Below are 72,089 nucleotides of genomic sequence, written 5' to 3'. Positions count from 1 at the left end.
TCTCCCAGTTGATGGCAAAAACCCAGGAAGGAGAGATGGTTTATCACCAACATGGTGTCCCTTCTCGCGGTCTCTTCTGAGTTGCTCAGAATAAGCAGATCGTCTAGGTAGAAGAGAATCCTCTTTCCCTGACGTCTGAGCGGTTCCAACGCCGTCTCCACACACTTCGAGAAGGTGCGCGGAGCCAGGGAATAGCCGAACGGCAGACACTGGTACTCGTACGCCATCCCCATAAAGGCAAAGCGGAGAAACTTCCTGTGCGCCTGCCGAACAGGGACGTGGAAGTAAGCATCCTTGAGATCCAGGGATGTGAACCAATCGCCCTCTCTCACACACCGGAACAATGCTCCGACCGTGAGCATTCTGAACTTCCTCGTGGCAACGAATCTGTTGAACACGCGAAGATCCAGAATAGGTCTCATTTCCCCTGACTTCTTGGAAACCAGGAAGTAGCGGGAATAAAAACCTAGGTGAGACTCGTGGGGGGGAACGACAGTGATGGCCCCCTTTACCAAGAGACAAGCCACCTCTGCTGCCAGAGCCGTGCTCGCAGCCGGGTCCCGTAGCGTGGTCTCCATCAACCCCATAAAGGGTGGGGGACGACGCTTGAACTGTATGGGATGGCCCCATCTCAACGTGGTGTCCAACCACGATGGCAGAACGCACCGCTCTTGCCAACACGCATAGCGGTTGGAGAGAGGGCGAGCCGACAGCTGAGGAAGACCGTCCAGGAATAACCCGTATTCCTCTGCCCCTACCGCCTCCACACTGCGTGTGAACCAAGGGGGGCTTCCCACGAAAGGGAGGAGGCTCAGCGAGCGTAGGAGACGTACCAGAACTAGCAGCTGTAAAAAACAACGAGCTGTCTAGACGTCGCGCTCGTGCCCGCTGAACCGGGAGCGAGCCGTCCGGCCGCAGCACCTGTGCGCATGCGCTGTCCGCAGGCTGTAGCCACAGCGCGCGGACCCATCTCCTCACCTATAATGTGGGGAACCAGGAGACCGGTACAAGCGGCCGTATCCACGGGCTCATGCAACGAGTCTCTGATCCGTCCATGAGGCTCTTCTTAGAAGCAGGTGAACCAGAGGCCATGTGAACACGCCGTCCGACCGTCACCCTACAGCCACCGGGCTGAGAGGGGGAAATAGGCAACATGGAGGAGCGCACCACAAGCGTAGGACGCATGTGGCCTGGGGAATATCGCTCTTTAGGTACCATGTACTGCCGTTCGGCCGAACGGTCTTTACTCTTTTCTTTAATAGGGAAAGAAAAAGTAGGAGCAAGCGTCCGGAACTTCCCGGTCCGTGCCGCTGCTGCTCTCCCCGTGCGCGGCGGCTGCGGCTGCGGCTGCTGCACCGGGGCTGGAGTCGGAGGCGGTCCCATGGAACGCTGGGACCGGCCTAGAGCGCGCTTCCTCTCAGCCTGCTGGCGGGAGGAGCCCGTGAGAATCGTCCCGAACCGGGAACGATTCTCACGGACTGACTGCTGGTGCGCGAGCACCTCGGAGAACCTGGGACCAAATAGGCCATCCGGCGCTAGTGGACCCTGGACGAGGCTGGCCCGCTCTCGTTCCGGCACCGCAGTGTGGGAGAGCCATATGACCCTTTGAATCATGGTAGCCCACGCCATATGCTGGCCGGCCGAAACGGCTATCGGCTGGCATAGCTGGAGGATGGCGCTGGAAAAGCGGGAAACCGCCAGCCATCTCGCGGCTTCCTCCGGGCCGTAGGCCTCCCTGTCAGCCGACAAGGAGACCATGGCAGAGGAGAGCAGGGCGATGTTGTTGACCGCCGCCGCGGATTGAGAGGCACAAACGAACACCCTGTCCGTTAGGCCGACAATCTGCTTCTGGAGGCGGTCGGGGGGCAGCGGCTTTTCGTTAAGGAGCCCGGCGCCCGGACAGAGAAGCGCTGCCAGGGGAGGCTCCAGGCGAGGCTCCAGGCGAGGGATCCCCCTCGCCTGAGTATCGGCCCACCCCTCCACGTTGGTGAAATCCGTGTAGGATCTTACCGGAGCCTTCAGGGTCGAAGGGTCCTCACCGGCAGCAATAAACAAGTGCTGCAAAGGCGGGAACAAGGGGCACTGGGTAACCCGCCGGGAAAAAGATGGGGTGCGAAAGCACTCGCCCTGCATATCGTCAGATACGGGGGCGAGAGGCGGGACCGGCATGGGAATCCCTTTGATGGCCGCCGCCTCACCCATGATCTCCCGGAAGAGATCGGTCATCCGGCGCGGACCCTCGTGTTGTATGACGGTGGCGGTTGTAACCCGAGAGCGGGAAAAAACCGGACGCCGAGTCGCCGAAGACGTCGTCCAGGGAGGCGTCGATGATGCCATCGTCGACGTCAGGTCAGAACAGGTCGATGGCGTCAGCCATTTCCACCGCAGGGGAAAAGAAGAGATGCCTGGAGAGGATCCCCTCTTCAGGCAGCTCCCGGCAGGCGACACAGGAGACGGGGGCCGCCATAGCAGCCGCGGCGTGGTCGGCGCCGAGGCACCAAAAGCACGCCAAGTGCCCGTCACCCGGTGCCAGGGAGGCGGGACAGGAGGCGCATAGGAGTCCTGAAAAGGACCTAGCTCTAGGAGCGCTCTCAGGTGGCCCTGAAAAGGGCCGTTTGTCCGCGGCCTCGCCCGAGCCGCTGCCACCGGCTTGGGAGATCCGTGTTGAAGTTCTCATCTTCTTAATTGTAGTTCTCAATTTCTCGCTGATAAGCACAAGTGCTGAAAGAAAAGGGAGGATGAGCGACGGTATACACCGCGTTATATAGACACGATACCGTGGGAAATGTGGGCGGTGCCCACGCTGATAGGTGCATAGTCGCAGGCGCGCGCACGGGACAAGCCCATAAGGCGAAGCCTAGACGGCGTAGCCTACATGAAATAGAACTTGTGGATTGTATCTGAATGATATGGTGTCATTTGTTAAATCACCGGTCAACCAACAAAGTCGCATGGCAACTGTTTTGACTTAGTTAGCCAATCAGAAATTAGACACGCCTTTAACCATCATCAGACGGCAGTTATGGATATTTACGAGAGCCTGCGGACGTAGAGGCTGCGATCCTCAGAGGGAATCTCCGTGAGGAACGATTAGTAAGACGCCGGCTGGATATACTTTATTTTCCTGATAATATTCTTCACGAGCGCTATCGTTTTTCAGCGCAATCTATCATTTATTTAGACCACCTTCTCAGCCCCCATGTTAACTCTCAAACGCAGCGGGGGCATGCTTTAAGTTTAATTTATTTTTTTTACGCATTTGCAGAATGATCCGCCCCGTGCATCCCACCCGCTCTGTACTACAGTCACTTTAACGTTGTGGCTTTCCAATGATCAGAGTAGCTGACTAACCACGGACCTATAACTGCTGCAAGTCAAGAAACGCATATTAAGAATGCAGGGCAGAAAATACCCTGGTACTGCTTTTAACCAGATGCTTTTTCTCTACATGCACATGCTCAGCATAATCGTCTGCATTGTTCACTGGAGTAAAACCCTTTGAGTAAACTGTTCAACAAAATAACTTGTCCCACCACAGCCCGTGTTCTAATAAAGACAATCTACTTTTTATGAGGATTTCTTTATTTCCTGGAAGCACAAAACAAATAATTCATATTGGGTATGTTTTTAGAGCAGGGAACAGTATCCCAGTTTGCACCTCACCCACCTTTAACTTATGTTCCAAAATGTGGATCTCCAAAGCATCCTTTTGCATCTTTTGCCTAAGGTGGTCCATTTCCAAGTCTGCTTTGTGTATTTGCTTTTCTAGATAGATTATATATAAGTCTTTGACTGGAAGCTATAGGAATGCAAAAAATGAGATTGGATTTCACAGTGCCAAGTAGAGCGTTTCATTATAATTCCAGGGAGAATCTTACAGAGGTCAGCTGTGATTTAGAAGTGGATGGCCTCTCATTGGATTCGATTTCATCCTGTTTGAGAGAAAGAAGATGTCAGTTTTAAATTGTACAACGCTATCATCAACTTTTAAAGGTTATTTTTAAAAGGTGTTAACCTCAATAGGCCTTTCCTCTTCCCTTTCGAATGCCGCAGACAATGTTTCTCCATCATCTACCTGTAATGACATTAACGGTTGTGTTCAGCAATTACCAAGACATTATTAATAATCTGTGGAAGGTGAAGAATTGTTACAATTGCATGGAGGTTGGTGAGGGCATCTGGTTCAAGTGGGGCGATGACGCCATCAGTAACTGGAAGAAGATGATTAGACAGTGAAATTATTACTTGAGCCAGAATATTGCCCCATCAAATTTGCAACGCGCTGGGTTGCGTGTACATATTTAATTATTTTGAATAACCAACCTCTTATAAAGGCACTTCTATCCGGGGGGGTGGGGGGGATCAGAGGAGCTCCCCCCAGGGATGCCCTCAGCCACAGGACCCATACTCTGTTGGCTGAGGGCCATCTCCTCAGCCTCTGTGAGGGCTGCAGAGGTGGACCCCCTCCAGTCTGCCGGGGCTCTGCTTTTTTTTCGATTTGCTAACATGGAGGAAAATGTTACCCTAATATTCAGTAAGCGCTATTTTGAAGACATATATATATATATATATATATATATATAATGCATTTTGCCTAGGAGTAGCCTTCTAATATATCTAAATCCTATTAAATATTGGCAGTGTTGGGGTGGCTGAGAAATGTACTACTTACATTTACTGCTTAAATATAGGCCCATCACATGTTGAATATAGCTGTTTAGGTAGAGCAGGCAAAACAGCACAATTGATTTGATTTCAATTAAACATTAGTTTACCTGTTTGAACTATATTTTTGTACTTCATCTTCATTTGCTGCCAAGTCCTCTTGGGGCAACTCGGGTTGTTCCTGCGTAAATTGACACACACACACACACACACACACACACACACACACACACACACACACACACATTGCATATTGAATAAGTGGAAGATATTAAACTTTCCTCTTATTTTTATTTTATTTTACTAATTTATTTTACTCACGCATTGACTTGTTCAGCTATTTCCTGCCGAGCTCTCTCTCACACTCTCGCTGCCGCGGGAGCAGTTACCCATTTGTTAAAATGGGTAACTGCTCGGCATACGCGTTCATTAGAATTTCCAATTCCGTGGGGGAAAAGTAAGTGGATCTACGCTTTTGGTCCATGTTTGATCATGTTATCAGAGATCCATTGATGATGGCTCTTCATAGTCAACAGGCACGCCGTCAACCCAGAGTGAACATACTCAGAGTTGATTAACCCAACGCTGATCACCTGTTCTGAAACCGAAAACCCAGAGTTGCTTTTCAACCCTGAACTCTGAGTCAACCAACTCAGAGCGCAGGATTAAACTCAGAGTATGTTAAACCAGCTACCTGAAACAGGCCTCTGCTCGCTTTCCCTGGAGTTCGGCAGTGATGTGCAGACTGGCGAGCTATCCCCATCGGAGCGACCCTTTTGAACCAAATTCAAGGCAAAATTATTTTTGTTTCTGCAGCGCGGTAGGGACAAGAGACTTGATGTTTTTTTTGTTTCTTTTTTACACGGACCAGACAATAGTAGTTTCCACAAGGACTGAGTCAAACTCAATCTTTAGAATAGGCTGTTCAAAATGTTAACTGTGTAGTGTTAGTGTTATTGAAACGTGTGATTGAGGAATGTTTTAAGTGTTAGCCAAAAGTATTTTGAATCCTGTTTTGTTTTTTAAATATTTTATCTTGTAAGGGTTGACCCTTTTTCAGAAGAGTAACTAGAAACTTCCTGGTTTCAGTATCAGAATCATACGTCTACTAATAAACCAAAATATATATATCTTAATCGTAAATAAGCAAAGTGGCCATAAATAATAAACCGAAATATATATTACTTGAAATTAAATAGGAATAGTGTCCATAAATAATTAAATACTAAATAGATGCATACTTAAATTAAAAGTACTTGAAGTTAGAACAAACCTGATGCAAATTTAGTTAAATTAAATGAAACCAGGAAAGGTAATATACTGATGCCGGAAAAAGGGTATAAATAAGAGAGGTGTTTGAAATCATTTTATTTATAATTGTTTTGATTGTAATATTATTTGATAATAACCCATTTAAATAAATAAAAACAAAAGGTAAGAGGCTGCACTTGAAAATAAGAATGTTGTTCTTAATTTGCTTGCCTTGGTAAATATAGGTTAATATTCAGTGTGCTTGTGTGTATTGTCATGATCCTAATGTTGGGTAATGTTAGGCTGGTGGGTAACTGGTGGTCATGGTAACTGTGGGAGTGGCTCCCTTGATTGTCCTTGATTATGGTCAACTGAGGGATCCAAGATGGCGACACAGAACCAAGATGGTGTCTGGATAGACAGCATGGTGCCCAGTGGTTACACTCCGAAATCATAAGACTTTGTAAAGCCCATTCACCCACATACCAGGACCACACCAGAATTAAGTATTCCTACGGGGAACGTTACCGCCCCTTTGTCGTCTTTGTTTGTCTATGTTATATGTTAAAACAATAACTGAACGAGACAGCTACCGTTCACCCCAAACGCTTGGGCTATCCCCCCTACCAGAGAGAGAAGGACCAGAACTTGCCAGGAACCCAGGTGAGTCACTACTCACGTGGCCGGAAGCCAGTTGCCTGCCAGCTGTGGTTGGCTACCACTTACGTGTCTCGACTCCTGCCTAGACCAATAGGGTCCGACTGCGTCCTCCTGCCAAGACACGCCCCGTGTACAAAGACACGCCCCTCGTGTGAAATACACGCCTATACAACGACTGACCAATCTCAGCGTGATGACGTAATACGTAGGATTGTGATTTCCTACTGAAATCGGGGAGTAATTTTCCAACGTAGCACAGAGACGGGTAAAAAATAGCGAAATATTTTTCCTTGTACTGTCGAGTACGGTGTCACAATGACAATGGGATTTCCACTGAAGTTTCCCCCGTCCTTCCTTACTCTGATGGAGTTTATTTGTAAGCAACTTTATTGGAGCTCCAGCAGTTGTCTTGTTGAGCAACAACATCGTTAACTCCTCTGTTACGAAGCTGTTCCGTTTTTGTCAAAACCTACAAAACGTAGTTATCTTTGCCATACAGCTACACAGCCTGCCACACCATAGGTACACAAAATGGGGTTTCAATCTCTCTGGGCCCCCGAAATATTGTAGAAGGGGCCCCTGCGAGATGTTTGGCTGCGCCCCCCACACACACACATCTGCTCTGCCTCTGGGTCCCAATTCTGGGGGCCCTCTTCTCCGTCCCCTTAATTTTGTACTTTTTTTTGTGTTAACTTATACCTGCCAATGCCTCTTGTGTTTCCCATTTTTAATAATAATTGTATCCCTTAATGTTATTGCACATATTTTGTATTTACTTTAAATGCTTTGTGTAATGACCTTCCCTTTCTCTATAATAAAAAAATGTAGCCTACCCTTATGGCCTGAGTCATGTTTCCCTTACTAAGAATTCCCTATCGTATGCATAAGTATTGTCTGTAAACAATACAAGTGGAATAGGGGCGAAAATTTACAATTCTAAGGCTTGTATCCTTTAAATAACTTTACTTTGTACCTCTGTAAAGCCAAGTATATGCATTTGACATCACAGTTATCAGTAAATGCAAATTCGGTTTCTCTTCATTACTCTTTGGTCAGCCTGACATTTTCAGAGTAAATTCCAATCAATATTTTTGTGAATATTAAGAGCCAGAATTTAAATGACACCGCCCATGAGCAAAATATTACACTAACTTTTTAACTCCACTGTTACAGTAAATTGACTCCCTCCCGTAGCCTACAAACACCAGGCAATATCTGGACTTACAGAAGTTAACTGAAATATTGAAACCCCATTTTGTGTACCTATGGTGTGGCAGGCTGTGTAGCTGTATGGCAAAGATAACTACGTTTTGTAGGTTTTGACAAACGGAACAGCTTCGTAACAGAAGAGTTAACGATGTTGTTGCTCAATGCTCAACAAGACAACTGCTGGAGCTCCAATAAAGTTGCTTACAAATAAACTCCAACATCAGAGTAAGGAAGGACGGGGGAAACTTCAGTGGAAATCCCATTGTCATTGTGACACCGTACTCGACAGTACAAGGAAAAATATTTCGCTATTTTTTACCCGTCTGAGCTACGTTGGAAAATTACTCCCCGATTTCAGTAGGAAATCACAATCCTACGTATTACGTCATCACGCTGAGATTGGTCAGTCGTTGTATAGGCGTGTATTTCACACGAGGGGTGTGTCTTTGTACACGGGGCGTGTCTTGGCAGGAGGACGCAGGAGGACCCTACTCGCCTAGACAGAGAGCCGTTTTCCATATATACCAGTGGGGTCGTCCCGGTCGTGACAGTATCATATTACAAGGCCTGGTGGCGCGCACGGACGCAGCAAGCTCTTGGCTCTGATTAATTGTATTATGCTTTTGTTTGTGTTTTTAGTGTGTCTAAGGACGTGGTGTCGAGCCAAACATATTTTCAGCCACACACAGCTGCTGAACATCGGGTTACGTTGTCAGGTTGCAGTTACGAGCGACTTCCAGCGGAATCACAAAATCCGTCTCGACATTGCGAGGTCACCGGAGTCCCCTTGGATTGCCGTCGGCCACGGCAAGCGGGGTAGGCAGCGCAGGGAGCGCAAGCAGAAGTGTGTATTTCACTCAAGACGAGCACTGCATCATTATGAATTCATACGAGGAATTTAAACTAGAAATTACAGCCAAGGGGAACACGGTTGCCCATAATAAGGCTAGGGTTGCGTGCTGGCAAAAAATAGCTGACAAATTCGTAAGTGAAAAGATTCTGCATATTGTCTAAAAAATATCATGTAGGCCTATCATCATGCCTTTTACCCCCATAGATGTGGTGCCAGCACGCGTCTACGAACATGGGGCCAAGTAAAAAATAAATATAAAAACATAATTCAATGTGGTAAGTTGTAAGCATCCATTTTAATAATTTCAGGTGAATCTAGCCTATGATTTGTATTAGCCTAGGCTCCAACCTTTAATCTCATGTTGATTACCTGTAGCAAATAAAAATAAAACACAAATGAATACGACTTCGCTCCACCGCCCTTCACCACCTCGGAGGAGCTGGCTTTCGCCAACAACAAAGGTCGGCCGATGATGGTAGGAGTGGATGGGGGGATGTCCTCTGACCCCACTGCCTCGACATCTGTTGTATGATGAGGAGAAGAATTCACGTGAGACGAGTTTCTTGTGCTTGTAGGCTATTTATTTCCCTTAGTTTTACAATTAAAAAATTGTGCGGGGAAAGGGAACTGGGACAAAGGCAGCATGGAGCCCTGTCGTACGCGCTTCCGCGTTGCGCGTCCGTGGTTCCTTTTAACAAGGGAATCCCCGATTGGCCACGCCCCCTTCGATAGATTTTCCGTGGTTCCGTGTGTCACACGAATTGGCTGGCGTGACGTCACTTTTGGTGGATCAAATTGAGCTGGAAATACAATCGTTAGTGACATGCAATATGGCCACAACATACTCCGGTCCGATGAACTTGTTAGTCAATGTTTATCCACTTCCAACGGGTAAAGTAATTGTATGGGTCTTCTAATAACAAATCCAGACGGCACTCGGACAGCACATGCTCGGATTTTACCGTCTCTTCCCATAAATGTTTCTGCAATCCGTCCCATCTTCCACATATGTTTTGGTTGCTTATCCACATGGATAGGAACAACATCTCCAACCTTGAATATTGATTGATTAAATGGGTTACTCACATGGTGTGCAGACCGAAGTTCCATTAAATAATCCTTCTTCCAGCGATTCCAGAAGTTTGTAGGCCTACTCAACCTTTGCCGATATTGTAATCTCTTGTTGAGTCCGCTGTACCTGTTCAATTCAAACAGCGGTGAAACTGTACAGTCTGATTCAGTCTTGATGATTGTGTTCTGAACGACATACTCCATCACATCATCATGGGTTCTACAGTCAGCGCGCAGCTGACTGTAGAACTGTAGTGTCTCTTTTGTTCTGCAGAAAGTTAATCAATTCGTTAGTTTCAAACATGCATTCGTCAGTGTCTCTGTTCCATGTTAGACCAAGAACTTTGAGTGGATTTGGGCCTTTGATTTCCACTATTTCTTCATTCATTCGTTGTTTCCATTCGTTTTGCAACTGAGAGGAATTTGTGTTCCATTGGCATAGTTTCATACCTGCACTTGACATTATTTCTTTGGCTCTCTGATACAATTTGAGTGCATTTTCCTCATTATCTGCTCCTGTTATTAAATCATCCACGTACAGACATTCGTCCAGCACTTTGACTTCTTCGGGATATTTCTCTTAATATTTCTTCAGGTGGTGTCTGATAGTTGCAGCCAGTAGAAAGGGGCTTGCTGTTGCACCAAATGGCACACACGCGTCACTCATAATCGCTAATTTAAGATCCTCAAAAGGGGCGGGTCTCTCTTTGAACCACAAGAATCTAAGCACATCCGTCTCTTTCATTCAGGCTAATTTGGAGAAAGGCTTTCGTTATGTCTGCCATCATAGCAACTCTGTGCTGCCTGAATTTTATCAATATGCTTAGCAAGTCGGGGTTCAGATTCGGTCCCGTAAAGAGACATTCGTTAAGTGAGCGGCTTTCTGGTTCATGGGATGACGCATCAAACACAATTCGCAACTTCGTTGTAATCCTACTTTCTTTTATTGGATGATGAGGCATATAATACACTGGATTTCTGTCTCAACATTAAGTCACATCTTCGATAATTTCCTCAGCCTGATATTCTTGGATCATTGGATGACTTGATCATATTGCTCATACGACTCGTCCTTATTATTGAAACGTTTTAAAAGGCCATTCAAACGATTTCTAGCAGTACAGTAATTAGTAGCCAAATTCATATTCTCTTCTCGCCAAGGCAAACTGACTTCATATCTACCTTGTTGCTATTTTACTGACTGCTCGAACTTCCATAGCGCGTCTGTCTCTGGGTTATGTTTGATGTCCATGATCCCCAACGATTCGGTTTCCCAGAAACTGCGCAGTTGGTCAGTCAGTGCTCGTTCTTCTCCGACGCTGATATGTAGAGCATTTACGTCCACTGTTTCAGTTGTTACGTTCATTACAGGGATGGACACAGTTCCTTGGATCAACCATCCGAATTTGCTCTCTACAGCCACAAGTCCATTGTCCAGTCTTTCTGTGCGTCCTGACACAATGTTCCAATAGTAGTCCCCTCCGATGAGAATTCCAAGGCCTTCCTGTTCCATGCCTCTCACAGGGTGATCCGCGACTTGCAGGCCCTTTTCTTCAAGAGAGCGTCTGATTTCTTCGTTGGCCGTATTAATGTTAGATGAACATACACTTGGGGTTTCTAACAATTCAACTTCAACAGACACATTCGTTTTAAGATTTCTCAGACTAGCCTTAACCTTTCTGGCTATCATTCTTTTGGCATTTACTGAACCAAATACGTGTAGCTTAATTATTTCTGTACCTACTGCTGGTAGGTTCAAAGCTTGAGAAATATCTTCACGGATAAAGCTACGTTGACTGCCCCCATCTAATAAGCATTTAGCAATTTGGCTTTGTCCTGGCGCATCTACCCAAATGGTTGCCGTTTGTAAAAGGACTGCTTTACCATTACAATCACCTGGTGAAACTGAACATTGCGTTTGAGCAGTGTCTACCTCTGTGTGTGGGACCGGCGTGGTCGCCCCACGTATCTGGGATACGGCCAACTGGAAATTGCGAGTGTGGGCAAAAATGAGGGCAATGGAATCAGGACTAAGAAAAAGTGAAGTTTTTATCTCTCAAAAATATTCACACAAAAATATAGCAACGTTCCAAATAAAAAGGAAATTACTGCATCGGTCAGCAAACAAAAACTAAGATAACATAGGATATCATAACCAAAACATACGTCTTTCGTACTGGCCTCACGTCAAGCCAGCACCACCTTCAGCCCCAAACACCAAATGAGAAAGCCCTTAAATAGGGAAATGGCAATTGGACCAATCACGGCCGTATGGGCCAGACCATTAGTTGGGGGAACCTTTACCTAAAGCTACCTTACCACACTGCCCCCTACCGGGACGGAAGACTAACTTCACACCAGCCCAATCTAATATATATATATATATATATATATATATATATATATATATATATATATATATATATATATATATATATATATATATATATATACACATACACATACATACATACACATATATATACATATACACACACACACACATAATAATAATAATAATAATACTAATAATTACTCTAATGCGAGACAGTGAGAAGGGGGAGGATTTCACCTTCTCACACTCTGTTTTAGTCGTGGTCTCTCTTTTCTGGGTTGACTGTTGGTTACAAATTGCTTTATGATGTCGTCTGCCACACTGTGCACATTCAATACCGTGCGCCCTACAGTTACGCGCAATGTGTCTGGGGCCTAGACATACAAAACACCTGCCTAATCGTCTCAGCTTTTCTCTCCTAATATCCACTGTGGATTCGTTACAGTCAGGAGATCTGTGATCAGGTTTACCACAAAATAAGCAGTCACTGTCATTCGGACTCCACGTGTGGAATGCTGCGGCTGAGGAGGCCATGGTTCCGAAGTTGGGCCTTCTCGTCCTGCGCTCTGGCGTGCGTTCCTTGTCCGTGCCAGCATTCTTCCATTCGTTCTGAGAAACTTCTTTCTTCTGAGTGAGATTCATAGTTCTTTCTCTGCTCTCCACCTCTAATTTCAGAAAGTCCATCAACTCTTTTGCTTTGAGAACATTATCAGCTTCTGATCTTGTGAATTCGAGAGCAAGTCCTCTGGGATCATTTTCAACAAGATTGGACATAATAAACTTCCATATGTGTCCGCTACAACACCTAGTGCATCAAGGCTACGCACCTGTATCTCACAATCATCATAAAGTTTGCGCAAAGCGCTTACATCATTGGATCGTTTTACGGGAGTCATGTTCAGTAATTTATTCATATGGGAATTAATCACTAAATCTTTACGGCCAAATCGTTTCTTGAGTACATCAATAGCAATGTCGTAATTAATACCAGACAATGCGAGGCCTGCTACTGCACTCGCTGCGGTACCAGTCAGAAACGACTTTAAATAACTGAATTTGTCGGTTTTGCTCAAACGTTCATTATCATATATGGTCGTTTCGTATTGACTCCAAAATCCTTGCCACTCACAAATCTCCCCAGAAAACTTCTGAATTACTAATTTGGGAAGTTTGACTGTGTTCATTCTTGGAGGCCCAGATCCAGACCTATTTTCACTCCATCTGGACTGGCCGTCTTCTTCTTCCGTGCGCAACGCACGTTTTATTCTTGTTCTCCGCACACTAATTACATCCATATATTCCATTGCTGTCGTCATCTCATCTTCCAAATCCTCTTCTTCCGTTTCTACTTCCACTGTCCACATCTCCATCATATTATTTGAGGATCAGTTCCTTTTCCATCAGCTGTTTAAGCAATTCCTCCAGCTTCTCAAGGCATGGTTCTTCTTCACCTAATGCATCGTCTATCTTCCGGGTGAGTATTGTAGTTGAGGTTCGGACTACTCCCCGCTTTATCTTCAATCGCTTGAGATCCATGACTTACGTTCGGTTTTCCCACGCAGCTTCTTGCAAATCGGGTCAGTCTTCTCCTTCTTTGAACTTCATGGATTTCATCTAAATGTCCCTGGTTTCGGCACCATGTTGTAAGATGAGAAGAATTCACGTAAGACGAGTTTCTTGTGCTTGTAGGCTATTTATTTCCCTTAGTTTTACAATTCTTAAATTGTGCGGGGAAAGGAAACTGGGACAAAGGCAGCATGGAGCCTGTCGTGCGCACTTCCGTGTTGCGCGTCCGTGGTTCCTTTTAACAAGGGAATCCCCGATTGGCCACGCCCCCTTCGATAGATTGGTTCCGTGTGTCACACGAATTGGCTGGCGTGACGTCACTTTTGGTGGATCAAATTGAGCTGGAAATACAATCGTTAGTGACATGCAATATGGCCACAACAACATCCAAGGCGTTTGTAATGAGTATGTATTCATGTATTGGCAATGGACATAAATAATTGTCTTGCTAATGAAATGTGAAATGATTGAGTGTAAATTAATCGTGTCATTTTTAGTTGAAGGTACAAACATTATTTTGGAGGAGCCGCCGACAGTTAGTCTCCAATCAGAGGTATATAACTATCAAAGCAGTGTCAGGTATTCTTCTAAATGTTTAATTTTTTTGAAAGAATATCCTATAATAGGTTTCCTTGATTCTTGCAGGAGACACTGTTGGCCTGTGACTCAAGGGCGTCACGGCAATGACGACATCCACAAATGGTGACGCCATTGTCGGAGGAGGGGCTAGGAAGCTGCGCACGCCGATTTAAGTAGCCGATCTCCGGCTAGTCTAAGCCGAAAAGCTGCTCCCGACCAGGTTTGGTTGCGAGCATAAGTCACCATGGTGATGCAGCGATGCTTAAAGAGGTACATCGACTTTCGTGGTACAGCTAACCCAGGCTTTCAGCTCAACATACCTCGCTAACCCTCTAATCAAGCTTCGTAGTACAGGCCCCAGGCTACATCAGCTGATCCCGGACGAGTCAGTTCTACTAGCGGGACACACTATCCACCGCTCCGACAGGAACAAGGACTCCGGTAAGAGCAGAGGAGGGGGACTGTGTGTTTATGTGCACAATGATTGGTGCGCAAGCAGTAAGAGCACAGTCACTCACTGCTCCCCGGACATAGAAGCAATGACAGTAGTTTGCAGACCCTTCTATCTGCCCAGAGAGCAGACAGTGGTAATTATCTCTGCTGTTTATAATCCACCAGATGCCAATGTTAGCATAGCTCTTACCTACCTACATGATGGTGGCAATAAACAGCAGCAAGCTCATCTTGATGGGGTGCACATCACCGCTGCACTCTCCCAACTGAAGGACTGCTTCGCTCACACATATTGGAGTATCCTTGAACAGGAACTACAGGGCTTCACTGACACCGTATTGTCATACATCAAATACTGCACTGACAATGTGACGGTTGATAAGAACATCAAAGTCTATCCAAACCGAAAGCCCTGTATGACAAGTGAAGTCCAGTCACTCCTGAGAGCCCGAAACGCTGCGTTCAAAACAAAGGACAATGCCCTGTACAGCATGGCGAGAGCAGACCTGAGGAGAGGCATTAAAGGTGCGAAGGAGGCCTACAAAAGGGAGGTTGAGGGCAATCTGACAAACAGCAACCCACGTCAAGTGTGGCAGGGATTAAAACATATCACAAACTACAAAAGCAGCCCCTCAGTGACCATCAGTGCCAACGCCTTGCTGGCAGAGGAATTAAACCATTTCTTTGCCCGCTTTGAGGCAACAAGGCCCAACATAGACATATTTTCCCCTCCGACCACAAGCCAACACAAACTTACTATCCAGGAACATCAAGCGAGTAGTGTATTCAGGTCAGTGAACACAAGAAAAGCCACTGGACTTGATGGAGTGGCCGGCGAAATAATGAAAGCTTGTGCGGATCAGCTGGCAGTGGTCTTCACTAAGGTCTTCAACCAGTCCCTGACACATGCCACCGTTCCACCATGTCTCTAGTCAGCTACCATAATCCCTGTTCCCAAAAATTCACCTATCAGCGACTACAGACCCACTAACACCAGTGGTTGCAAGATGTTTTGAGAGGCTTCTGAATCACATCAAAGAATGCCTCCCTTCAACCTTTGACACCTTCCCATTTGCATACAAAGCAATCCGATCAACGGATGATGCCATCTCCACAGCCCTTCACACCGCACTCACCCACCTGGAACACCCGAGGACCTCCGTAAGGATGCTCTTCGTCGACTACAGCTCTGCCTTTAATACCATCATCCCCGACATCCTTGTGAACAAGCTGGCTGTGCTGTTTGTGTGTGGCGCGCATGTCCTGGTTATGTGTGTAAAAAGTTTAAACACTGGCTCCGATTGGCTACGATGAAATATGAACCTGCCTTAGCCAATCATAATCTCTTATCTCAGCCGTTAATCCACCCGCTCTCCTCACTAGCAGTTTGTGTGTGGAGCGCCAGGGCTGCGTTTGGATTAGGCATTTATTAAATCAATTCATAGTAACGCACCGCATTTTAGGTTCAGTAACGTTGACGGCGTTGCAACAACAGAAAAAGCAATTAGTTCGATTACCCCGTTACTGAAAAAATGACGGCGTTACTTTAAACAGCGTTATTCCAACACTGTTCAGCAGCAATGAGAAGGTTGTTTATGACCTTGACCAGTGCTGTCTCAGTGCTGTGCTGAGCCCTGAAACCAGACTGAAACACTTACCATAAGTTATGGTGGTTCAGATGTTGTTGAATTTGTGAGGAGACTCAAGGAGTTTGGCTTTGAATGGGAGGTTGGTGATAGGACGGTAATTATTTAGATCATCAGCAGCTGCACCAGTTTTTTTGAGAACTGGGGTGATATCTGCAGTTTTGAGTGAGCATGGGACAGAACCAGTCAAAAGAGATACATGTATTATGTGAACAAGGAGGGGGCATAGAGCTAGCAGGCCGTTTTTGACCAGTGGGGTAGGCATAGGGTCCAAGAGGCAGGTAGTGGACTTAGCCTTAGATGCAAGGTCATGGACAAAATGCTCATCCACCGGTTCAAAAGCAGAGAGAGACTGTGCTGGTGATACAAGGGTAGTGGGGACATCTCTCGGTACAGTAGCAGTGGGGAGTTATTGAAGCTGACTGTAAATGGTACGATAGTTAGGTATTGTAACTCTAGATTCTATGAGTATAGGCGCAGCCTTTTAAGGCTATCGCTATTGGGTTATCCCTAGGCGTGAGCCGTAGCACTGAAAAATTTGTAATCCCCGCCCACCAACAGCGTGGGCCTCAATTACGGCCGCGTGCCTCAACGACGTCCGCATTTCGCAGATATAGTCGGGTGCCGGCGGACGTTCTGCTCCCAATAAACAGCTTTTCTTCAGCTATTTAAAGGACAATGAGGCCGACACTTAAAAGGCTGCGCCTATACTCATAGAATCTAGAGTTACAATACGTAACTATCGTTCTATGTCATATAGGCTTCGCCTTTTAAGGCTATCGCTATTGGGTTAAAGGGCGAAGCACGATATAGTCTATGCCTCATACGCGCTAGTATCATGCGTCAGACGTAGCATAACATACGTCATGCGTCTAACGGCACGTCATCAACGAGCAGCTCCAATGTGTCTGATAAGACACAAGAGCTCTCAGCATGAATATTTGACTCCTCCTCACATTGTCTAATATGCGAGGGGAATAGTCACACAATCACACTCACTCTGACAAAGCACCTAGAACTGAGTGCGTCATAGAGAGGCGCGACATTTCTCTTAGGTAAAACCTAATAAAAGAGCATGGGGAAGCCCAGGAGGCTGCTGTGCAAATATCCTCCATAGGCATCCCTCTTTGCAGAGCGACAGAGGACAATATTCCTCTGGTCGAGTGAGCTCTGATAGTCTCAGGCGGCTCTGCCCCCGCTGACACATAAGCTTGTGTGATAGCATCACACAGCCAATGCGACAGCCGTTGTTTCGTCAGGGGGAGGCCCTGGGAATGTTCTCTGTAATGCACAAATAACTGAGATTTGCGCAGAGCCTCCGTGCGCTTCACATAACAGGCAAGCGCGCGTACGGGGCACAAGAGATGGGCTGTTGCCTCCTCCTCAGATTGATGAGGAGGGAGAGAGAAACCATTGAGTGTTATTACTCTCGATCTGAACGAGCTAGTAATACTCTTAGGTGTAAAAGCCGGGTTTGGGCGTAATATGGCCGAACTGCCGTCCCCTTGTATTCTAAGACAAGAAGGGGCTACAGAGAGTGCAGACATGTCGCTCACTCTCTTAACTGACGTCAGGGCCAGCAGCAAAGCTGTCTTGGCTGACACAAACTTGAGGGGCACCCGGTCAAGAGGCTCAAATGGGGCTTTAACCAGTGCGCACAGCACCAGTGTTAAATCCCATTGTGGAGTGAGAGAGCGTGTCACAGGTCTCTCTCTCCTCACACCTTTAAGGAAGCGCTTCATTAAGGGGTGACTAAAAACAGTTTAATCCCCGAAGCCTTCGTGGCATGATGAAACAGCAGTCGCGTACGTCTTAACCGTGCTAAAGGCCAGCCCTCTTTCCATCAGCGTTTCATCAGCGTCTGGAGGAAAGAGAGCACACGCGGCAAAGGGAAGGAGATGGGATCACAACCCCTCTCCGTGCACCATTTCTGGAAAGCCGCCCATTTAGCCGAGTAACACGCTCTGGTGGAGTCAGCTCTGGCACCCTGGATGGTCCGTACGACCTCCTGGGAGAGGCCGAGACCCTCTAGGCGCTCGCATTCAGCGGTCCGTGAGCGAACGCATCCACCCCGAGTGGGGGATTGTCCTTCGCGCTGAGGGAGAACCACAGCTCGCACTGTGTGTTCTCCCGCGTGGCGAATAAGTCGACTTCCGCCTTCCCAAACTCGCTCCATATCTGATTGATCAGATCGTGGTGCAGAGTCCAGTCTCCTGGTTGGGGACCCCCCCTCGACATCATGTCGGCCCCTCTGTTCAGGACACCGGGGATGTACGCTGCTCTGATGGAGAGCTAGTGCGTGTGTGCCCAGCATAACAGCTGTCTCGCTATGCTCAGCAGCTGTGCCGAGCGCACGCCCCCTCGCCTTGTTGTCCGTGCAAATCATTACGGGTTGATTCTTCAACAATGGGACAAAGTGTTGGACCACTTTCAACACAGTGAGGAGCTCTAAAGCGTTTATATGCATGGTCACGGGGGGGGGCCAAACGCCGCCCACCACGTGAAACTCGCATGTTCCTCCCCAGCCCGACAGAGAAGCATCCGTGAACACCGAGATGTGTGACGTTGCTCTGCCCAACGGCACCCCTCTCGCAAGAGTTCGGGGATCGCCCCAGTGGGTCAAATCGGGACCCACTGATCGGGGAATGGTCACTTTGCGCTGCCGTTGGCGCACCGGTTCGATGCGCAGGCGAGAAAACCATCTCTGCAGCCGCCTCATGTGAAGCAGCCCCAGCGGCACCACCGTGTGAGCGGCTGACATCATGCCCAGCAGCCTCATGACAGAGAGGGCTGTCACGACGCTGCCCGGGGAACAGCGGCAGAGGAGAGACCACTCTGCCGAGGATGGAGAGCATGGCTCTCCATCCTCTGCTGTGAGAGCCATGCTCTCATTACAGCTGAATCCAGCTCTACCCCCAAATACATCACACTCTGTGAGGGGAGGGGGGAGCTCTTCTTCCAATTCATGGCAAAGCCTAAATTCGACAGGTGAATCACCAGCTTTTTTGTTTGAATAGCTGCTTCCTCCTTGGAGCGAGCCATCAAAAGCAGATCGTCCAAGTTCAACAGTACTCTCATTCCTGTTGCGTGAAGCGGCCGGAGAGCCATCTCCACGCACTTGGAAAACGTTTGTGGAGCTAGAGAATAGCCGAACGGGAGACGGTTGTACTGGTAGTGTGACCCTTGGAACGAGAAACGCAGGAATTTCCTGTGTTTGGCGGTGGAAGTAGGCATCCTTCAAATCTATTGAGGTGAACCAGTCGCCCGGCTTTACACACTGTAACACTCGTCTGATTGTTAACATGTGAAACGGCCTCTCCACGAAGCATTTGTTGAATAGGGCTAGATCGAGAATCGGTCTCAGCCCTCCTGTTTTCTTGGGTACCAGGAAATAACGGGAATAGAATCCCTGCATTTCCTCCCCCTTCGGGACCATGGAAATCACTTTTTTCGCTAGAAGCTGCCGGTGCTCCGCCAAAAGTGAGATCTGTTGATCCTTGGATGACAGCGTTGTTTCCACAATCCCGTTGAATCGCGGCGGAACGGAGGTGATCAGCCTGTCCATCCATTTGGCCAGGGTGCATGCGTTGAGCCATTCTTAGTAATGCTCTGAAAGCGGCTGTGCAGCCTCCTGTTTTGATGCGGCTGTCATGGAAACGAGCCACGCTTGAGCCCCTGCCGCCGCTGCAAGGGGAGGAGTCCTCCCCGCAGCCCATTGGGGGCTCTGCCCGAAAGGGCTGGGTGTGTGTGTCATTAGCAGAGGCATGCCCTGCCTGCTCAGCTTGTGACAAGAGTGTAGCTTCCTCTCTCCTGAGCGTTGGGACGCGAGGAGGATTAACACTGTGACTGGGCAGCAGACTGCTGACACTGTGAACGAGCTGCGTGTCATTCGTAGACAGAGAGCTAGTTTTAGCGGCCGTCTCACGTGTCATGCCAGGCATGAAGTGGTGAGGGGAAAGTAATGTAGGGCTGGCTCGATCAATAATACAAAGTTTATTGACGGCCTGCCTATGTGTGGGGGGGGATGCGTGTGAAACAGTTATGGCCGGGCCGGTAGGCTCCGGCGTTAACTGTGTGGGGAGAAAACAGCCGTCTTTAGTAAAGAGGTGTTTCTCGCTGTCACACGCTTCTCCCTCGCCCCGTAATAATCGGCGCTTGTGGGGGCGATATCGCCCCATGAGCCCGCTGCCCGAGGCCTTTGCTGGCCGCTCGCCGCAGCCTGCGATGGAGGCGGGCGGGGCCGGTAAGCCGGGTGAGGCTGCCTTCGTAAAGGTAATGAAGGGCTGGCTCGATCAATAATACAAGGTTTATTGACGGCCTGCCTATACGTGGTGGGAGATGCGTGAGAAACAGTTATGGACGGGCCGGTAGGCTCCGGTGTTAACTGTGGGGAAAAAACAGCCGTCTTTAGATAAGAGGTGTTTCTCGCTGTCACACGCTTCTCCCTCGCCCCGTAATTGGCTCATGGGGACATAGCCCCATGAGCCCGCTGCACTGGGCCTTCGCTTGCCGTTCGCCGTAGCCTGCGCTGGAGGCGGGCGGGGCTGGTAAGCCTGGGGGCCAGGCGGAGGAGTGAGGTGGCGGCAGAGACGGGCAATGCTGCTGCCCCGGGCCTCTCCGTTCGGAGAGGGGAAGCCGGGGGAGACGCCCCCTCCTCGTCGCGGTCGGCGTCGTCTGACTCCGAGCTCACAAGGAGAGAGAGGGCATCATCGAGCGGGACAGTAAAGTCGTCGGCCCGCCGCCCGTTCAGCAATGGCGGCGGCAGTGTAGCATAATGCCGACACAGGCAGAGCGGCGAGAGCGCCAAGACGGCATGTTCATGCCCAAGGCAGCCCTCGCACACCTCATGGCCGCCATACGGCAAGATGTAACCCGCGTTACATGTCTTGCAGATGCCGTTCGCTGTTGAGTCCATAATATCTATTTATTTACTTCAGTATGCTACAGGATCGTCCTGAAGAAAATGGGAGCAGAACGTCCGCCGGCGCCCGACTATATCTGCGAAATGCGGACGTCGTTGAGGCACGCGGACGTAATTGAGGCCCACGCTGTTGGTGGGCGGGGATTACAAATTTTTCAGTGCTACGGCTCACGCCTAGTAACCTAGTCTCGCAAAGCCAGACCAAACTACAGCAAGTAGAATGGTCTGGAGCCACGCTACCTCGAGCCGTCTATCTGTGGGGAAACTGGGCGGGCCTGTTTTTATTTCTTTAAACCAATCACAATCGTCTAGGGCGGGGCTAAGCCCGGGAAGCAGCAGTTGTGTCCATGCAAAATAGTGCCGGGGGGGAAATTATTTTGACAGAACTTCTTGACGTTCAGAGGCTGTCAGAAATGGCTCAATCCCAAACGCCACAAAAAAACATTAACGATGTATGTCGCCTATGTGGAGATAATTTTATAGATAAAAAGAACAAACATCGTTTGATTCTTTGTCACGATGATTTCAAGCCACCATACACTTTGGCCCTTGAGGAGCTCACGGGACCTATAAAAACGAACGACGTTTTAACATTTATATGTGGTTCTTGTAGAACACTACTAAAGAAATACCGTAGGAGCTATTGTGAAGTGGAACGGATCGGTTCATTGGTTAAATCCATGTCAAACGCTCATGCCGCTGTCAGAGTGAAACGATGCGCCAAATCCACACCAACCGGCGATAGTCGTGACCGCAAACGCATCGTCCCCGGGGAGAATCCTGCCAGACGGAGTCTCCAAGGTAATGTCAAAATAGGCTATGTTGTGGTCCTACCATTGTAATGAAATCAGATAGTCAGTAATCAGTAATTACATTATATTAAAATTAAACAAGATTGGATGTCTAGTTCCACAAACAATTTCGAAAACTTGTCTGTAGGCCTATAGCCATTTACCACCAACTGCTATATGTGTCTCTTTGGAAAACAATGTTATACTGTCCATAGATGTGTCCACGGAAAGAGCCAAACATGCCAACTTTACAACGCCGTCAAAGTCCTCTTCAAAACTCGCCATACTGCCTAGTTTTCGAGTTTGAGGGGGAGCACAATACTGTAACGTCAGCAACCGGAAGGGGAGGAGTTGCGGCCAAATCGGCCGCTAAGCAATAGACGCTGTCCACTTCCGTTCAGCCAGACTAGGGATAACCCAATAGCGATAGCCTTAAAAGGCGAAGCCTATACGACATAGAACAGATTTTTTTTTGGAAGAAACTAAGAAACTCACAGCAGATATCAGTTGAGGGGGTAAGTAGGAAGGGTTTGGTAGGCTGGAGTAGCTTGTTTACTGTGGAAAATAGGGATGAAGGGTTGTCCTGTCCTCTAGCAATAATGGTGGTATAGTGCATGGATTTGGCTTCGTTAAGACCTTGGAGCCGAACGTAGGAGGTGACAGTGTGTGTGTTTTTAATGGGGCAAACTGATTTAACGCATGAGATAGATGAGCATTGTAGAGTAGAACAAGATCATCAGAACACATGTTAGGTGGCTGATCCATGACTTGGGATTGCAATGTGTTTAATAGCTCAGCTGTGTCAATGTTCTTGGTGTTCCTAAAAGTGATGGAGCGTGACACACAGGGACGGTGGTGAGGCTCAGGAACAACAATGTTGAACATGACATCTTTGTGGTCAGAGACAAAGAGATCCTTGGGGCCAAGTTCAGAAGGAGAGAAACCAGAGGTACAGACAAGGTCTAGAATGTGACCTTTTGAATGGGTGGGGAAGTTAACATGTTGAGTAACATCAAAGCAGTTGAGTGTATCGAGAAAAAATTATCAGCAAGGTAACAGTTGTTTGAATCCACATGTATATTCATATATATAACACCCAGAGCAAGGATAGATGCAAATTAATTTATAAAAACAGAGGATGCTTTAGGAGGCCTGTAGATAAGTCAAATGGGTAGCGGCAGACTACCAGTGTAGTGTACAATGAGAAATCCTGCAGCGGCACACTCACAACGTTAAAACAGGAGCGATTAAGAACGGCAAGTCCTCCCCCATGCCCAGTCAAGCATGATTTATCAATAAATTCATACCCAGGTGGGATCGCTTCATTTAGTGTTGTTACGTATTTTAAGCACTTAAGCTGCACCCACATAGCCACCAGGGAGCAGGATCAAACATACAAGCTGTAATAGCTACCCCAGCCGCAGAAGGCAGCATCTTTAAGACAGACGCGGAAGCCGCAGCTAAGACGTCACATAGGCCACGCCCACCTCACATAGGCCACGCCTACTTGGTTCATTCCCAGCACCCGGAGCCAGAGGAGGACAGAATCGTAGGTGGACTGGCAGAGACCCTCGGGCCTAAGCCCCGGGGCTCGAGGTAGCTCTCGGTATTTCTCTCTACAAGTGTGAGATACAATTCCCTCGCTTTTGCTTCATAGTTACCATACCGAAATACTTTAAAGTGAGTTAAAAACGACCCGTTTCAAACTACTTTCAACAAGAACGCGACAGTGTGATAAATTCACTTGGTACTTGCCAGGTTTCAGTTAAGAACATAAAGTTAATACCCATATCTGTAATTACATCATTAATGAAAGGTGCCTTGTTTTTGAGAGAGCGTACATTGAGTAAAGCTAAGGATGCATTCATTGCAGTGGGATTATTTTAATTGACTTTCGTTAACAGAATGGGCCAGAGATTGTTGGTGTCCGCAGTGCGCAATGTTCTGTTTTAAGTTCCGTTTCCAGCTCCAGAGAGAGTCAATGTTGTTGGGGTGAGGGCAGCGGGTAAACTTCCTACGAGAGCCCCTGTGGATATATTTGGGGCGACGACGAAAAATACTGAGGTGTTGGTGTGACAAAAGGGCATCTAGAGGTTTATAACAGTATTTTCGCAGGCTGTGGAGACGTGACAATGAGTAGTTTAGGGCCATTGGTGTGCAGATGTTGACATGGCCCACGGGGAAACCAGCGTACCAGCAATACGGTTGTAGATCGCATTGGGAGGAGGATAGGAGGCAGCCACAGGTTAGCACTGACGCACCTGGCCCTCGTTCTAATGATCTTGCACGTTAGCCAGCAAGTGTAGCCACTGAAACTCATAGGGCTGGCAACGGAGGTAACCAGGTCCCCGCGAGTGTAATCTTAAGCAAGAGACTCACCCACTAATAAAAGAAAGCGAGAGACTAACCCAAGCCGACTCAGTGGAGTACCCATGCAAGGGCTCCCACAACAATGCATAGAGAAGGTGGGCAGGCAGGGACAGAGCGCAGCGGCAGACCATCACATAAAGTGGCAAACAGTTCACCTCCTGTGGCTAATCTTCTCGGAAGCAGACCCAGTAGATCTTCAGATTGTATATCGTTTCAATGTTCTTTCCGGTTTTAATCAACTCAGAAGCAGAAACGCTGTGGATCATAGTGATGTTTTCGGGATGGTAGAAAGTTTCAGTAGGCAAAAGAAGTATCCACGGGCAAGACAGAGTTAGCGATGGCATTGACAGTGCGGAAAAATACTTAAAAGTTACTGTGTTGGACGTAGGCTAGTCTACAATCAAATAAACAAACACAAACGAGTCCGGGAAGCAGAGGCAGCCAGATGTGCCAGCGTTCACTCGCGACTGGAAGTGCTTCATCCGTAGTGCAAATTACAGTGATCAGAGAACGGTTGATTACATATTCAGATTTCTTAGGATCTGTTGTTCAATAGTGTGACAGGGGATGAGTCTTAGTGGTGATTATTTTGTTGAAGAGGTGGATCTATTTTTTATATTCTTGTATTCTTGTCATAACTCAGAACGGGAATCAAGCCCAGATCAGAATAACTTTTAACAGTCTGGCAGGCAAAGCAGAGTCCAGGTACAGGCAGGGTTTGTAGGCACAAAATGAGACACAGGTGAACAGAGAAAAAGGAGGGAAAATAACGGCAAAAAAAATAAATAAAGTCCAGAACTGTCAAAACTCCAACAGGTAGGGGGAGACAAAAACCAGGCCCCAGTACCCTGGGCACTGGGGCCTGACTCACCAGACAGGGCTGTGAAGACGTTGGTCTCAATATCCCACGTGGCAACTCCTATGAGGCACTGTGGAGACGGATGGTGCTGGGTGCAGGGGCAGGACCTGAATCCGGGGAACTGATGAGATAGGGCATCCAGTTTCCCATTCTTGGAACCTGGTTGATTGGACAGACAAAAGTCAAACCGGGAGAAAAGCAGAGACCAACGAAGTTGCCTGGGATTTAGACTCTTAGCCGAGCGGAAATAATCCAGATTCTTATGATCTGTCCAAACTAAAAATGTCTCTCTAGCTCCCTCCAACCAATGACGCCACTCCTCTAGGGCTAACTTTACCGCCAAGAGCCCTCTGTCTCCAATGTCATAGTTGTGCTCAGTGGGAGTGTGTACATGTGAATCGAAGGCACCGGGATGGAGCTTCTGATCTGCCACAGAACTCTGGGAAAGAATGGCACCCATCCCAACATCCGAGGCATCCACTTCAACGATAAATCAAGGGCCAGGGTTGGGTTGGCTCAAGATCGGGGCCGATGTGAAATGCAGCTGGTGACCCTGGAACACAACTGGACAGTTGGTGAGACCAAATGACATTACTAGGTACTCATAGTGGCCTCATATTGCAGACTTCCATTCATCTCCTTCCCTTCATCAGACAAGGTGGGAGGCACTGCGAAGGTCCAACTTGGTAAAAATCTTGGCCCCCTGCAACAACTCAAAAGCTGAGGACATCAGGGGAAGAGGGTAGCGATTCTTGGTGAGGCCCCTATAGTCTATGCAAGGAAGCAGGGAGCCATCGTTCTTCCCTACGAAGCAGAGAAAGAGGGTCGAATGATACTGGCAGCTAGTGATTCCCCTATGTATTTGTTCATTGCTTCTGTCTCGGGAGGAGACAAGGAGTACAGACGGCCCTTAGGAGGTGACATGGCCGGTAGAAGATCGATGGCCAGGTCATAGGGTCGGTGTCGTGGCAGAGAGGTAGCTCGGGCTTTACTGAACACGGCCGTGAGGTCTAGGTACTCAGGTGGTACATCAGACAGATCCAAGGAGTCCTCTGACCAATGACAATGGAAGCATCAGGTGAGTCTAACATACAGAACACACAGGTTCTCCTGATGATTGCCAGAAATGAGTGGACTCACCGGGGGTGTGACATGGGTAATCTGGGAAAACCTAACTCCGGTTAGTGCCCTGGCCTCCAGGGGTACCGTCAGCTTGGATGGAGAGAGGTGTAGTTCAGAATCCAGACTGTAGGAGGGGGATGAAGAGGAGTAACACTCCCCAGTTATCCCCCTTCCACGGGGGAGCGCTGCCTTTTGCTGGGCACTGAGCGGAGTAATGGGCCATGTTTGCCACTATACATGCAGGAATTGGTGCCCTTCTTTCTCGCCCGGCTGGAGACAGATGTGTACGGTCCACTTGCATGGGCTCTGGCACGCTGGGGTGTGCTGGAGCTCGTAAGGATGGGAGAGGGACCTCCAAGGGGGTGACCTCAGAGAAGGACAGAACCTTCGTTCCCTGGCGCGCAGCTTCAGACGTTTGTCCACTCGGATAGCACGATCCACGAGGTCATCAAAGGTAGAAGGTAGCTCCGGGTGGTGATCTCATCCTTGATGACCTCAGAGAGTCCATTGAGGAAAGCATCATGCTGGGCAGCCGGATTCCAGCCACTGGTAGTGGTGAGGCTGCGGAAATCTATTGCATAGTCAGAAGCAGACCTCCCCAGGCGTATCTGCAACATCACTCAGGCGGCTTCTCTTCTATGCACCGAGCGATCGAAGACTCTCTTCATCTCGCCTATGAGGGCCTGATAGCTGAGACAGATTGGAGAGTTTAAATCCCAAACTGCATTTCCATCTCTCTTGCATGGCCAGTCAAGAGAGTTATGACTGATCCAACAGAAAGGTGGCAGGCTGCAGCTGGAACACCAGAGAACATTGAGAAAGGAAAGATCTGAAGTTTCCTTGTTCCCCAGCATAAAGTGCAGTAGCTGGTAGTCTGGGCTTTCGGAAAGGGTTACCAGACGAGCCGGGCAGGTTGGGCTGTGGCTGCGCTCGAGGCTTGGGTGGAGGGACCAGGGACAGTTAGATCTGCTGCAGCCAGGCAGCCATGTCTGTGATGTTGGTTGTGATGGCTTCCAGAGACCTTTGAACTGCCTAAAACTGGGCTTGATGTAGACCGAGTAGCGCTCCTTGCCTCTCCATCACGGCCCTCACCTGATCCAGATCTGCTGATTCCATCTTGGTCAGATCGTACTGTCACGACTCAGAACGGGAATCAAGCGCAGATCAGAATAACTTTGGAGTGATTTAAATATATTCACAGAACAGTCCGGCAGGCAAAACAGAGTCCAGGTACAGGCAGGGTCCCTAGACAGGCAGTTAGGCACACAGGTACAGGCAGATATTCCAGAAACAACTTTGTCACAAACAGGCAGGGTTCAGAACCGGAAAACCTTTAAACTTTAAAACTTCTCAACTAAGAACTTCACGCTAGTGTCACTCACGTGGCAGTCAGTTAATATACAGTACACACACTGTGAAAATCTTAACTGAAAAGGCAGGGTTTAAATACTCAAACTAATTGACACAAAATGAGGGACAGGGGAACAGAGGAAATTTCCATTCATGCTGTGACCTCATGGCTACGGGCATGGTCAGGGGAGAATAATCCTTAAGGTGATTATACTGTTGATGGGAAGAGTTGCAGGGATTCTTAACTATTTTGCTGCATAGATGATATACCTGTTATTGGATTATCTGCCATTTTACATGCACCTGTCATTTTTCATTCTCTAACCTTTTTTTTTTTTTTTTTCTCTCTTTCAATAGATGCTTGAATATGCACGCAACCTCATTGTTGCAAATGTACTCATCAATATGGATATTATTGATTCATCATCATTAGCAACCACAGTGAAAAATGTAAGATACTAAAAGACCAGAAAGGAACATATATTTATCGATTGCCTGATTGAGATCTTGTTCCAGCCACCAATAGGCTCCATGGGTACAACCAAAGCTAAATGAAAGAGGAAGTGGATCCGGCCATGTTTTCATTACAGCACATTCTCAGATGTGTTCAGCTATCCTCATCTTCGTCTTTTTGAGGTCTCTCCTCTTTGTCCTCAATTATCAATGTTGATTAATCGGCCAATCAGTTGTCGTGTTCCCTTCTTACCCGACCTGTGCTTAACGGTGAGTAAGAGGGTCAGGGGGAAAGCGAGTGTTGTGGGATGGGGTGAACAGCTGTGATCTCAATACTGCTGACGAGTCATTTACTCTGTGATGAACAACATTTGTGTTGAAACCCCCCCACACACACGTGAGGTGGCACAAAAGCATACAAGCCTGCATGCACATGTACACACACACACACACACACACACACACACACACACACACACACACACACACACACACACACACACACACACACACACACACACACACACACACACACAATATTAGGTTTTAATCTCAAGAAGAGGCCACTCCAAGAGCAGCACCACATGGTCAAATGTGACATGATCTCTGGCAGGAAACTCAATGAATCCTATAAGAAATAAATTATGCAAACGGTTAGGTATTATAGGCAAAGTGCTTCTTATCAAATCCATATTAATGTAATTTGTTCCATAGATCCCCAGCTGGGTCCGGGGCCACAGGCACACGAGTAGCTGTCTGATATCGCGAGACAAGAGTTTAAAACAAACATGAGGCATTTACTTTGGGACTCTCTGCAACTTAAATGTGGTGAACAGACAACTTCCCTGTTGTCTTAAACCCAGCGTTTTCCACATTGGCACAACTAAGGTTTAATCTGCCTGCCACAAAGGCTTGGGAGAAAAGCAAGTTAAATTCCACGCACACACACACACACACACACACACACACACACACACACACACACACACACACACACACACACACACACTTATGTGCATTCGCACTGTTCTGTGACATTTCCGAAGCTTTAGCTTTAGGGCTGAACCTGAATGCAGAGTTTCTGCACTCAATGTGCAGAAATATACAATCCAGGTTCCCCTTTATTGTAATTGCAGAAAACACAAGCACTTTAATCTGTGCAGTCCTAGCCCCCTAACAGTAATAGCACTGAGCGCTGTTTAATTCACCACATTTACACTGTTTTTCTTTTTCTAATCTCTGTTTATGTCTGTCTAATTGTCAAAGCAACACTAGTAAAAAAGTGTTTAACATGATGCCTGCCGCTGGGGGCCAGCTGCGCTTCGCCATCTGCTCTGAGAAGTGAAGAGAAACTGCCATTGGTTCTTCCTGGGCTTCAGGCAAACACAATCTGACTAACACCTCTTTCCAATGAACACATACACACATACATCTGCTACATAAGAATGCACACACACACACACACACACACACACACACACACACACACACACACACACACACACACACACACACACACACACACACACACACACACATTGCACCATACACTGTATTGGTGTACTATGTCTGTTTTTGATTCATGACCTTTTCAAAATAAGTGCACTCAACACTGGTACAATTAAAGCAACACTTCACAGCTGTAGAGAGTGCTTATATTTGTTGTGTGACAGATTTAGTTTGGAAAAGTTGTGTTGGTCAATGTCTGTGTGTGTCCACATGTGTGTGTGTGTGTGCTTTTGACTGCTGCGACCTTTCCTCCTCACCCAGGCTCAGAGTTTAAATTAAACCTTGGTTGTTGTTGTTTTTTTTCCGCTGCTCAAAGTTGTCCTTATATTCCATTATACAACTTTCCATCTCATGACATTGGCTGGTGTTAAAGGTCACTAGTAACATTGTTTATTGCATGGTCTCTTTAAAGAAACTTAAATACAAGAGTGCACTACTGCCACTGGCATCCGATCACATGTCAGTCTCAGAGCTTAAGAAAGGTACGAGCAACACCTCCAATGTTATGATCTGGCTTTTGGAGCCGTCTTGCATCCACTAAATAGTAAGATAATATCAGATTTAATTGATCTAGTTTAATACTTGGTAGGCCTTACAAGAGCGTGCAGTGTTTAAGCAAATATTTGCTTACACACCTTTTCTAAGTAATTTGTTTAATATTCGGAATAAGCGTGTTTACAGAAACATCTGAGTAGGAGCTAGCGTCTGTGTCCTAATAGGAGCATAATGCTGATTATGCTTTGATTGGAGCTATATGTAGAGATGTGATTTGTTAATCAACACTATTGTTGGAGAAAGCTAGAGAGAGGCAGAGGGAGAAAGAGGCAGTTGGAAAGAGTTTGTGTGAGAGAGAGAGCGGGGGCGCAAGAGAGGCGAGTGAGAGACGTGACTCAATGATTAAACTCCATGTTACAATTTGTATGCTGAACAGATGGCTGCCTTCAACCTTGTCGCCCATAGCCTTGTCTGTGCATTTTGCTCTCTTAATTTGCATCTCTCTCTCTCTCTCTCTCTCTCGCCTGCTCTCCTGCTTCATCAATCGATGCCGTTGCTCCCGATATGTCTGTGCTCCAGCTGTGCTCCAGGTAGCCTCGTTCCTCCTTCAAGAAGAGAAGCCCGCCCTATTTGTTGATCTCTGCATCAGTTAATTCTCCAGAACTCAAAAATGTTAACAGCTTTTTTGCCTATTTCATGAAGGTGTCGAAACAAACCAGAAAATAACATGATGCCCTGGATAGATAGCACATGTCTAGCTGTGGGTGGAGTTGAAGAGGAAATGCAAACTAAAAACCTCTGCCCTGTGTCTAAAGGTTTGAATTGAACGAGTGCATACTCGTTCAATATCTAAATAAAGAGTCAGTAGTGCAACAACATCGCTGTGTCCATCTTGGCTGATGTGCAGTTGGCAGCAGTCTGAAGAATGCCAGGGGGGGTTAGATGAAAGGATTCGGATCGGGCAATTGTTGCCCAGAAGGTTTGCCACTCGGATAGTTAGGCAATATATTAAATGTAATTTTTCACAAGACAGAGGATACAACAAGAAACAACAACAACAACAGGAAAAACAATTCAAACTCAATTATATACACTACAAAGCAATGACATCTCATGAATACAAATGTGTTTTCCACAATTGTTTTCTTACAGTTAGTTCCGGCACAGTCCAAAACACAAACAAAACATTTTCAGACAAGGTCATTGCCGTCGAGCAAGGTAGTCTCTGACAAGGTCTTATTGACCCCCTTGTCCCCTACAAAGGTCCACCAGTAAGTTGGATACACTTTCCATGTTTTTCCCCACCCGAGAGTCCCTGAGAAACATGCTGGTTTTCATTCCTTCCAATTCATAAGAATGAGTCTCTTAATTGATAAGCCACCCAGATTCCACATTTGATTAGCAATAGCTCCAACATTGTCTGGTTTTGGACTAAGTAAGCATTCTATGGGAAGTTAACATTTAAAATTTCTGACATGTTGATATACCTTCTACCCATAGTGCCACTCGGATGGTGAACGTCAGCGTTTATACAAAATGCTTTAAGAGGTTCCTTGGTGTCTCGCACGGTGCTATGGAAGAGTTACGTTTATTGACAGAAGCAATTGTTCTGTATTATAGGTGTGTTGTGTTCAGTGGTTATTCCCTGGTATGACCTTGTAGAAACATTTGAAGAATAGAGATTAGGGCTCCGGTCGTGCCGCTGCGGAAGAAGGATATCCAGACTATCTTCAGGATCTCTTCAAAAAGACCTCAGGGGTATTCCATCACAACACATTCTCACTCCGAGCGCATCGATTTTTGACGAACGGTCAGTGACTTTGGCTTCAGCTTCTGACACAAAAGGGTACCCTTGTGCTTCTTTTTCCGACGCATGGGGTTTTCAACTCGTTACAATGTAGTCCTAAAGGTACGGCCACACCAACCGCGTTACTCGCGTTTGGGGCGTCGGAAATCGGCATTTTTGCATAGGGAACCATTGGTATAGGCGCTTCAACGCGTTACAGGCGTTGAAGCGTCGCGTTAGGGGCGTTAGACGCGGCAGACGCAAGTAATTACGCACGTAAACGCAGTAAAGCGCCCAACGCACCAACGCCCGGAGTTCAAAAAATTGAACTTTCAACGCTCCAATGCGTGATGCTTAGCCGCGATAGCCAATCAGCGTGGAGCTTGACCCGACGTCACTGGCAGAGAGTAGTGACGCTTGCACAGAAGCATACGGCCGACATCTTTCTTCATTCTGGCTGGAAATAGTAACATAGTTACGCCATTTAATGCGTTTATGTAAACATTTTTAGCGAGAAATGTGCATTTACTTTCATAATGTTCGCTCGGTGAACGTGAAGGATGTTTGGTTTGATAGTCATGACGAAGAGGGAAAGCTCCATTCACTTGCCTGGACAGCGTCTCTGTTTGCTAAGCAACCTCAACGTCTTGGCGGACTATATCTCTGCTGATCAACACTACTAATGCTGGAAACACACCAGACACACCATGTGAAGTTATTTAACCCGATTATTGTTATTTATATCCGAGATTATTTAATCTAACCCGATCTAAACTCTATCATGCACCCAAACACGGCGGCGTTTGGGTTTCCTACCTCGGACTCCTAAATCCAGCGCAGCCACAGGCGCGCAGCGGTGGGTAGAGTACTGAAAATCTATACTCAAGTAAAAGTAAAAGTACTTCCTTCAAAATCCACTTTAGCAAAAGTAAATATTCCAATTGGAAAACCAACTTGAGTAAGAGTAAAAAAGTACTTTGTTTTAAAGCTACTCAAATTACAAGTTACTTTACATTTTTGTATTGGAGGGCTTGGATCAATGAAAAAGACATAACGTGTTAGAATGCGTGAGTGAGTAAGGGAGAGAAAGAGATGCACTCCTATAACATTTCTTCACATGTTGTAAAACAAAAGCAATATGTACAACAAAAAATGTAATTTCATTTCAAACAAATTAGCATTAAGCTCTGTGCATGTGACAAAAAATTAAACACAAACGAGACTGACTTGGTTGGCTGATTGGGCAATCAGATTTATCCAGCCTACGCACATAGCATGCACGCACACTCACAGAGCCAGACACGACAATGACGAACAAGTTTGTGAGTGGTATGCAGAATACAGTGTAACATAGTATCTTTAGAATTATATAAACTATACGTGGACCGTAACTCCGCACCCCCTGGCGAAAATATCTTCCTGCGCGTCTGCATCCATGCGTTTCTAGTCCTCAGTCCAACATAACGGTCGACTCGTCTCCTCGGCTATGGAATTGCAACAATGTTGCAACCTAGGGAGGGGGCGTCGCTAACGTGTACGCTTGTATTAGTCAACGAAAATACTAATTTTGATGAAGGCACAGTGGAAAATGTAATTTAGTAAAGAGTAGAATTCTAAATCAAATATTTATTTGAGTAAGAGTAAAATTACAGACTTAAAAAAGGAACGTGAAAAGTACTCGTTACCCGAAAAATTTACTTTTTTATTAATTTGCGTTACTTGTAATGTGTTACTACCCACCACTGCAGGCGCGTTAGGCGCGTTGAACCATTTTTGTGAGACACAATGATCAAGCGTCAAGTTAGGCTCGTTATGCGCGTTTTTTAACCCGAAAAACGCGTGCAGTGTGGCCTTAGCTTTATCCCTCCACGGCAATATATGAAGCTATGAGCATTCATCCCATTGGCTAACGGGGGACCCGATGGCTGCACATAGAGATGCTATGAGCATTCATCCCATTGGCTAACGGAGGACCTTGTGCTTCTTTTTTCAACGCAGGGGGTTTTCCACTCATTATAATGTAATCCCTCCACGGCAATATATGAAGCTATGAGCATTCATCCCATTGGCTAACGGTAGACCCGATGGCTGCAGTGCACATTAACGGCGATTTTACAGTGAAATCTGTGACATTACTCAACACAGCTACACCAACGTGTACTTGTTAATTACTTAAGGCTATGGACATCAGTTGTCCTGTTTTGCGCTTTGATTGAGAGAAACAATAATTTTTATGATCAGTGTTTGGTAGTTGAGGTCGTTGCTATAGAGACCACGTCCGTCCGCTTTGTTTGACAACTGACAGAGCAACCCTATCTCATCAAAATTACGTTCCCAGAGAACTGTTCGGCATTCTCAATTACGTTTGTCTGAAAAACTTATTTTGTCCGTGATTACGTTTTATTGAACATATCGCAATTACGAATTCGTTCTCAGCCTATTTTTTGCCATTTATTTACCATGTTACTATGGCAGGATAAAGAATAAATTCATGCATTATCATTCAACTTGAACATGTGTTTTTACAGTATAGAGTGGCGGAGGGATGACGTATGTTGGCCAACCCGGAAGGGAGCGTCGTCCTGGGTTCCCTTGACAACAAGCCAACGGGTTTTCCATTGGATTTTGGATGATTGCAGAAAATTTTGCATTTTTGAAGCATCTCCTCAAAAACTGAAAATAAATAAATCAATAAAAATAACGGTGCTCCAAATAACGAAATGTAAACCAATGCATCCTCCTCCTGAGTGTGTAGGGTGCATTCTATTATTTTCAATGGGGCTGCGTCACTTCACTTGACTGTCATGGTTGCTATGGTGGTTGCTATCGACCACGCGGCAACGGAGCTGCCGTCAATTGTGTTGTTTTTGTCGTACACTGGGTCCGCTGGTTAAAAAATAGACAGATATTCAAAGGTTTCCTTAAGGTTTTCCTTCCTTTTTATTTTCTGCAGTTTAGACTTCGTCTATCACCTATTTTTTAAAGCAAAACACCAAGCTCACTGATTTAACGAGGCAGGGTTATTTGAAACAATTAATTAAATAAGTCAACTTTATTATTTCTATAGCACATTTAAAAACAACTGAGTGTGTGAGAGGTCATTCCTCCTCCTGAGTTTGCTTCCTATTTATGCCTAGTGTACACCCTAACTGTCCACAAGCACCCCCCCTCCCCATATGGATTTGGAGAATTGTTGCCACGTCCCAGTGGTGGTGGTATCATATATATGAAAGAGGGCATTCAATTATACTACAATGATCAATTAGGAGGCCGAAGCCCTGAAGGAAGTGATGCAATAGGTGACTAAGGAACCACTCACACTAGGGAAACAGGCCCCGTGCCCAAGCTCATTTGCATACTAAAGTCTAGAACGTTTGGCTAGTGTGACCACGCCATCCGTGTTCCAGCACGGAACAGCCCCTTGGCCACGGCACACTTGGGAGAGGTGTGCCGTGGCCAAAGTACATATGCTAATTAGATGACACGCGCACACTTGCGGATACGCAACGTGAGCTGGATGACGTAGTCCTTGCGCGACCCTTCTTTCTTTATAGGTCCATGCCCTTCTTCCCCACAACAATCATTTTAAACAATGGCGGCAAGCGGTTCACGAGTGGGTTTACTTTGGTGCGATAGTGAAGTTTAGTGTATACTTGACGACAACAGCGACAGCGTTCACGTTGTTGTTCTCCATTGTTGTTATGGCGGCGAGGACGCTTGGTGATGACGTATTTATCGTATTACGACGTGATGCCGTATGTATGAAGGAGCAATCGTGCCCAGGCCACGGTCTTTGGGAGCAGTGTGACCATGGGCCAGCGGGGGGAGGGGGGGAATCGTGCTGAATCTTCCTGCAGCACGGAAAAGGCAAACGGCCCTAGTGTGAGTGGCCCCTAGTAAGCTATACCTTGGGGTCTCTTATATATCAGAGGGGGTCTCAAAGGATACGCATCAACCTGTGGCTCCAGCCCTACAGGAAATGACTCAACAAGTGCTCCATCTCGTTGCACCTCACCCAACGGTTCGCTTACAAGATTTTGGCCTGAAGTTCTTCCCAGACCTACACCCTAGCCATCCAACATGCATATCTGAGAATCAGGCCTCTCTTTAATAATGACAAAAAGTTATGAGAGACACACACATTAACTTTTTGTTATCTCATAAGCGGCGTGGTGCCGGCTCCTTTTGACCTTTTGACCCCAGACTTCAAAAACGTGGCCACAGGCCAGCTGTGTCGGCACACCTTAAGCCACATATGTAAACCTCCATCCGACTAAAAATGGGGACTAGAAACTAACCATTATTTTGTACATTTACTCTACTGTTGGAGGTCACGCCCCTTTTCCGGCCTTTACGAGATAGCTAGGGATGCTTAAATGTTTACGAACATTTCCCGGGGTTCCGAGAACGACATATCCGAGATTTGGAGTTCTAGCCCTTAGAGAAAAAAGTTTTCCCAAATGGACTGTCATTATACAATTATTTCAGAATTCAAGCAAAGCAAGAATGACCAAAAGTCACTTTGTGTCAACAAGAGGCAGACTCCACCGACCATCAATGCACGTTTAAACAGCCGACCACTTGAGCGCAAAAAACACAAAAGACCTCGCCACAGCACCAGCAAATCTTAAACAATAAATATCGCGTCTTACCTTTATTTATGCGGCAGTGGTCGGCAGATGCATCCCGTGGTGTAGCCTACCACATCCATTTAGTTCAACAAGTTATCGTTCTGATACTGTCCATGGTACTAGCAACCTGCTCTGGTACTTTTTACCTATGTATTTAGGCTAAAATTACTTGATTGTCTGATGCCTCATCATTGCATCCCAGCCAAAGAGTATTGGTATTATTAGTATTGGCTACTTGCCTAAACGAAAAAATAACTTCACAGTGTGTCTTTGACGTCGCTTAGCAACTGAATATGCTGGGGTTGATAAGTTACGGGACTGCAGAGTGATACAGATGACGTGAATTAGAGGCAAAAAATCCACTTTCCTTGACAGCGGTCAAATATGATGAGTGAGCATTCCACAGCATTGAGAAGAGCCGTGTAATAAATAAGGGATAATGCCCGACGAGGTGTCCATTATCAGGAATTAATGGATTTCGTGGAGGCGTGAACTGTCCGACGCGCAGTGGAGGGTGGTTGCCTCCGCAAAGTCAATTAATTAAGATAGTTATAGAGAATAAAAATTAAAAATGTGTAATTATTTAATGAATCTATAATTGACATGATGCATTTAGTTTATTTATTGCTTTTATCGACTAAGACAGGGATGGGCAACTGGCGGCCGCATCCTCACTCAGTGCGGCCCGCATCCTGACTCAGTCAGGCCCGCACATAATAAAAAATAAATAAATAAAAGAATAATAATAATTGATCGAGTTACAGAAAACTCGGTCAAGAAAGATGAGAAGAATTCATAGAATTCGAAGGCAAACCCATGTGTCTAATTTGCTTAGAAGCGATATCAGTCATTAAAGATATCCACTTAAGTCGCCACTACAACTACTACAACTGCTTGTTGGGTTTGAGTTCATTGAGTTGTTGCACTTAATGTTGGGCCACTGTTTTTCAGTTTTTTGACTTCATTGAATGATGATGTATGTGAGCCCTTTGCACTGATAAAAATACTGACCATTCATGTGGCTGTTTGAGCATGGAAAACATGAAATTAATGTATGTTGGTTCAATTAACATACCGTACATAGGTTATGATTCTGGATGATATTTTAGGTAGTGGCCATCCCCAAAATGCACCAGAATACAGGAAATCATATCTACCAAATTCAAAATTGTGTAGCTTCTCTCAGCTCACGTTTAGTTGAAGTGTGCAGTCATGTGGCCCTCCGATGGTTATGATGAAAAATGTGGCCCTCTTTATCATGAAAGTTGCCCATCCCTGGACTAAGAGATGCACTTGAGTATTTCCACATATTAGACTTTATGAATGTATTTTTGATCAAAAACCAGCACGTCGTGATACAAAAAAGCACCCTGTAAAGATCAAGGCTTAGTTTGAAACCTCCCATTAGGGTTATGAATGCCACCAATTTCCTCTCCTCTAGAGACTTGCCTCATCTTGCAAGTTCCAATTGTTTTTCTCTGTGCAGATCAGGCTGGCCTGGAGCCTGTTGAGAGAATAAAGGGCAGATCATCACCAGCGGGAGGGAGATCCGGTAATGACGAGCAAGGAGCGCAGCTGTCTGAAGAATTTCAAAAGCCACGGTGCCGCCGAAGTCAAGGGGAGCAATCCAATCCGTTTTGTATCAACTAGACTGAATAACAATGTTAAAAGATCAACATCAATTTGCATGGAATGCTTCTCTACGAGGAGCAAATGGAAAAAATGCAAGAGCGTCGTAGTCTAATGTGCTTGGCTGGATTTTCTTTAACACCGTAAGCCTCCAGCCACATGAGAAAACAAATTGCTGACCAGCCAGATTCATGTTCCTTGCAAGATGTTAACTTGAATGAGAGTCTAACCAGGTTCAGTTGGCACCAGGTATACCGGATACTAGAGCTAATGTGTACGGGATAATGCCCGACAAGGTGTCCATTATCAGGAATTAATGGACGACGCCGAGGCGTGAACCGTCCGGCGTGTAGCGGAGGACGGTTGCCTCGGCGTCGTCCATTAATTCCTGATAATGGACACCTCGAAGGGCATTATCCTGCTTATACCACGGTGACTTGCCAAAGAAAATGAATGAAGACCATTCATTTCTATTTTCATGCGTTTTATAATATAATAATAATAAACGAGGCTTCCTTTTACAGTACAGTTTCAGCTTAATTACTGGGTCAATTGTCGTGTTTTACTTGGTAACGCCGCAGAACGTACATGGTACAAGTTTGTGTTGACTCCATGGAAAAGGGAATAATGTGTTACAAATTATATGGTAAGAACCTGGTAATACCATGGAAACAAACGAGGCTTCCTTTTACAGTACAGTTTCAGCTTAATTACTGGGTAAATTGTCGTGTTTTACTTGGTAACGTCGCAGAACGTACATGGTACAAGTTTGTGTTGACTGCATGGATAATGGAATGTATCTATTATAAATTATATGGTAAGAACCTGGTAATACCATGGAAATAAACGAGGCTTCCTTTTACAGTACAGTTTCAGCTTAATTACTGGGTAAATTGGTGTGTTTTACTTGGTAACGTCGCAGAAAGTACATGGTACAAGTTTGTCTTGACTGCATGGATAATGGAATGTATCTATTATAAATTATATGGTAAGAACCTGGTAATACCATGGAAACAAACGGCTTTGTACCCATTATTTAAGAAGATTATTCGAATAATAACTAAGAAAAAGTATTTTATTGGAAAGCACTATGCTAATTTCTAGATAGTACATCATTAAACTTGGGCTGTTGACAACATAAACCTTGGATAATAGGTGTTTATAAGAATTGGTTGCCTAATTTCCTAGGAAGTACACAATATCGGAGTTATTACCAACCTAAAACAGTTACAACTACACGCTACTTAGTTGAGTTGATGGGTAATAGTGGAGGTTTTACTTAGTACTTCAGCTGTAATTCCTCTGTATTTACCTTCTTATTACCGGTGGTAATTACACAGTAATACACTATAATTTACCGGATAATTCCTCTGTATTTACCTTCTTATTACCAGTGGTAATTACCCAGTAATTCACTATGATTTATCATGTATTTGCTGGGTAACTACCTCTGTATTTACCTTCTTATTACCAGTGGTAATTACCCAGCAATACACTATGATTTACCATGTATGTACCGGGTAAATACCTAGTAATTAGGGGACTGTAAAAGGAAGGGTTACCCATATTTTTTATATAAAGAGTCAATTGTTAGGCCTACTTTCTGACATAAAGCGAAATAAGCCCTGCTTTGCCTGTAGCTTGGTTGATGGAATACCCCTCTGCAAATACTGCAGTTCAGTGTGTGTGGTTGTGTGTTTTTCATTATTTGTTTGGTCTCATGATCAGATGTTGTTTTCTTGACATCCCAGACTTGTGTGCGTGGTATGTGTGTGTGTTTCATTGTGTGTGTTTGATCTGATGATCAGTGGGGTATACTACGAACCTTGCTGAACATACCCAGGCTTTCTTGGGTAAGCCTGGATTGACAGAGACGCAACTCGCGATCAGAGTTAAATGGTACTACGACACTCACTTAGGATTTGATTAGTCAAGCCAGGTTTTCCACTTTAGGTTCAATGCGCGTCCATGTGAAAACAGCGTTTATGGCATCATTTTACTCACCTTTACAAATTGAATAGATCATGAGCAGTCTATTTCACTCAAGAGGAACAGATAGTCTTAATGAGCTCCAATGAGGAGTTAAAAAATCAGATAACAGCTAGGGGCAACACAATAAATATAATGCTAGGGAGGCGTTCTGGCTGTTATGGTAAAAGATGCTGAACCCAAGAGCCGACAGAGACGGTGTTGAATTGATGAAAAAAGGTTTATTGAATGAGGTGGGGGAGCAGGTAGCGGATGAGGAAGCCGGGGGGAGAGCGAGGCAGGCGAGCTGGAGTGAGTGATCCGGATAACTGCAGGCAGAGGAAAACAGAGTTAGGTTGTGGTCAAAAGTAACAAGAGACGAGAGAGAGCGAGGTAACAAGATTTACTGGAGCTAGGCACGTATCATTTCCACTGTGGTGCGTAGTACGATCTGGCACCGACAGCAGGGAATCAAAGGGTTTATGAAGGGGAGTTGATTGGAGATGAAGACCAGGTGAGCATGCTTGCAGATGAGGGCCAGGTGTGAAGTGAGACAGACAGGGGGAGTGGCAGACCCAGGAGGAGGAAAACACAGCATACTGCTGTGACCACAACAGTACCCTCCCCTCAATGGACGCCTCTAGGCGGCCTAGGCCTCTCTGGGTGAGCCAGATGAAAATCTCGGATGAGGGAGGGGTCGAGGATGAGACCCCGTGAAACCCAGCTCCTTTCCTCTGGCCCATAACCCTCCCAATCCACGAGGTACTGATGCCCCCTGCCCCAACGACGAATGTCAAGCAACCGCCGGACGGTGTAAGCTGGGTGGTTGTCAATCAAACGGGGAGGAGGGGGGGGAACGGCCGGTGGGGAGAGAGAGCTGACGGAGACTGGCTTCAAATGAGAGACATGGAAGGTGGGGTGGACGTGCATAGCTGGAGGCAGCTTGAGTGTGACAGCCGAGGTGTTGATGACGGAAACAAGGGAAAGGGCCAACAAAACGAGGGGATAACTTTTTAGAGGACAACCACACCTGTTGACCCACCCGATAGGCAGGAGCGGGAGCCCTGTGGCGATCAGCAATGCGCCGGTTCTGCTCTGCGGAGCGCAGCAGAGCGGTGCGCGCGCCCTTCCACACCCTGCGGCAACGGCGGAGATGGTGCTGGACCGAGGGGACGGAGATGTCATCCTCTTGAGCAGGAAACAAGGGTGGCTGGTACCCCAGGGAACTTTCAAACGGGGACATGCCGGTGGCTGCACAGGACATGGAGTTGTGGGCACACTCGATCCAAGAGAGATGGTCGCTCCACGCAGAGGGGTTGCGCGCAGCCACACAACGCAGCGTGGTTCCGAGGTCCTGATTAGCTCTCTCAGCCTGCCCATTTGTCTGCGGCTGGTACCCTGATGACAGGCTGACAGAGGCCCCCAGTGCTCGGAAGAAGGCCTTCCAAACTTGGGAAATGAATTGGGGACCACGGTCGGAGACAAGGTCAGGGGCCGGTGTGTTCACAGTGTTAAACTGACGAGAGAGGGCGTCAGGTTTGACGTTACGGGGCCCGGGAAAGTAGGTGAGGGTGAAATTAAACCGCCCAAAAAACAGGGACCACCGGGCTTGGCGGGAATTTAAGCGCTTAGCTGTCTGGATGTAAGACAAATTCTTGTGGTCGGTCCAAACCACGAACGGCTGTTCTGCCCCCTCAAGCCAGTGCCGCCATTCCTCCAACGCCAGTTTCACAGCCAGCAGCTCTCTGTAACCAACATCATGGTTACGCTCTGCAGGTACCAGCCGGCGAGAGAAAAAAGCGCAGGGGTGAATCTTCTCATCAGAAGCAGAGCGCTGGGACAGGACCGCCCCCACCCCCGTGTCAGACGCATCGACCTCCACGATGAACTGCCTGGCGGGGTCAGGTTGGATACGAATGGGGGGGACGAGAAAAGCCTTTTTAGACCAGAGAAGGCAGCCTCCGCCTCAGGCGTCCAGGAAAATGGGAGGGCAGGAGAGGTGAGACGAGTGAGAGGGGCTGCAACCCTGCTGTAATCACGGATGAACCTCCGGTAGAAATTGGCAAACCCCAGGAACTGCTGCAGTTTCTTGTGGGAATCGGGAATGGGCCAGTCTGTCTGTCACTGCACTGACCTTCTCTGGACAGGTCCTCACTTGCCCGCTCTCAATGATGAACCCAAGGAAGGATACAGAGGTGACACTGAACTCACACTTCTCGGCCTTCACATATCATTTGTTCTCCAACAGCCGCTGAAGAACTTGTCTGACATGCTGGAAGTGTTCCTCCTGGTTGCGAGAAAAAATGAGGATGTCGTCTAAATAGACAAAAACTGAGCGGTTGAGAAAATCCCAGAGGACGTCGTTTACCAAGTTCTGGAACACGGTAGGGGCGTTAGTGAGGCCGAAGGGCATGACAAGGTACTCAAAGTGGCCAAGGGGGGTGTTAAAGGCAGTCTTCCACTCATCGCCTTCACGGATATGCACCAGGTGGTAGGCATTGCGTAGATCCAATTTAGAGAAGACTGTAGCGCCCTGCAGCGGCTCGAATGCGGAACTGATGAGGGGCAAAGCATACTTGCGCTTAACTGTAATGTTATTGAGTCCCCTGAAATCAATACATGGGCGAAGAGACTTGTCCTTTTTGGCAACAAAAAAGAAACCTGCACCAACAGGAGAAGAGGAGGGTCTCATGAGGCCAGCCGAAAGAGAATCCTTAATATACTCCTCCATGGCCTCCCTCTCAGGACGGGACGAGTTATACAGGCGACTATTGGGCAAAGGGGCGCCGGGGAGGAGATCAATGGCACAGTCATAGGGGCGATGAGGAGGCAGGGCGAGCGCATGACACTTACTAAACACCTCTCCCAGGTCATGATAGATTGGGGGAACCAAGTAGAGGTCGGGGGGTTCCTGGGGCAAGGGAACACCTCCCTCTGCTGGAGACAGGGCAGATTGTAAACAGGTGGACTGACAAAAGGTGCTCCAACTCACCACCTTGCCAGAAGACCAGTCAAATTGGGGATTGTGCCGCTTGAGCCAGGGGTGGCCCAGAACCAGGGGATTAAGGGGAGACAGGATGACACGAAGCTGAAGCATCTCGTGGTGATTACCAGGAACAATTAGGGGCTTAGTACGGTGAGTAATAAGGGCCAGGTGGCGGCCATCTAAGGCGTTAGCATTTAAGGGAGAGGGTAATTGTTCTCATCCGCTCCCGAATCCAAAAGGGCCGATACCGGAAAGGGATGACCGAGGGACAGAAGAGTGGCATCTGGCAGTGAGCGTGAAGAGTGAGGAAAAGGGACGGAGGGGGCGTGGCCCAGTCACTGCTGAGCCCTGTCTTTTGGCAGTGACGGACATGTGGGGATGAGATGCCCGGGCAGCGCACAGTACAGGCACAGTCCGGTCCTAATCCGATGAAGCCGCTCAGCTTGGGTGAGACGAGTGCTCCCCAGCTGCATGGGCTCCTCTTCAGTGACAGCAGGCGTCACGGGGGCAGAGAGAGCAGCTCTCGGGAAGTGTGGAGAACAGGAAGCAGCGAGTGCCGGGGGCACGGAACTGCCTGTCTTCTCCCTACGCCGCTTGCGTAGGCGATTATCCAGCCGGATGGAAAGGGATGAGCTGGCTACTCCCTAGTAGGCAGCTCATCCTTGATTGACTCACAGAGAGCGGAAAGAAAAAGCCCACGTAGAGACTTGTCATTCAAGCCCTACCTGGCTGCATAGGTCCTGAACTCAACGGAGAACTCGGCTACACTGAGGGAGCCCTGACGTAAGGAAATAAGCTGCTTGGCGGTGTCCCCTCTCTCTACTGGGTGATCAAAAACTTTCCTAATTTCAGCTGCAAAAAGGTCAAAATTGTCATTAACTGGGGAATCACTGTCCCATAATGCTGAAGCCTACGCTAATGCATTAGCCTTAAGTGACCCCATAATGTAAGCAATCTTAGCTCTTTCATTGGGGTAGGTCAGGGGCTGCTGACTGAAAACTAGGGAACACTGGATCAAAAAGGCTCTGCACGTACCCATGTCCCCAGCGTAGCACTCAGGTGTAGGAATGAAAGGCTCACGAGCTCGTGGCAGGTGGGTCAGGAGAGCGGGGGCAGGCGGAGGTGCCGCAGGCAGTGGAGGTGTGATTCATTCTAAATGTCCTTCCGTCTCTGAGTAGGTGGCATTTCTGTCTTCCTGTACTGTGTGTGTGTGTGTGTGTGTGTGTGTGTGTGTGTGTGTGTGTGTGTGTGTGTGTGTGTGTGTGTGTGTGTGTGTGTGTGTGTGTGTGTGCAAGCAGGTGTTGAGCCTGTGTTTGTGTCTTTGAGAGTTTGTGTGTGTGTGTGTGTGTGTGTGTGTGTGTGTGTGTGTGTGTGTGTGTTACTGTATATTTGTATGTGTGATACTGTGTGTCAGCGTGTTGTTGTCTCAATTTGTTTTGTACACCTCCTTAGGGACGTGCTGGATTCATTCAGATTTACACTTCCATGAAATAAACAGCGGCTGCAGTCTTCAGTCAGAATGACACATGGAGACGTTAATGCTTTGACTAGTCTTCTTCATTGTCTTCCCCCCTCTCTGTCACTCTGTTGGTTGACTCCTTTATTGGAGCAACACATTTTTATGCCAATTATTAAATGTATCACTTCCAGAGTGAAATATAGAGACAGAGGTAGAGGGTGAAATGCCAAAGTGAGTATTAGCTACCAGTGGTCCCAGGTAAGTGCTGTGGAAAATAACTGAATATCCTCACACCTTTAATAGAAGAACACATTACCAAAGAACAAATAGATCTAATAATCACAAACAGCTGCTGCATTCCTGTGCTGCAGGCTGATCCATGTGCAGATCACAAAGCAAGGTGGAGAGAAGCTTGCATGTAACCTGCATTTACTGGATACTGCAGGAGAAATGAGGGTGGATAGTGTAGAATACACACACAAAGTTTATGTGTGTGTGGGGGGGGGGGGGTTGTTGTGTGTGTGTGTGGGGGGGGGGGGGGTTAAGCGATTGATTTTTTGCTACCGCAAGGCAGTTTGTTCCTTGCAAACCGATTGGCATCGCGGTGCTTGGATTTGATTGGTTGTCCTGGATGACATTGAGACTCGCAATATCATGATCATGAAGTATCCTCCTATGGGATTGTACAAGTATGTGTATCTAAGTGTACGGTTGGTCTACACACACATGGGGTTTCATGTTACAAGGTTGCAGGATATAATAGTAATCATGTACATTTGCATTGAAGAGAATGACTGTCGTTTGTGTGTGCGTGTGCGTGTAACCAGTCAGAAACATCTCATCTCTCTCTTCATCTCATCATCTTATTGAAATAGCCACATAAGGTGAATACTGAGATGACCAGTGAATACTAATCAACTAATCAACGTTAGATGACATTGAGCTGTTAAGGATACATATTACAGTAGTCAAACTCAAATGAAATCACAGCCAGGCTTGAACTAATATCCAGTCGTATTCGTATGCTATGTATGCTTTTATCATGTTTGGAAAATGCTAATGAATTGTTGGCAGTAGACCAATGTTCTGAAATTTGGGACTGCCAGTGGGCCAAATGAAACCAGGAAAGAGCACCGTTCAAAACAATCGCTCATTGCACACATAATAAAATGTAATACATATGGGGGTCATGTGAAGACCCTTCACATGGTATTGATGGTGGGTCTTGGAGAGAGACAGTGCAACATTTGCATGCAACCACTTTGAACCCTGAAATGTTATTGCCGGTGCTTGCATCATCATTTCATTGGTTCCTTCCCCGGAGCTCCTGGCTGTCTTGACCAATAACACACCAACATGCAAACTCCCCTTCCACACTTCTCTCATTTGATTATGGGATGAGCGTTTTCATGACAAAGCCTTTCAGTGGAGATTAAATATCCTTTCATCACACTCCAACTGTGTCCTCCTGGACATGTTGAGCCAACTTGACTGAATATGGGATAACCTATGGGATAGATTGTTTCATAATAGTAAGCCCTGCCTAGCAGAGAGCACCACAGCGGATGGCACGCCAAAGGTAAAATACACAGCGACAGTAAGTGGAGGTAATGAACCTGTGAGCAATAAATAACAGTAAACATCAATATATCACAAAGCATATACATTTGAATTTGTTTTGTTCCATGGCATTTGAATCCGACACGGAGGTTGTCAACTGCAATTCCCCTCAGGGCTAACTTCAAGCTATGTCGATTTATAATTTCACTTCAGATAACTTTTGAGATATGAGATGTGTTACTAATGGAATTAGATAAACATGCTGCCCAATACGTTGTTTGTTTTGGCTCTGACTCTAACAAACTCATGTCAAATGGTTATTTATGGTATGCATATGTATGGTATTCTTCGTTCGCAACCACGTGATCAAAATGATGTAAAAAATGCTTGCGTCACGACGGCGGCCATCTTGGTAGAAAAACACAAGCGATTAAAATTGGTTTAAGCAGCGGGCTGGATGGATCACTGCATCCAAGCTGAAGGCGGCTTGTCGAACCAAACTTCACAAGCCGTCTTCATCACTTATTAATTCGATTTGCTACCGGGAAGCAAATACATTTTCCAATGCAGCAACATCTTGGGGTCTGAATAATGAAGCACAAGCAAGGGCTTGTTATGCCGAAGAAATTAATAAAACGCATGAACATTTCTCGGTCTCTGAATGTGGTTTGTTCGTTTACCCTCAAAAGCCCTTTCTTGGAGCCTCCCCAGATGGCATAGTCTACTGTAAGTGCTACGGTTCAGGGGTCTGCGAAATCAAGTGCCCTTATATGTTTCGAGACGTTGACCCTGAAGCCACAGCAGGATTCGAAGATTTCTGCCTATTGAATAACGAAACTATCATCAGAATTGACCTGCCTACTATTTCCTAGTCCAAGCCCAGATATTTATATGTGGCCTGGATTACTGCAACTTTGTGGTCTGGACCACAAAGGGAATAAACATTGAAAGGATCCTGCCTGACGCTCAGTTTTGGGCATCGACAATTCAGTGTGCTGATGCATTTTTTTTAAAGCTGGGAGTATTCCCAGAACTTGCTGCACATTGGTATTCCCGACCTACAGTTGCTGAAGTGATTACCACAAATACGAGTGTTGGCGAGATTTATTTGTGCCATGTCACCCCGGTAGATGTTCGAAATCTAAGTGCGGCGTCGCTCCTCGGTCAACTCACGCGTCCGCTCACCTTGAGTTGTGATCACTTTTGGAATCCTAAAAAAAACTGCATTTCCCATTCTCCCGTATGAAATTATTCGCACAACCGTGCACAGCACATCTGGTAGGCATTCTTAGCCAAACAAAATAATATAATAGCGAAACAATTGAGGTTAGATACGCGCTTTGCGATTGAATGACCTCCACTCTAATGTGACTGAACCCAGTGTAGAGGGGGTCAATGTTGTGATTGCTTTCCTACCAAGATGGCCAACTTCCGGTTTGGTTACGAATTTTAAAGGCCCACTATGCAACTTCGGGCATTTCTTCGCTGTTTTCTTGGTTTGGCACGCACATTTCTCTACACAGCGCCCCCTACAGCTTCGTAGTAGATATTTTACAACACTGTCGTAACAGCTCGTTGACGACCCTTCCCCATGCACTTCTACGCGAGCCATGTGCATTTGTTTTCAAAGAAGCCGGCGAATGAGTCACATAATGAACATCATGTCCGAAGTAGATGTTCATAAAGTGTAGGCAAGGTTATACATTTTTAAAATGGTGTATTTGTATTGCAATAAACATAAATCCATCCTTTTTTATGGTTGACGGGGAGAATTTATATCCTAGATAATAATTGATTTATCTTAGGTTGAACAGAACGATCAGTGTAAGAGTGTTGGCCAACATAATAATCTAAATAAACAAGAACCTGGATTCGGGGATTCAGTCTGTATCTGGGGGACGAGACAAACGAACAGCAAAACACCCATGGAAGGTGTTTATAATGTTGCAAGCTAGAAACATACAGGGTTCACAACAAAACGGTCGAAAACAATTTTTACAGGGCTCACAAAAAAATGGTTGAGCAAACACATTTGTACATTAGACTATCAACATCAAGAATACCACGAAGACAAAGTTCACCCAAGGGTACTTTCAATTTCAAAAGCAACACGGCGTCTGATTTGCAGTCTTCTTTTTCTTTCAGTTCACGCTATTCCTGAAAAGCTTGCCCAACGTTTACTCGTGTCTGGCCTCTCTGTCGGTCAGTCTCCCTTTCCTCTTCTTCTGTTCCTCCGACATTGGGTTTCTCTGTCTCTTTTTAGTCGGCTGATCTATGATGAATGTAACAATCCCTTAATTACTTGCGTTTATATCGAGCCGGTTCCGTGTTTGGGGGTCTGTGCCGTAAAGCAATTCGTTACTTCGCGAGACCCGAGACTCCCGCGAGAGTGGGCGGCGGGTCGCCGGCAGAAACATATTCCTTTTCTCCGCCAAGATGCGCAAGGGGGAGTCGAAACAACGAACAATCGAACAAAAATGTATAATAGAACCATCGCAATGACTCTTAGCCTGTTATATTAAGGTAAATCAAGCCAAAAAGTTGCATAGTTCCCCTTTCACTCGTGTCTGATCTCTTTTCTGGTCCATTCTTCTTTTGTTCCACCGACAGTCGCCTCTTGGGTCCCTTATCAGTCGATTGATCCATGATGAATGCAACAATTGCCTCGCAACTGGCTGTTTATATCCAGCCGGTGCCATGTTTGGGTGTGTGTCTGTGCCGTAAAGCATTTTCGAAACTACAATCTGACTACATTTTCGAGGCGCGATTGGATACTTCCGCTGCGTCACATCCGGATTGTGTCGGTCCGAACAGAGCAAGTTGCATGTGCGCTTTTTCCTTGGAGAGGTGACATGGTGCAATGACACACCCACCAAACGACCCAGAAATGGTTGCAGAACCATCAGAATAACTCTCAACCAGCATAATTAATGTAATTTTGGCTAAAAAAGTTGCATAGTGGGCCTTTAATTAGCTGTGACGTCAGTTGCAAACGAAGTATATGTATTGTATGTATGGTACTGTATGTATGTTGGGTATATGAATGGTATGTTTATTGTGGCAACCCGGCTCGATGAGTGAACCGCCTCCTTCCAAACAGCACATGATTCAGAGCTTACTTAAGCCAAAAAGGCACTTTAATTCAAACATAAAGTATTTTTCTCAAAAGAACAAAAACCTCTTTGGAGGCATCCACAGTGCTTTCCTCCACGTGGAATCCCGTCACCCGCAAAGACTGGTCTCTTCGCACACATGAACCTGGATAGCCCTGAAAGAGACTTCAAGCAGGCTATTTAGGCCATGCTCTCCACCTGCCCCTCAGGTGCTCTGCATTCTTTTGATTGGTGTTGGCACCAAAGTTCTCTCCTGCGCCATCTGTTGGAAATTGGTGGTAGACAGCCTCTACCACCTTCCCCCTGGGCAGGTAGGCGAAAACATATGCATACCATACCATTCCAAACATATACATACCATACCATACATACAGGGGCATGTATGGTATGCATGGTATGTATAATACACATACCATACATATACCTACCATATGTTAGATTTGAGCTTATTTCTAAACTTTTCGTGTAGACTCTGCGTTATGTAGAAGTGATTCTTGAAGTGGAAATTAAAGCAACTTGTCAGGTTCGAACAGAGGGTCGAATAGATGGTTTATTCAAGGATGTAATTCAGCACAGGCAGAGACTTAGGTGGAATAGTCTCAGTGTAGGTGGTGAGGAGCAGTCTCCCGACGTGCTCCTTGGCTGTCGTTCCCTCTTCTCACCGAACCAAAGGGTTGGGGGAAGTATTATAAAAAAGAAAACGTGAATACAAGAGAACAAAAGCGCTCTCACACTTGATAAGGGATTTGGCCCTGGCTATGTCTCAGATGACCAGGTTAGTTCAACCTAGTTGAGACATAATAAATGGCGAAATGTTGAATCAGTATGAGAGGCACTGGCCTGTTTCTAGACTAACGAATGTGAACACAGAAAGACGCTAAAATACACTGACATTCTACACATAGTATGTATGGTACGGTATGGTTTGTATACGTTTGGTATGTATATGTATGGTATGTATAAGTATTGTATGTATATGTTTGGTATCACGTATGGTATATATGGTATTGATATGTTTGGTAGGTTATGTATATGGTATGTATGTTATGTATGATGGACAGCTTCCTACTGCCTGTCGGCCATCCACCAGTGTTTTGCTGGATGTGGAGCCTAATGGTTGGATCAGCTAAGGCAAGGCAAGGTAACTTTATTTATATAGCACTTTTCATACACAAAGCAGACTCAAAGTGCTTCACATATAAACATTGTCATACAATAAAATAAAATAATAGATAAGTAAAAGAAAAAAATATGCAAAGAAATGGGTAAAATAGAAAGTTAAAAAGGCATTTTAGTAATAAAGGCAAAGTTAAAAAAGCTTTTTAGAAAGTGCAATGTATTTAAGATTTAGCTGAAAGCTAGAGCAAACATAAAAGGGTTATTTGCATTGTTGGGGGGAAGGATTGTCATGCAGCATAGGCCCATATTTTTGATTTATGTCTACGTTTGTCTTTTGAATTGGAGGGAAATGTCTTTAAAGGAACAGTCACCTTGGCCTTATTTCTCTTAAGATATAAGAGAGTAGTGGTTCATTTGTGTTAAGATAAAAAGCAAAACTTGGACCGTTGAAGTCATATGCAATTAATGGTCCAACTTGCAACCACGTTTTTTCACGAGGGAGAGAGATATGATTGGGATCCCAAAGAGTCCAAAGAGATATGTCTGAATGTAATGATATCCAAGTGTACTTGTGTGTGTGGGCACGCGCGTGTGCATGTGTGTGTGTTTGTGTGTGTGTGCCACTAGCAGAGAGGACAGACAGGTTGATGAGGATATAAAGGTCAACGTTTAAAGGGCTGCAATATGAGTGATCCCACTGGCCTTTTAACTAGTGCCGCACACACACACACACACACACACACACACACACACACACACACACACACACACACACACACACACACACACACACACACACACACACACACACACACACACACAAACACAGGCACTCAAACTAGATTGTACCAGACAAGATGCAGGTCAGGCAAGTTAGGTGGTGCCGCTGGAAGGTGGATGTGTTAGCCTGGGCGGTCGGTTTCTTGAGGATTGGAAAAGGTGAGGTTATGACAGGGAACCCCTGTGGGTCACAACTGAACCATTTGCTACTCTGGGTAGGCTTACACTTATCTCTAACAAATAGAGTGAAATAGTCCTATTTTTCCTCTGTGCTCATTGCATATGTAGCCAAGCACTCTCTCAAACACACAATCCCCCCCCCCCCCCCCCCCCCCACACACACACACTCACACACACAGGTTTATCCCTCCATTTATTTAACTCTCTCTCTATGTCACTTTCCTTGTTTCTTCTTATTGGCATCTCTATTAGACAGTGTGTATCTCTATTAGACTGTGTGTTTCAATCTATTAGACAGTGTGTGTATCTCTATTACAATTTGTGTATCTCTATTAGATAGTGTGTTTATCTCTATTAGACAGTGTGCATATCTCTATTAGAAAGTGTGGATATCTCTATTACAGTGTGTGTATGTCTATTAGATAGTGTGTATCTCTTTTTGACAATGAGTGTATCTCTATTTGACAGTGTGTGTATCTCTATAAGACAGTGTGCGTATCTCTCTTAGACAATGTGTGTATCTCTATTAGACAGTGTGTGGGACTTTTCCCGGCAGCACTCTGGGAGGATGAGATGATGTTAAACATGCAGATTGAGTTTATCTCTGTGGTTGTACCCCCCTGTTTCTGAATGTAGGCTAGAGAGGGGTACATACCATGAGGTTTGTTACCCTTCATATAGCCCAGAGAGATTCACTTCTTTTTTTGGGGTCGATAAAAAGCAACTTATGATTGGTTTCCATCTAGTTGCATTTTCCTATTTTTTCCATAATCCCCTACAACCACTGTGGGTCATCATGGACAGAATTACTGATGTGAGAATGTAAGATACATATATAATCTCATGGCTGTTATGTGTGAGAATACCTGATGGATCGAAAATCAATCAATTAACCATACAAGTATAAAATAATTATGTTTCTCTTTCAAAAAGAATGTTTCTCTCTCTCTCTCTCTCTCTCTCTCTCTCTCTCTCTCTCTCTCTCTCTCTCTCTCTCTCTCTCTCTCTCTCTCTCTCTCTCTCTAAAGAGAGCAATTCACAAACTTCACACACCACACATTGCAGGAAAGGTAGAAACACAAGAAAAGGCATACAAGAGATTAGTAGCTAATCTGCTTTCCATAAATAATTTCCAACTCCTCCAAAAAGGATCAGGTAAAATTAATTAGCGACCATGTGCTGTTGTGATTTCTGAGGTGTATTTTCCCTCCCTGAAGTGTGTAAGCTGTTTTTCTAAAGTAAACATGGTGATTAGTTTAATCATGTTTACCTCGACTTGACCTTCTATTTATAGTGAGTAGACTGATGCGCTCTCAACTGTAAAGCATGCACATACACACACACAGCGCAGAAAAACCCAGGCATACACACACACACACTTACACCATAAATCTGTATTTATAGCTTTACCGAGGCTTTAATCAAGGTTGAATTCACTGAATTATTAACTCAAGGTGTGAATGGGTATTAAATGCCAAATGCCAAGTAATATATCCTTGCCCAGTTTTAGTGCTCAAATTAGTTTGTCTAATACAGATGTTGTACTACCTAATCAAATCAGTTTGAATGCAAACCTTTTTGTTTCTCGGGTGCTAGAAATGGGAGACAAACCAAGACCCTATCAAAAGAAACGCTTAGTTGTGTTTGTGACTGTTGCTACAAAATCGTATCCCCTGTTGTTCAGACGACTTAAGTCATTATGTGTCAGGGTTCTGGGTTTGTATTTCACGTGATGGACTTTAATGGCGCGTTTCCACTGCAGGGTGCGGAACGGATCGGTTCGCAAAGGTGCGGTACGGGTTGCGTTTCCACCGCCAAAAGTGGGCGCGACCCGGACTTAGCCGTACCCGTTTTGGCCTCGTTTTCAGGACTCCTCCGTTGGGGTTCTGAAAACGAGACGAGACGCCTGAAAGGGTCCCGGGAAATTCTAGCTACACACCCCCTCCGTTGATTGGTCGACAGAATCATCACTTCCGGGCGACGTGGGGATAAAAACAAACAAACAGTAGCCTCGAGGTATTATTCTTTACAATTAACATGTCGCGTAGAACGCTTGCTTGGGCGAACAAGGAGGTGGAGACGTTCGTCTGCATTCTTGGGGAGGAAGACGTTGTTTACGATGTTTACATAGCTGCCGCGGCGATCGACATCCGGCCTACCTTAAAGGGTACGGTCGGCGGTGGAAACGCAACCTCGGAACTGAGCTGGGCTATACCGCCCCCTCCCTACCGCACCTTTGCGAACCGATCCGTTCCGCACCCTGCAGTGGAAACGCGGCATAAGTTTGGTTTTCAGTGGTGTCTCCTGGGTTGGTTTGTAGTTTTCAATGTCTCTTCCTGCTCCTCAGTTCTGACCTTGTAGTTCCCTGTGTATTTTGCTATGGGTCTGGGCCCAGTTTCATGTCAATGATTGACGCTTGTAAGAAACATTCTCAAGAATGATCTTTCAAACGTTTGTAAAACATTTTCTGCGCGTTTCCCAAAACTCCCCTTAACTTGAACGTGCGTGCACTGCTTTAACGACATTCGTAGGCATGTAACTGTTTACTGACACGGTGCTTAATGTGCTGATTACTGAAACATGCTTTGCGCAGCAAAGAGAGCAGACTTTCTCTGATATCGCATAAGGTTTCATTGATCGCGCTCAGTCTCTAGTCTAGCCGGGGATCCTGCTTATTGGTTCATAGCGCAGCTCGAATAGATTTTTGAGAATCGGATGCCTGGCCGATTCATACCTTTGGATCCGGACGAAATTCGTCCGTCCGCCCCAAACGTTGCCTCAGGAACTACCCTTCATTAGTGTTGGCTCGTTCGTTCGCAAACCGGTTCGAATGAACGAGTCCTTAGGACGAACGAACCGAAACGGTTCGGTTGACTTCAACGGTCTCGTGCACCATTCGATTCACCGGAAATTTGACTGAACGAACGAACGAGTTTCCGGTAGCACTAACTCTACTGAGTCTGACTGACTCAGCTGAGAACCGTGCAATGGCGTGCATTCCATGATGCGATTTACCGCTACCGGAAACCATGCTGAACGAACAAACGATTCGCGAACGTCTCCTCCCAGTTCAGTCGAGTTTCCGGTAGCACTGAGTCTGACTGACTCAGCTGAGAACCGTGCAATGGTGTGCATTCTATGATGCGATTCACCGCTACCGGAAACTAGGCTGATGATTTTGCTTTGTGTCATCCGAAATCTGCAAAAAAAACTGCAAAAAGTGTGTGGTGGCATGTGACACCCCTCACCAACCCGCAGATTATCTCCTCAAAATGTTGTTAAATGACCAGTTACAACTCAAAAGCAAAAAAAAGCCAAAGCAGGGGAAGAATAAAATAAAAAGGTCAGGTATATAGTATAATATAAGTATAAAACGTTTAATACAATATATATACATATCAGATATTATACTACTATTATCTATTTTCGCGAATGGTCTGACTTTTGACTCTATACTGCCGCCTCGATTTCCGGTGGTATTGCTCCGTTTCTCCCGGAGCACTCAGGATTCGTAAGCTCAGAGGCGACGGACCAATTGACGGACGAAACACCTCCGGGACAGGACGAAACGGTCCGTATCCGTATTTACCGTAGGGCGTGAATGGGCCTTAGGTCACACCCGCTCAGAGGAGGACTTTCCTCCTCTCTCCCATTGAAACCCATGTTATTCACCGGCCGCCAGTACTTTCAGGGAAATGAATGGGAGTCAACGGAGGCTGAGGGAGGACCTTCCTCCCTGAAGTAATAGTCAATAGGCGATAGGGGGTGCTAATGTCCCTTTACCCAGGGAAACAAACATTATATATTCAAAGGCGTCATATTTAAGGGCATTCATTCATTACAGTAGTCTGGGCAATCTAATTTTTTTATTCTCAACAATTTTAAGGAGGATCCCTTTCCTCAATGGAAAAGCCTTCACTGGTATTGAACGGCAATTTTTTATGGTTTATGCCACTTTGAATCTCGATTGAGTACTTATAGGTTCTTGTCTAGGCATAATCTCTTACAGAATTGCTGGCAAGTCACATACTAAGCTCATCCGTCTGTAGATTCAAATTTGCTAAACCTCAGGCGATAGACAAAATAAACAAGGGTAAAAAGGTATTGTTTGTTGCCTTTTAAAATTGTATTGTACTATGTGCAGCTGGTGTTACATAAAGGGAAAGCTAAAACAACTGCATCAACATCTCTGGCTACTAACGTTACTTTTCCAAGGGACAGATTTGACAGTGATGCTGCCTTCTCAGGCAGTATGCTATCACTTCCGCTGGCATTTTCCAGAGCCAGCCCTTACGACAAAAAAAGCCAGCGGTGGAACGAGGTAACAAATGCCTTCACTGTTTACCTGTGTAAGGACATGGTTCCCTTTCAAAATTTCGATAGAAGGCTTTAAAGAGATGGACAAAACACTCGATCCCAGGGATGCGTTACCTGTCCGCAGACACTTCAGTCAAATTAAGATGCCAAAACTATAAGGCAAGATCTGCGAGCAAATGCAAAAAAAATCTGTACTATTAAACATTTGTGTTTTTCAGAGATGGAAGTAGCTCAAGAAAAGATTGTGCATTATCTTTTTGCAGTTTTGCTGCCTAACCAGTACTTTACCCCTTCAGAAGCATTTAAATCGAAATTAGAAGATAAAATTAACATACCGGGCTATAATATCGTTACCGTCTATGCATCAAATCACACTGTGATATCAATTTTTGTCCATATGTACAGCACCATTACAATGGTTTAAATATTTAATAAAATTAATTTCAATCAATGCGCAAATCATAACGTTCGACATTCTCCACAAACAAGTGGAGATGATTATTCCATGTTTCCTTAATTTAATTTTGTTACATATACACTAACTACATTTTTGTAAATTCAAAGACCTGCTGTGTCCTATTTTTTCAGTGCAACCCCCGCTTATCTTAATCCCCTGATCTGCAGACTTTCTTTTGCTACACTATTAAACCCTTGGATTAAACAGTACAACTATAATTGAATCCTCTAAATACGTAGGGTAGTTTGGTGAAGGGACGGAGCATAACTAGTCTTCACTAGGCTGCATCGAATATTCCATCCTTCTTTTCACTAGGCCTAATTATTATTTTATTATGCCGGATATTTGCATCGTGGTTTGCATACAAGGCAAAAAAGGGAGAGATTTGCTTACGTTAGCTTATCCCTTCAAAGGCGGGGTTAACTTGAGTCCATCATCACCAAACTTGGTTTACTTAAAGGTAGCATAGGTCAAGGTTGACCAGGCTTCATCCACATAGGACAATATGGAGGCACTACACTGACTACAGCGATCAATTTAAACTTTAAAGACTCATAACTCCTCTGCCTTTGACGTACGTCATGAAAGTTTGTTCGCCCATCACCAGATCCAAGCTGAGGCTATTCCAGCGTTATCAACCGTATGCAAACAAAAAAGGCCTTTAGGATCTGTATAACAATGTTAGTGGTCTGTCAGGGTCTTAATGGTCTGTCAGGGTCTTAATGGTCTATCAGGGTGTCTTATTGGTCTATCAGGGTCTTATTGGTCTGTCAGGGTCTTATTGGTCTATCAGGGTCTTAATGGTCTGTCAGGGCCTTCATAGTCTATCAGGGTCTTATTGGTCTGTCAGGGTGTTAATGGTCTGACAGGGTCTAAATGGTCTATCAGGGTCTTAATTTAGTTTAGTTTAGTTTATTTGTTTATGGTTTTGTGGACAGTCCCCTTTGGGAAGGAACAGCCTTAGTCTATTTGGCTAATTCCCAGCTGTAGTCCCCAGCCAGTTGTCAGTAGGCAACCTACAATACATAACACTAAAACAAATTTAAAATAATACATTACATTTATAATTACAGCAGGCCTGAGCAAAAAGGGGAAAAAGACAAACAAAGATATTGCACACAGTTGGAGCAAGAACCAACAGGCAAGCACAGATGATGGCAAAGATATCAAGGCAGTTCATGCAGCAACAACACAAACACACAGGAGACAAGGGAAAATAGGCCACAAAGATCACATTGAAAGCACATAGGGCAGAACATGCAGGCAGGTAGCAGAGATGGAGCGGCAGCAACAATGACCAAGATTATGTCACATCAAACACACACATCCCGTCTGACAGAAATTAATCTGTGCAATTATAGTTGTCGGACAGCTATGTTTTAAGGTGTGCTGTAAAGGTGGAATATGTATGTACATCATTGATAGTGGTAGGCAGAGAATTCCAATTTCCTATTGCTCTAACAGAAAATGATTGTTTACCAAATGTGCTTTTTCTAAATGGGATAAGAAGGTCACCCCCGTGTGGCGCTTCTGGTGATCTGACTGCTGCTGTAACAAAGGATTATGAACGACTTTAAAGGAGGAGGAGCGGTGTTATGCAGAATTTTGAAAACCAGGCAGATGTTTTTATATTTGATTACATCTTCCCAGCTCAGATACGTAAATTGCTCAGATACCCCCAGATACTTAAATTGTGGCACAATACTTATGTTTTGACCTGATATTGTTATGTTCGACATGATGTTACATTGTCTTTTGGTAAACAACATTCCTATGGTTTTATTAACATTAAGTTGGAGGCAGGAATGGTTTAGCCAATTAGTGATCTGGTCCATAGCTGTGGTGAGTTTAGCAGCAGCCAAATCTTTTGTTTTGGCATGCACATGTACTAGAGTGTCGTCTGCATACATTTGTATTTTGATATCAGGGCAAACCAACGGCAGATAATTAATATACAGACTAAACAAAAGCGGGCCAAGTATCGATCCTTGTGGTACCCCAGTGCATAATAATAATAATAATAATAATACATTTAATTTAGAGGCGCCTTTCAAGACACCCAAGGTCACCTTACAGAGCATATAGTCATCATTCAAAACTATGTAAAACATGATATATGATATATTATATGAGGCATAAATTAAGAGCTGGTGAACGTTGATTGTTCACAAAAACATGTTGACTTCTACCAGTTAAATATGACTCAATCCATTTGAGTGTTAAAGGTGAGAACTTAAAAGCAGACAGTTTGGCAATAAGGACCTGATGGTTGACTGTGTCGAAGCTTTACAAAGGTCTAAAAACACAGCCCCAACAACACCTCCCTTGTCGACCATTCCTCGGACCTCCTCTAAGAAGAAACAGTTAGCTGTTTCCGCAGAGTGGTGGGCCCTGAAGCCAAACTGCATGGGATGAAGAGTAAATGGACCATTATTTTAAAAAGAAACAAGCTGCTCTGATACACATTTCTCAGCAACCTTGGAAATGATAGGTAAAATACTGATTGGGCGGTAGTTAGATATGTTCTGAGGGTCGTCTGACTTGAATATAGGAGTAACAATTGCTGTCTTCCAGGTTGTTGGGAATATCCCCTGTCGTACTGACTGGTTGATAGTTTGTGTGATGGGGTAGGCTAGGTGTTCTTGCAGAGATTTAAGCATTTGAGAATCCATACAATAAATATCCTTTGCTGTTGAGATCTTAAGAGAATTAATTATTGCTTGAGTTTTAAGTTCAGAAATAGGTTGAATGCGGAAAGAAGGCTTGCTGTCATCTACTTCTAGAATTTCTGCAGGTGTTGAAGGACAATTCTGTGCAATTTCAGCCACAGAATTGATAAAATATTCATTAAAAGCTACAACTAGTTGTGCTGGATCTTGCATTAATTTACCATTCAGATTCAGCTCTAACTGCTTCCTAGGCCTGTGACTAATTCCCATTACATTCTTAATCTGTTCCCCGATCAGCTTTGTGTTACCCTTTGCCTCATTGATAATTGTTATGAAAAAATTTGCTTTGTCCTTTCTGATGACTTTGATTACTTTATAACGTAGTGAAGTGAACCTATGTCTGTCAATATTTAATTTGGTCTTCAATGATCTTTTCAATGCAGAGTCTCTTTCCTTCATCAGGGTGAATATTTCAGTATTGAGCCAGGGAAGTGCATTGATTTTTTTCTTTCCTTTGACTTTTTAAGTAAGCTCCTTAACTAGACTATGTAACTTGGCAGATAACATTCTGCTATCTGCTTCTGTATTGCTTCCAGTAAGTAAATGTTTCCAATCAATCTGATGCACTGCTCTTTGGAAATTTGCCATTTCATTTTTTGGAATCCTGAGTTGCTCTATAGGTTTATTAGCATGATGAAAACGTTTCTTTAGTTTTCTGGACATTAATGTCAGATTATGGTCGGACAGTCCAGTAATAAAATTAAATGTCTTAACAACTCTTTCAGGCTTGTTACTAAATATTAAGTCTATTTGTGTCTGGGAAGATGCAGTTATTCTAGTTGGACCTTCCAACAATTGTGTAAAATCCAGACTATCTGTAATCTGTTTAAGGGGTTTCCTATTAGTTTTATCTAACCAGTTGGAATTCAGATCGCCAAGTAGTATTACTTCGGTTTTAAAATCACATGCTTTAAGTTGCTTTTTAAATGTGAGATAAAAATCATTATTAGAGGAAGGTGGACGATACACAACAATGAGCATAAAAAACATTTCAGATGAAAGCACTATATTCAGTCCAATACTCTCCAAATCATGGTCAAAAGGCCAGCATATTTGATGACAGTTGATGTGGTCTTTGATATAAATCATGACCCCACCCCCTCTTCCCTTAGATCTGTCTGGTCTAAAGATATTATAGCCTGGGACATGCAATGCAGAAGAAGAAGAGTTGTTATGCAACCACGATTCAGTCTATCAGGGTCTTAATAGTCTGTCAGGGTCTTATTGGTCTATCAGGGTCTTAATGGTCTGTCAGGGTCTTCATGGTCATCAGGGTCTTCATAGTCTATCAGGGTCTTATTGGTCTGTCAGGGTCTTAATGGTCTGTCAGGGTCTTGGTCTGCGTTAGGCTTGGCCCCCGTAAAACTCTGCTTGCAGCTGAAATCATTGTTATAAATGTATTTTTAATCTGGCCAGAGGCATGCAGGGCCTGTACACTTATATGGGAAACACTGCATCCAGTCAAAGTATTTAAATGTTTTCATTTATTTGTTGGTTTAATGGGTTATCTGTGAATGAAGAAATTGCTTAAATAGTTGTGTTAAAGTATGCTCCAAGATAATTGGAGCCCAGCATAGAGACTTGTTGTCCCTCTGGGAGAAAAAGGAGACCCAGAATTTTTAATAATTCTCAGCCAATCGGACCAGTAAAATCACTGTGCTCCCCTTAGGCCGGCATTATATGAGGCCCCCAAGCAGGACGCTACACTAAACAGGTTCTCCTGCAGACTTGGGAAGTAAACCCTCTTCTAATCTGCCCAGTCTGATTTTACAACATTGCGCGCTTCAAGGAAAATGTGAAGATGGTTCATCGAGCATGTCGGTGAGCAGCGGGAATGGACCAGTGCGCCGCACAAGAGGAAGCAAAGAGGATTTATTATGGATTGGCTGGCCCTCTCAACCCACCATGAGGCCATTACAGTTGTAATTGAAGCAAGAAAGGCTTCTGTTCAGTGAACGCTGTTTTGTGTACTAACAACCATGGCCATCATGGCTCTGAAAGCAGGTGTCTCATAGCCTGGCACCTGGCCCCGCTACTTCCGCTCAATTTTAATTTCACTTCAGTAGTCAGTCTGGGTCTGGTTCATATTCATGGGTTCCTTGGAAGTAAGATTTTTGGCGGTCCAATCAGCGAACAGAGGGAGTGGCTGAGAGGGATGTTAGTTCAATGAGTAATGATAAAACTTGGATCACAAACTCATTATTTAATTCATAAGCACACCCAGAGAGAGCAGGCTCCACCATGGTTCCTTTCGCTTTCAACGTGCAATACTTGAAGTGTGTCGCAACGCTCAAAAAATAAAGGTTAAAGACAGGTATTTAGCGCTTTGGGAAGCGAAATGGACTTGCAGCGGCGGCATTGAACCCCGGTCTAACCGGATGTCAGTCGAGGACGTTTACCACTGCTCCAAGTTGGAAACTTTGGCTGATTGGAAACCTAGGCTTTTTGCTAAGTGGTTAGAGTTTGTCTTCCATGCCATAGGTGTGTTGTAGTTGATGGGGTGGCAGGTTCGAGACTTGTGAAGCCCTATGTTCACACATTTCTAATCTTTTTTTTTTTTTACTGAATTTGAATAAAAAATGAGGGTCCAAGTTCAAACACCCCATGTTCCCACATTTCTGAGGATTTATTTTTTTCACAGAAAATTATGTCCCTATACTCACACATTTCTAAGCATATTTTGAAAATTAGGCCCTATGTTCCAACATTTCTAAGGGCTGTGGGGACATAGGGCCTAATTAGAAATAAAGAAAAATAAAACTCTTAGAAATGTTGGAACATAGGTTTCGGGGGAACATACTGTCTAATTTTCTTGGGGAAAAACAACGTAGAAATGTTGGAACTTTGGTGTCATTATTTTTTCTCGTCCTCTTAAGCAAGGGTGGATTACCGCACGGGCAAACCGGGCACATGCCCAGGGGCCCTAAGCCAGAGCATCTGTGTGAAGTCACTGTTAACTTTTAATGCTTCATTGTCGAAGCAATTAGCAGAGAAATACAAAAGTTCAAGAGAAAACAGCAATAGTAGGCCTATACTGAGTAAAAAAAAAAGATCACTAGGGGGTACTATTTCAGTTTGTGAATTTGAGACCGGTCACTCACAGGTCATGAACAAGGCACTGTGATTTAAACATGGAGCAACGGCGAACGGTTGTAACGGTGAACTCTAAGTGTAACAGCTAAGCAAAAAAATTATAATAATAAAGAAACAAGAGGAAATGTATTTGCTGTTGACTTTTATTGAGGCCGCCGTGCCTGCACAGTTTACTTTACTAAGTTAATCCGTCACTTTCTTATTGAACAACCTCAAGAAAATTATGCTTGACTATTCTTAATATCATAGACTAACAAAATTCGTTCAAATCGCTAAAAATGGCAACCCTTGTAAATCCTGTTTTGTTTAAATAAAGATGCATTTATTTGTATCTATTTTGGGGGGGAGGGGCCTGCACTGTACTCCATGTGCCCAGGGGCCCGATATTTCAAAATCCATCGGCAGCCTATTTAACCTCTGAAAATACTCATTAATATGCTCATATCAACCTAGCAGAGAAAAATAATAGGTCTAATCAAACTGTAGGCTGTGCAAAACCCATGCCATTAAAGGTTGGGTATGGGATTTGCTAAACGCCAGCAGATTTTGAAAATACACAACTCAAATGGTCCTACCCCCTCTCCTTCAACGCTGACTCTGACTCCACCCATACCAAGTACCTGGACGTGCAATCATGCACGAGCGCAAACACAGATGCGCGAGAGCGAGCCAGGCTAGTGTAGGGTTTTCCTTCTCTTTGCTGGTGGTGGTGGTGGTGGTTGGGAATTGTGGCGTCTTGTCTGCCATGGAAATTGTCTTCTACTGCTAGGTCCAAATGTGGATTAACTAGTTCCAGTAGCTACCGCAGGATAACAACAAACAGGAGCTTGCTCTGGGTCACGAGTACTGCACAAAGGGGTCGCGCACGGGGCGTGGGGGAGGGGGAGTGCAGTACGACCGTTTGATTGACGTACTTACTGTCCAATGCAACTCAGTGGCTCTGGAAATCATTGGCTGGAGTTTTTCGAGCCCTGCCCGTTCCACAGATGATTGACTTGTTTAATTTTCATGTCAGTACTTCTAACTCAGTGGCTGTAAGTGGGTTATGATAAGGATTTCAAGTAATTTTGCAAAAATGGCCAAAAAAGCGAATTCCATACCCAACCTTTCAGGCTTTTTTTTTTTTATTTGTTTTTGGCTCATCATGCTGGACCGGTTAGCCACCCCCGTCATAGGCCCGAGCTAGTTTATTACCAAGGAGGAGACCATGGCAAAGTTAATGACGGGAAACCGGGGAGGAAAAGTTTTGGTTCTGGAAGAATTCAGATACCACAGGCACTGCACCAACCAGCAAAATATCAGATGGGGATGCTGGAGAGGGAACTGCAGGGCAGTACTCCGGAACAACATCTTTGATGTTGAGGAAGAGGATCCTATCATCATTGTGTATGAGGTCGGTGAACATGTGCATCCCCCTGACAGAGTAAGGTTGCACAATGCAGATTTCCGCCAAGAGGTAATTGGAGAAGTCGAGAGGGAACCCACAGTACCCATCAGAAGGGTCTACAATGCCCGGCGAGTAGCTCTGCAGCGGCAACGTACACTCCAGGGTGGAGGAGACTGAGAACCTCCATAAGACTTCCCGTCAGTGAGGTCAGTTAAGGCCAGAGCACGTAAACATGTGATGCCTGCCATCCCACCTATTATTGAGGATGTAAGAATTGAAGGTCCATGGGCAGAGACATTGGGCAGGGATCAATTCCTGTTGCACCAAGATGAGGATTGGGTTGTCGCAGTCTTTGCCACTAAGGACAACTTGCGGAAGCTGCGACGCTGTGGGACCGTTTACATGGATGGAACATTTATGTCCTGCCCACGCCCCTACAATCAGGTGTTTACAGTGCTGGGGGACATGCATGGCTTCGTTGTTCCACTTCTCCATGTTCTGATGGGCCAACGCACAATTGGACCATATCGCCAGGTGTTCCAATGTGTCAAACGTGAAACAAGTAGCATCACGCACCACCACTGGATACCTCTAAAAGTCATCTGTGATGACTGTGCTGGAAACAGAGCTTCCAAGGGCACGAGTGTGTGGATGCTACTTCCACTTCAACCAGGCCTTGTAGAAGAGGGTGCAGGGACTCAGACTGGCTGCTGCATTCCGGCATGACCATCGATTGGCAGCAATCATCCATAAGGTGATGGCACTAGGCTACCTGCCAATGCCCCTAGTCCAAAATAACTTTCACCTTCTGCTTCACCATCGTAACACCAGGCGCGCCCAGCAGGACCACCCAGAGCTGCAGGACTTTCTACAGTATGTTGGCAATGTAGTAGCAATTTCTATTAATGACTTATCTAATTCACTTCAACCAACGCAAGAGGAATCGGGGAGTCCGGAAAAAGTATTGACAAAGACTTTATTGTTACCCACAAATTAGGAACAACAGAGCCGAGTATGGTTTGCAAAGACACTGACGGGGGCTCCGATCCCGCTCTCTCTTATCCATCCCAACTGAGCTGTTTTGCATGTAATATGACCGTCCTGGTATATGTTCAAAATGGCCTTACATGGTATGGAAAGTTAGCCTTACATTCCCTTACGTATGTGCTCATCTCCTGTAGTTAATCTAAATAATGGGAGGATGTCAGTAGCATGGGCCCCAAAGTCCTTGGCGCCTTATTAGGCCCTTGCTCTGAGTCCAGAGGTGGTTTCTCTACTTTCCACCATTAATGTTTATGCCTGATGTATATAGGCCGTTAATTTTTCCCACAGCAACACGTACGTCCACAATGGAGCAGCATTCCCACCGGCAAAGTGGAATGTATACGAGCGCAACGTGGAACAAAGGACCAACCATGTTGAATGTAAGTGATTAAAACAGATTTTTTAATTAATTGAATAATTGCCAAGCAAACATTATTTTTGATGTGTAGGCCTAAGCCACTATCAACATTCTTATGTAAAACCAATAGCCTTTATGATAATATTATGTTTGCGATTGTTGTTGCTGTAATTAATAATATTATTATTTCAAAGCATTACATAGCCTACATTAAGGGTGTACGTGTTTCCCATACATAGACCAATGTGTGGCGCAGCGCCTCAGAATCAACACTGAGCGCCACAAATAGATTCTGCATTATTAATTTTTTGAGCGATTTTTTAACATAAATATCGTTCCGTTCATTCATCTCTGCCTAGCACTCTTTTCACCTGTCATTCTCGTTCACACACGCACACAGAGACAAGCGTGTATACATGGCAATGGTGCGCGGGCCGGGTACACTACCACTTATTGGATAAACCCGCGTGTCATAAATGCGCACGGACTGACAGCGGATTCGCACACTCCTCCTCTCAACACGCCTACAAAGGCAAACCCGAAGATGGATAGATAAGGGATAATGTACAGAACGCCGTTCATCATCGGGAAAATAAGCTTAAGCTTGAGTGTGGTTTGAAAAGTGCTGGGTACCCTTATCTAAGCTATTCATCCATTCAACGCTGCATTACAATATGCTCTACAGTGTATTGTCAGGTGTTGAAAATCCTATTCGAACAATAAAAGTTGAAAACCACAGTTTGTGTTTTGGCTTGTTTTGCAAAACGGCGTTGGTTACACCAGGGTATTGGCTCGGGCTATGTAATACTAATACACACAGGACAAAGAACAGTGTTGGCAATTTAACACTTATCTTGACATCAACAAAGTTTACCAGACAAACAATGCCAGACTGTAAAGGGGGTACGAAATGAAACGAGGAGTACCTCGTTTCATTTGAAGAGAGCATCAGTCTTTTGAAGACGAGCAAGGGCTGCTGGTAGCATATGTTATGCTGCATTAAAAAAAGAAGCACCCAGAGGAGAATTGCATCTGCCAAATCCTGACCACCAGTAAACACTTGCAAAGGACCAATGTAGACTTCACTCGTTACAACATCATAAGCAAATTGCCCGCAAATAAAATCCCCTACAGTTTAGGATAATCACACAGGTTATGCAAGATCATATTTATGTCAGGATAGGCCTACCAGGCTCCAAGTCGTCACATATCTCAATCAGACAAAACAACTATAACCACATTGGCATAGCAATCGCACCGTGTGTAGCTGCTACTAGCTGCAATCGATATATACAATGCATACTAGCTGGAGCACCAACCAGAATCAGATCACAATCTGCTGCATTAAAAAAAGAAGAAAAAAACAAGCACCCAGAGGAGAATTGCATCTGCCAAATCCTGACCACCAGTAAACACTTGCGAAGGACCAATGTAGACTTCACTCGTTACAACATCATAAGCAAATTGCCCGCAAATAAAATCCCCTACAGTTTAGGATAATCACACAGGTTATGCAAGAACATATTTATGTCAGGATAGGCCTACCAGGCTCCAAGTCGTCACATATCTCAATCAGACAAAACAACTATAACCACATTGGCATAGCAATCGCACCGTGTGTAGCTGCTACTAGCTGCAATCGATATATACAATGCATACTAGCTGGAGCACCAACCAGAATCAGATCACAATCGCTTTGGACCGTGGGTAACCTTTGGCCAGGTCATCACGAGCAAACAGAACCAGCAGCAAAGTTTACGTAAACCAATTTCTTACCTTATGTGGCCCTCCACATGCAGGCTAGATGATGTATCCATATCGTTATCCAGTGTCACAAACATGCTTTTTATAGGAAGCAAAAGGACCGGCTATTTTCTGAATAAAAATGTCAATTTTGGCTGTCTGTCTTGAAACTTCTCCAGTGTGTTCACACCAAACACAACGGGGCGACAAGATCCCATACAAAGTGAACGTATAGACGCGTATCGGGCACATTTTTTTGATTTGTCGTGCCACACTTTCGCCGTGCACAGGCGAGCGTGTTCACGAGGATTTGTGGCGCGACAAATTCGCTCGAGTTGAAATATTTAAAGTTTGACACGAATTTCGCGTGATGACAGCCAATCAGCGTTCAACAGCGTGGCCACTGAGTGACATGTGTAACGTAACAGCCAATAAGCGTTCAGCCGTCAAACTCAGTGCAGTGCAGTCCGGGGTGAACTGCAGCATGGAGGAGAAAGTGATTGTTGCCGTTTGCGACTCTCGGAGCTCTATATATAATAGTATATAATATAATATAATTGTATAATATCACAGCCAAAAGCTCTGTGCGCCTCCGGACGGCCGTAGCGCGGGGAGCTCATAGGGATTGGGCTTCTCGGGAGTCGGGGTTTGTTTACCGGCGTTGCTATGGGTTCCGGTCTTGTGTGTTCCAACGGTTTATTAGGTAGGCCAATCTAATAAATGATTTCTTCGTGCGCCTATCGCATGATTTTAGACTCGACGATTTCGGTTGAGTATGTGGGGATTTGGGGGGATTTGGAGTATGTGGGGATTTTTCGCAATTGGTTTGCAAATTTTTAAAAGTGGTGGGGACAAAATTCGTATTTCAAATAGTGGGGCGGACATGTCCCCCCCGTCCCCCCCGTAATCGACGCCTATGGGTGATGTTCTATACATTATCCCGCTTATTAAACGGCTAATTGCCAAAACGAAAAAATAACTTTGCATGGTGTGTCTTTTTACAATTTATTTGTTACCAATATTCGTAGTGTGGATCATCAGAGAAATAGTCTGCCAAATGCGTTGACGTCGCTTAGCAACTGAGGACGCTGGGGTTTGACAAGTTACCGGTACTTGCGGAGTGATACAAAGGACGTCATTAGAGGCAAAGAATCCTTTATTTTCCTTAACAGCGGTCAATTATACTCCCATACAAGGACCCATACAAGTGAACGAAACGTTCCATGGCGATTAATGTGAAATGCGGTTGTAGTTTATATATATTACTGTGTTAGACCCCCAGGCTGTTCTGCCGGCGATTTTAATTTGCTCTGCAGCAGAGGCTGGAGATCGGGAAGATCGGGAGGTCTCCCGGTGGGCCGTTATAAACGTTGCTACCTGGTCTGTGGGAAACACTCATAAGCCTACATTAACACTGTCATTATTTTCATGCATAACCATTAACCAATAAACAGGATAAAAAGTAAAAAATATCTTTTTTGTAGCTTACCATCGCACTCTGAAAGATGCTGTTCAAGTGCGCCACCCATCGCTGTGGATGTTTCTTCGCCACCTGAAAAACCAGCAGCAGCTTGCTGAGGAGAAGCTGGAGATGGCAGACCGGGGTGATCCTCACCCCGATAAGGAGACGCAAGTGGAGGGAGTTGGAGGCCCGTCTCCAGAGGCTAGTAGCGTCCAGGGCGTCTTTCAAGACAGCCAGAATAAAGCCTCTCCTCAAAAAACCGACCCTTGATACCACAGACATCCAGAACTACAGACCGGTATCTCATCTTTCAATCCTCTCTAAAACACTGGAACGTGCCATCGCTAACCAACTGTCCTCCTATGTCTCATTTATCAATATCCTTGATCCTCACCAGTCAGGCTTCAAGAAGGCACACTCCACTGAGACGGCTCTCCTCACGGTGACTGAGTCCCTCCGTGCTGCCAGAGCCTCCTCCCTCTCATCAGTTCTCATTCTCCTCGACCTGTACGCAGTATTTGACATGGTGAACCACCAGATCCTCCTTGCCACTCTCGCTGAACTCGGCATTGCTGAAACTGCCTTATCAGGTAACATGGAATGGCTCCTTGTCCAAACCTTGCACGCTTGAAACTGGTGTCCCTCAAGGCTCAGTACTGGGGCCTCTTCTGTTCTCCCTCTATACCAGACCCCTGGGGTCTGTAATTACATCACAAGGCTTTTCCTATCACTGCTATGCTGACGACACTCAGCTATTTCTCTCTTTCCCCTCATCTGACAAAACCCTGATAGCAACACGCATATCTGAATGTCTGGCAGACGTCAGCACTTGGACAACTGCCCATCACCTGAGGCTTAACTTTAACAAGACTGAGCTCCTCCTAATGCAAGGGAAAGATTGCCCACAGATGGACTTACTGGTCTCTGTTGAGGACATCACTGTATCTCCTTCTCCAACTGCCAGAAACCTCGGTGTGGCACTGGACAATCAGTTATGCTGCACCGCAAACATCACTGTGGTGGCCCGATCCTGCAGATTTGCACTTTACAACATCCGCAGGATCCGGCCTTTCCTCACAAGCGAAGCAGCTCAGCTTCTAGTCCAATCACTGGTCATCTCCCGCCTCGACTACCGCAACTCGCTCCTGGCTGGACTCCCTGCCTCTGCAATTAAACCTTTGCAGCGCATCCAGAATGCGCTTCGTGTACAACCTACCGAATTTCTCCCATGTGACCCCCCTCTTCCGAGACCTGTAGTAGCTCGCATTAGATTCAAGATGAGGGTACTGGCATACAAGGCAGTTGAAGGAACTGCCCCGGCCTACCTCCAAGCATTGGTAAAGTCACGCACCCCAGCTTGGTCCCTCCGCTCAACTACCTCAGCTGGACGTCTGGTACCGCAATCACTAAGAGCAAGCAAAGGTCGATCAACAAAGTCACAACTTTTCTCTGTTTTGGGACCTCAGTGGTGGAATGAGCTCCCTGCCGATGTCAGGATCGCGGAGTCGATCACCTGCTTCCGCAAAAGACTCAAAACTCACCTGTTCAGAGTTCACCTCGACTCTGCATAGCTATCCAGCCCCTTCCGGCCACCATTGTATGTTGTACGTCCTGGCACTTAATGTACGCACTTATTGTACACACCTAATCTACTTTGCACTTATTCATAGTGTGGGAGAAATTAACCATTACTTTTTTATATTCTATGAGTATTATCAGGCCTATATACATCAGGCATAAACATTAATGGTGGAAAAGTAGAGAAACCACCTCTGGACCCAGAGCAATGGCCTAATAAGGCGCCAAAGACTTTGGGGCCCAGGCTACTGACATCCTCCCATTATTTACATTAACTACAGGAGATGAGCACATACGTAAGGGAATGTAAGGCTAACTTTCCATACCATGTAAGGCCATTTTGAACATATACCAGGACAGTCATATAACATGCATGACAGCTCGGTTGGGGTGGATAAGAGGGACTGGGATCGGAGCCCCAGTCAGTGTGTCTTTTGCAAAACCACATGCTCGGCTCTGTTGTACCTATTTTGTGGGTAACAATAAAGTCTCTGTCATTACTTTTTCCGGACTCCCCGATTTCTATAGAGTGGCGAAGTCACGCCCCTTCCGGTAGGGCTCATGGGACCTATGAGATCGAAAAATATGAATGGGTGTCAATGGAGAGAAAATAATTATTTTCTGGTCCCAGTCTTTATATGCCCTGGATTACACATATGTTGTTTGTGGATTTAAATGATAATTTTTCATGCAAAGAAAACTAAAAATGTTCGTGAAGAAGTTTGATAATTTTAGGTTTTATGTGAGGCCGCTTTGTGAACTACAGCTCTTCGCTGCTCTCGACGCATATGATATACGTCACCACACCCGCCCTTGGAACTCGGCACAGAGATGGCGATCTCTCTGCCCCACTTCACCGCTTTTTCCAAGGGGAGGATAAAAGCATCGAAAGAGGTGAAAACCATTATAAATCGGGGCACGTGCAGAGTTTCAGTTATGCCGATGGGAAGATTGTCGGTCTTCTCCACGCCAGTCGCAGGGAGCATGACGTCACATACGAGCCGTGTAGTCTTTCTCGTTGTGTTTTCTCTACAGCCTTTATCTGAACAATTGCACAATAAACGGTCGAACTCTTTGCATGAAAAATTATCCTTTAAATCCACAAACAACATATGTGTAATCCAGGGCATATAAAGACCGGGACCAGAAAATAATTATTTTCTCTCCATTGACACCCATTCATATTTTTCGATCTCATAGGTCCCATGAGCCCTACCGGAAGGGGCGTGACTTCGCCACTCTATTGCTCATAGCAAGTTGAAGTAAATTAGATAAGTCGTTAACAAAAATTGCAACTACAATAGTACTTAATTGTGTAACATCTGCCGTAGCTGCTAGCATTGCTGTACACAGGGAATGGGTTAGCCTAGAAATTGTTAGTACTTCCACTTGGTTCTATGAACGTCTTTACTGTACTGACAGCGATATATTGTTTCACTTCTTATGACAAATGTGCTTATTGTAAGTCGCTTTGGATAAAACGCGACACTTTCGCTCGAGTTGAAATATTTCAACTTCGCCGCGACATTCGTGTGATGGCAGCCAATCAACATTCAACAGCGTGGCCACTGAGTGACATGCGTAACCCAACAGCTAATCAGCGTTCTACCGGCCAGCCATTTTCTGCAGTGCAGTCCGGGCGACTCCCGGAGCTCTATAATAGTATATAATATAATTGTATTGATAATATCACGGCCAAAAGCTCTATGCGCTTCTGGATGGCCATAGTGCGGGGAGCTCACGTAGGGATTGGGCTTTTCGTGTTTTTTCGTGTTGCTACGGTTACCGGTCTTGTGTGTTCCAACGGTTTATTAGGTATCTATCTATCTAATAAATCGCTGTCCAATCAATAATTCATTCACTGCCTCTTCCGTGGTCATTACAATATTATGAATAGACTGCGTCCGGTTCTCCGACGTCTCTCCCTCTTCCGCAACAGGTACAGACATGCAATGGTGGTTATCTCGGCCGTGGTTGAGAATGAATTGACATGAAGCACCATTGGCGGGCAAAAGATGTGGCACGACAATTTCGTCTGACAAAACTTGGGCGACAATGCGAACGGGTGCCAAATGTGTCCTTTGGTGTCTTTTTCTTCTGCGACCAATCTTTATCCCCAGAGTAAACACAAAACATGGGAAAGCAGGATTTAGTTACATTGCAAAAAATAGCTGTAATACACTCCCTGAGGATTTAAGACTTGGCCCAACTCTGGCCACTTTAAAACAAGACTGAGACTTATTTTTTTTAAGCTAATTTTATTTTATTGTAGGACAATGTTTTTTTGTCCAGCACTTTAAGCCTGCCTCGTGCATGAAAAGTGCTGTATAAATTAAGTTGCATTACCTTGCCTTCACTTTAAGGCTATTAAACGCAAACAGTTGTTATTTTAAATGACTTTTACACAAATTTCTCCTTTACTTGCCTTGATGTTACTGTAGGTCATATTTAAGAGCTATTATTCACTGGTAATTTGTTAGAAATGCTTTACCCATCCGTCAGTAATTAGTGAGTGAAATGCACTATTTCAAGTTGACTGTGCCTGCCTCTGT

This window comes from Gadus macrocephalus, chromosome 5, assembly GCF_031168955.1.
Source record: "Gadus macrocephalus chromosome 5, ASM3116895v1".
NCBI lineage: Eukaryota > Metazoa > Chordata > Actinopteri > Gadiformes > Gadidae > Gadus > Gadus macrocephalus.
Note: the sequence above shows the minus strand (reverse complement) of the source record.